Source organism: Phalangium opilio, unplaced genomic scaffold, assembly GCF_054372755.1.
Source record: "Phalangium opilio isolate 3A_F unplaced genomic scaffold, DU_Popi_V2 ptg000390l_1, whole genome shotgun sequence".
Taxonomy (NCBI): Eukaryota; Metazoa; Arthropoda; class Arachnida; order Opiliones; family Phalangiidae; genus Phalangium; species Phalangium opilio.
This window is the reverse complement of record NW_028324234.1, coordinates 8954908-9026996: the sequence shown is the minus strand read 5'-3', so window position 1 is coordinate 9026996 and position 72089 is coordinate 8954908. Positions and strand designations below refer to the sequence as shown.

General features: G+C 37.5%; 3 long non-coding RNA genes across 3 annotated transcripts; 1 reads left to right on the top strand and 2 right to left on the bottom strand.

Moving 5' to 3' along the window:
* Positions 1-27373: 27373 nt before the first annotated feature.
* LOC149597096 (uncharacterized) lies at positions 27374-27983 on the top strand. The gene is made up of 2 exons (XR_016379395.1): positions 27374-27696; positions 27754-27983. It is a non-coding gene; the product is annotated as an uncharacterized LOC149597096 (long non-coding RNA).
* Positions 27984-46498: 18515 nt separating this feature from the next.
* On the bottom strand, positions 46499-47105 carry LOC149597095 (uncharacterized). The gene is made up of 3 exons (XR_016379434.1): positions 46848-47105; positions 46720-46766; positions 46499-46562 (listed from the first exon to the last, which is right to left on the bottom strand). It is a non-coding gene; the product is annotated as an uncharacterized LOC149597095 (long non-coding RNA).
* A 21672-nt stretch (positions 47106-68777) lies between these two features.
* On the bottom strand, positions 68778-69966 carry LOC149597094 (uncharacterized). The gene is made up of 2 exons (XR_016379389.1): positions 69472-69966; positions 68778-69390 (listed from the first exon to the last, which is right to left on the bottom strand). It is a non-coding gene; the product is annotated as an uncharacterized LOC149597094 (long non-coding RNA).
* Between the last annotated feature and the right edge of the window lie 2123 nt (positions 69967-72089).

Here is a 72089-nt window from a genome sequence, read left to right as displayed (position 1 = left end):
TTAACAAGCGGGGAGAGAACTTGCAAACTCTACGCAGAAGGATTTGTTCCCAGATTTTCACCCGGTGCCACAGTCCGGGATCGAACCCGGGATCCTCTTGCTGCGAGGCGAAAGCGCTAACCGCTACGCCACCCCACTCTAGCTTATTTACCACCAGTCGGTAATCTTGCTTAATTGCCAGCCAACGGTAATCTAGCTTAATTACCAGCAATCGGTAATCTGCTTTATTACCAACTATCGGTAATTTGGCTTAATTTCCAGCTATCGGTAATCCAGCTTATTTACCACCTGTTGGTAATCAAGCTTAATTAACAGCAGTCGGTGATCAAGCTTAATTAACAGCAGTCGGTAATCTAGCTTAATTAACAGCAGTCGGTAATCTAGTTTAATTAACAGCAGTCGGTAATCTAGCTTAATTAACAGCCGTCGGTAATCTAGCTTAATTACCAGCAATCGGTATTCTAGCTTATTTACCAGTAGTCGGTATTCTAGCTTATTTACCAGCAGTCGGTAATCAGGCTTAATTACCAGCAGTCGGTAATCTACCTTAATTACCAGCAGTCGGTAATATAGCTTAACTACCAGCAGTCGGTAATACAGCTTAATTAACAGCAGTCGGTAATCTAGCTTAGTTACCAGTTATAGGTATTCTAGCTTATTTACCAGCAATCGGTATTCTAGCTTATTTACCAGCAGTCGGTAATCAGGCTTAATTACCAGCAGTCGGTAATATAGCTTAACTTCCAGCAGACGGTAATCTAGCTTAATTACCACCCGTCGGTAATCTAGCTTAATTTCCACCCGTCGGTAATCTAGCTAATTACCAACCGTCGGAAATATTGCTTAATTGCCAGCAATCGGTATTCTAGCTTATTTACCAGTAGTCGCTAATCTAGCTTAATTACCAGCAGTCGCTAATCCAGCTTAATTACCAGCAGTTGCTAATCCAGCTTAATTACCAGCAGTCGGTAATTTAGCTTAATTACCAGCAGTCGGTAATCTAGCTTAATTACCAGCAGTCGGTAATCTAGCTTAATTACCAGCAGTCGGTAATCTAGGTAATTTACCAACTATCGGTAATCTAGTAATCTAGGCTTTGTCTATGAAGGGATTTCCACACTAAGCCTGTTGCTTGTTTACAGGTGGGTCCCTTTACAATGCGTAGAGGGGTGGTGGCTAGCCCCTATGCCACAGCTAACCTACAGCGCCCAATACGAACTATTACCGTTAACCTCTGCAAGTTTTGATGGAAAGGAGAAACCGGGTTAGACCGCGGAGGAAAACTCCTTTTAACAAGCGGGGAGAGAACTTGCAAACTCTACGCAGAAGGATTTGTTCCCAGATTTTCACCCGGTGCCACAGTCCGGGATCGAACCAGGGATCCTCTTGCTGCGAGGCGAAAGCGCTAACCGCTACGCCACCCCACTCTAGCTTATTTACCACCAGTCGGTAATCTTGCTTAATTGCCAGCCAACGGTAATCTAGCTTAATTACCAGCAATCGGTAATCTGCTTTATTACCAACTATCGGTAATTTGGCTTAATTTCCAGCTATCGGTAATCCAGCTTATTTACCACCTGTTGGTAATCAAGCTTAATTAACAGCAGTCGGTGATCAAGCTTAATTAACAGCAGTCGGTAATCTAGCTTAATTAACAGCAGTCGGTAATCTAGTTTAATTAACAGCAGTCGGTAATCTAGCTTAATTAACAGCCGTCGGTAATCTAGCTTAATTACCAGCAATCGGTATTCTAGCTTATTTACCAGTAGTCGGTATTCTAGCTTATTTACCAGCAGTCGGTAATCAGGCTTAATTACCAGCAGTCGGTAATCTACCTTAATTACCAGCAGTCGGTAATATAGCTTAACTACCAGCAGTCGGTAATACAGCTTAATTAACAGCAGTCGGTAATCTAGCTTAGTTACCAGTTATAGGTATTCTAGCTTATTTACCAGCAATCGGTATTCTAGCTTATTTACCAGCAATCGGTATTCTAGCTTATTTACCAGCAGTCGGTAATCAGGCTTAATTACCAGCAGTCGGTAATATAGCTTAACTTCCAGCAGACGGTAATCTAGCTTAATTACCACCCGTCGGTAATCTAGCTTAATTTCCACCCGTCGGTAATCTAGCTAATTACCAACCGTCGGAAATATTGCTTAATTGCCAGCAATCGGTATTCTAGCTTATTTACCAGTAGTCGCTAATCTAGCTTAATTACCAGCAGTCGCTAATCCAGCTTAATTACCAGCAGTCGCTAATCCAGCTTAATTACCAGCAGTCGGTAATTTAGCTTAATTACCAGCAGTCGGTAATCTAGCTTAATTACCAGCAGTCGGTAATCTAGGTAATTTACCAACTATCGGTAATCTAGTAATCTAGGCTTTGTCTATGAAGGGATTTCCACACTAAGCCTGTTGCTTGTTTACAGGTGGGTCCCTTTACAATGCGTAGAGGGGTGGTGGCTAGCCCCTATGCCACAGTTAACCTACAGCGCCCAATACGAACTATTACCGTTAACCTCTGCAAGTTTTGATGGAAAGGAGAAACCGGGTTAGACCGCGGAGGAAAACTCCTTTTAACAAGCGGGGAGAGAACTTGCAAACTCTACGCAGAAGGATTTGTTCCCAGATTTTCACCCGGTGCCACAGTCCGGGATCGAACCCGGGATCCTCTTGCTGCGAGGCGAAAGCGCTAACCGCTACGCCACCCCACTCTAGCTTATTTACCACCAGTCGGTAATCTAGCTTATTTACCAGCTATCGGTAATCTAGCTTAATTACCAGCAGTCAGTAATCTAGCTTAATTACCAGCAGTTGGTAATCTAACTTAATTACCAGCAGTCGATAATATAGCTTAATTACCAGCAGACGGTAATCTAGCTTAATTACCCCCTTTAATATTTTTCACTATTAAAATATGCTTCCATTAATGTGAAAATAGTCCTTGAGTAAAACATAGGTTAGTAACAAAATAATAAATGTCTTTATTTCAAAATCTAGTTTCCAATATGCATCGCCAATTTACGTTTACCGAAAATACAACGGTAACAGTTCAACTCTTTTATGGGGATGAAGGTAATCGCGCAAGAGGCCGCCGAGGTGCTAATAGAGCCATAGGGCGACCCGCCCGAGGCCGTGGGGCGGCGATCGGTCGACAACCTGGAAGGCCCCAAGGCCCTGGGCCGATCCCTCCACCTGGAAGGCCCCGAGGCTGTGGTATCGTGCCACCCCAAGAACGTGGGGATATCATGCCACCCCGAGGCCGTGGTATCGGCCGTGGTAGAGGATGTCGGTACGGCCACTCGGCTTGCTACAAGAAGAAGAATCCGTAGTGTAAAAATTCATTTATTGCTTAAAGATTAAAATTTACAATTATATTATAAAACGGGCTGCTGGAAGCCAACGGGGATCGTTGGAGCCTGTCCCTGGGTACGAAGTCCTTTTGTAAAGCCTTTCCCACTCCCTATCCGTATGGGAGGGGGGGCTCGAAAACGGGGAAATATCCTGGTAAGAAATATGACGTCATTCATTGGATACACTGCTTCGCGCCATCTCGCCCCAGAAAAATAATAATAAAAAAAATATGTTAAAACCGGTTGGAAAATGCACGATTTTGGCCCTTGGTCTGTCAAGGAGACCGTGACACGTGCATTTTCCTTACCAGTGGAGATGCCAGATTTCTCTTTAATAAAATCAAGAATAAAAGCGTAATTATGGATATTTCGGTAGATCATACCTATATCAAAAAATACAATTCAAAGAAACGCACAAAGGCCCAACGAAAAAAAATTGAAGAAAGTAAGTGAATATTTACAAAACTTGGGAGCCAGCTTGCCAGTACCCAACTCAGGGTTCACACAACTTTTGGAAAACAAGTTTCCCTGAGTTTTCCAGGTTTTTCCCGTAAATGGAGTATTCCATGGAGCAAATATTAACGAAGGAGGGGGGGCAAATATGACTATTACATAATCAAAGGACATCCCCGTATCTTTTGTAGAACCAGAGTTATGAGCCTCCAAAGTATAGTGTAATGTTAATCTTATGGAGGGAATGTTCACGAACAACAGAGTATATTACTCGGCCCCTGCTTGACGCAAATTTCCCTGATTTCCCTGAATTTTACTAAAAATTGGAAATTTCCCTGAGTTTTCCCTGAGGTTTTTGTCAACTATTTATTTCCCTGATGTTTCCAGGTTTTCCCTGTTTTCCAGGTTTGTATGAACCCTGCCAACTATCTATTGACAAATTTGAAAAAAGCGCGTGCTAATATAATATTTTATTATTTTTTTAGGCATTAAATTTGATGAAAAGTACTTAAAAGAAAATCTAGGGGCTATTCTTTATAGTTCTTCAGATTTACAAAATGTGACTTTTGTTGGGAGGCCGAAGTCAATTGTTGAAAGTTCTTAGTGTCATGTTATAATGTTAGCTCCCAATTAAAAATAATATCTCTCGAGTTAGGACCCTTTAGAAGAAATCAAGAAAAGTAAAATTACAGGGCTTTCAGAAGAAGATTCGACTTTTTATCAGTTTTTATGGATGACAAACCGGGGTTTTTAGGTAAAGAAAATTTTACAGCAAAAGACACGGGATCTTTACAAACGGAGAATTTGCCGAGGAGTTAAAAAAGTCTTTTTTACAAATGGAGCCATTTAGGATGCTTGGACCAAAGGATCAGTATGTATTGACTTCAATTTTTGCTCAACGTCTTTTCAATGAATTTTTTCTAATTATTTGGAAAAAGAAAAAATCGCTAAGATGGTCGAAGAACCACAAATCAAAAAGTCAGACTTAACTGATGAAGCAAGAGACAAAGAATTGAAAGTAATTCATCAGATAGCACGGTACACAGTGAGCCCCCATTTTGCCTGCCACCTGATCGCCAACATCTTCACCTGCCACCGCATCGCCAACACCCATTTCGCCTGCCACCGCATCGGCAACACCCATTTCACCTGCCACCGCATCGCCAACACCCATTTCGCCTGCCACCGCATCGCCAACACCCATTTCGCCTGCCACCGCATCGCCAACACCCATTTCGCCTGCCACCGCATCGCCAACACCCATTTCGCCTGCCACCGCATCGCCAACACCCATTTTGCCTGCCACCGCATCGCCATCATCTTCTTCGCCTGCCACGCATCGCCATCATCTTCTTCGCCTGCCACGGATCGCCGACACCCATTTCGCCCGCCACCGCATCGCCAACATGTTCTTCGCCTGCCACCACATCGCCAAAACCCAATTCGCCTGCCACCGGATCGCCAACACCCACTTCGCCTGCCACCGGATTTCCAACACCCACTTCGCCTTTAAAGATTAATGTTTTCTTCGCGGATGGAATAGAGCCGATACCATAAACCTTTCTTCTCTCATAAGACTCGAATACCTATCTTTCATAGTTTTTGAAAGATTTGTCCGAAAGGTTCCGAACCAAATAGATTTAATTTTTTTTAGATTGTTGAAAAATTTTGTTAAGGTTCTTGAATTCTATCATTGAATACCAAGTCGAAACTAGTCCGGTGCAGTGTATTTTATTTCCAAAATATAAATAGAAATAATGACATAATAACATAAGCGAACTTATCACTTAGACAACTTCAGAGAACTGAAACTAGTTGACAATAGAGCAGACTACATTACAGGTCGGGTGAATGTGAAAACGCCCCTAAAGGGCTGAACATAAACTAACCTGAATAAGCCTGTAATCGAGTCTATTTTAAGCCTACTTTTACACTCCCCTTGACTCAGATACAGAAGACAAGTTTAATTTTATACAAAATTCTATAAATTTTCGTTTGGGAAGTAACTTAGTAAACAAGTCTGCTATATTGTCATCCGTCTTAACAAAAACAAGGTTAAATAAATTGTTGCTTATACAATCGCGTACAAATGGTATCTTAAGTCTATATGTTTAGAACGATTGTTTGCGATAACATTTTTAGACATGTAAATAGCGGCCTGACTATCACTATATATTTTCGTCTCGCGTAATTCTAACTTATCCATGCTATATAGTTCTCTCAGTATGGGCGTCATCCATTGGACTTCTTTCGCTACTTCTGCAATCGCTATGTACTCGCTTTCCATGGATGAGAGGGACACGCATGCTTGCTTCACTGATCTCCGGTGGATAGGATTGTTGCCAATATTGACGACAAAGCCACTGGTGGATTTTCTGTCATCGAGGTCCGAAGCCAATGATGCATCAGTGTATCCCTCCAAATCCATTCGGGCAGTCTTGTGGTAGTTGATCCTGTCCAGAATTTGACGAACATCTTGCGAGACACGAGATTATGTACGTGATATCAGGTCGTGTTCGTTGTGATAGATACAGGAGGATTCCAACCAGTTTCCTGTAAGGATATTCCTCCTGATCCAATGAGTTGAGTCCATTCTGACTCAGACGCGTTCCTTGTTCTAACGGTACATCGAGCTTCTTTCGAGAGGCTTCTTTGTTGAATTCCTTTGCTATTTTCGTAATATATCGGGATGGATGTATGCGGACTTCTTCAGGTCTTGTGAAGTCGAATTCAACGCCGAGGAAGTATCTAAGCTGCCCCAAATCGGTAATCTCAAAAATCGTCTGTAACTTGTGAAGTAACTCTTTCATGATATCGTGCTGTCTTGCTTTGAGAATAATGTCGTCAACGTAGACAATTAATATCGCTCGCGTGCCAAAACGATATAGGCAGTTACATCCCTGAATTTTCGTGTATCCTAGCTTTCTTAATGTCGAGTCAAATTCTTCAAACCATTTTCTTCCGCTTTGTTCTAGCCCATATAATTCTTTCTTGAGATGCCATACGAGAGTTTCCTTGCCTGGTGAGACGTAACCCTTGGGTTGTTTAACATACACGTCTTCATCGATGCTCCCATATAAATAGGCGCCTTTAATGTCCAGTTGTTGATGGCACCATCCGAGGCAGACAATAAATACGAAGACGCATACTCGGACTAAGGTGAAATTGATTACTGGCGCATACGTCACATCGTAATCTACGCCGTAGATTTGTGAGTATCCTTGAGCAACCAGTCTTGCTTTACATTTGGCGATTTTTCCTTTGTCGTCCCGTTTGATTACGTATATCCATTTCGTTCCGATGAGTTTCTTGTCAGCCGGATGCTCTACCAACTCATAGACTTGGCGTTGTGTTATGGTCCTCATTTCGATGTCCATGGCGTTTGTCCACGTATCGACATCGTCCCTTTGCATGGCTTCTTCATATGTTATTGGGGCTTCTATCATGTTGGCTTCAACATTTGTATCTGAATCAGTCGTTTTCGGTGAGAAATTGAAGAGACTTGGATCGTAAGGTTTTCCTTGTTGCTCCAAATATTCCTTTATTCGTTTCTTCGAATGAAAGCGTATGTTTGCTTCGACGTCATAATAATAGACGTCATTTCTTCCCTTTGTTGATCCTTTGGTTCTTGTTATGATTCGTCTTTCCCAGTGGATATTGTTCTCCGTATCATCTTCGTTATTGTTCTCCGTATCATTCCCATCATTCTTTGATCGGTCTGGTCGATTAATTTCATTGTCTATAGGTTCGTCTGACGTACTTGCGGAGGATTCATTTGATGTCGTAGATGATTCAGAGTCCGTTTCACTGTCATCTTCTGATTCAGTGTCATCACGGTCTCGTGGTTCTAACAGCTGCCAATGGCCATTATAGAATTTGACGTTCATATCTTCTTTCTGTGTTCCAAGTTCTGTATAGCCGTTTTTCTTTTCATCAAATTTTACGTCCTTCGTCTCCTCCACGTAGTCCTCTTGGGGGAACCATATTCGATAGCCCTTTGATGCAGCGGCATAACCAATCAAAATGCCCATCTTGGAATTTTTTGTCCAATTTACTTCTCTTGACTTTCGGTTGGGGACCGTCCATAAACTACGTCACACTCTTATGGGGGAGGGGGTTTGTAAGTTTGTGACGCTCCATGACGAGGGGAGGGACGGGCCCTTCGATGCGTGACGTCACATTTAAAATTAATTTTATTACGAAGTCAGTAAGAGGTCGATTGACCCTTTTGTTATAGAAGAAAAAACACTACGTTTCAAAGTTCACCGTGAGAACGACCTCTACAATAATTTCACAAAATTTTTATTCCATCATCGCTTAAATAGTAGAAACTGTAAGCTATGATCACATACTTGCTCGTTCGTGTAGCCAATTTAAACAGCGCATTTAAAATAACGAGACCCGTTCACTGCAGAACTACTACTTGTACGGATAAGGACTGCTAAATGTAGTGTCAGCTTAAACTCTTAAATGCCACTGTTAATTCGCCACTTGCATTAGCAAGGATGAATCGGATCCTCCATCCAACTTAAATGGTTTCGTTTCTTTCGCACATTTTTAAAATCTGAATCCCAAGCTTGAGTAGCCTAAGGTTTTCAAGTGACAATGTCGAAAACTATTAAGTGTTCCCTTTAACTAAGCTTTATGGAAATATTTTGGAAGGTTATAAAAAAAGCACATCCAGACAATAAAGTTCTAAAGCTCAATCAGAGGCAAACGATATTTGTAAAAGCTTAAAACGGAAATGAACTTTGACTTTCAAGTTGAGCAAAAAAATTTCTGAGTGGAAAAGAAGAAAGAATCTCTTTTTAAATTAATCAAATAAAATTGGTAAGTTAAGAAAAATCATAGTCCGTTGGGTTAAAGAAATGTGACGTGGTTTTCAGCGGAGGGCTCTTAGAAAACGTGACAAAGCGTGATCTGGGGGGACGGGGCGGTCAGAAAATGCCATTTTTTGCGTGACGTAGTTTATGGATGGTCCTTTGATGAACATAAGCCAAACAACCAAATCGTCTTAGATGTTTCACGGATATGTGTCGTCGCAACCATTTTTCTTCCGGTACACTCCCCTCAATCTTGGAGTGTGGGAGTCTGTTAGTCAGGTAGACAAATGTCATTTAGGCCTCTCCCCATAGCCGTTGGGAAAGACCTCCATCTTCCAGTAACGTACGCACTCCCTCCAACGCTGAACGATTGAACCTTTCCGCCGTACCGTTCATCTCTGGGCTGTACGTATTCGTTCGTTCCACTTGGATTCCTTCTTTCTGGCAAACATCAGTAAATGCTTTGTTGCAGTATTCCAGGCCATTATCGGTTCTGATTTTCTTTATCTTCTGCCCGGTTTGTCGTTCTGCCCACGCTTTATACTTCAGGAAGGAGTTAAGCGCTTCTGCTTTGGAGGATATCATACATACCGTGAATTTTCTTGAAAAATCATCAATGAAGCTGATAAAGTATTTGAACCCTGCCCGTGATTCTACGGGAGCTGGACCCCATAGATCACTGTGCACAAGTTCCAGGACGTCCTTGGACTGTATTCCGTCACTGGCACGAGATGGCTCTTTTGTTGACTTAGAGAGTCGACAGGGGATACAGGTGTCAAGCTGATCCTTAAACCGCGGTAATCCCTTTACCATGTTGCCTTTACTTAGTTGCTGCATTCGTCGAATGTTCGGATGTCCCAGTCGCTTATGCCATGTATCTTTTTCCTATGAACTGATATGACTTTCTTGGTTGATTTCATCTTGCTTGATTTCTTTTGGTAATACCGAAGCATCAAGCATATATAGGTTCTTCTTATGAAGCCGTGCCTCTATGACTATTTCATCATCGTCTGGTTTAATGATTGTGAATCGTCCTTGAAATGCTACGAGCTTGAATCCTTGTTTATCTATTTGTCGCACAAATAGTAGATTTCTCTTGTAAGATGGTACGTAATAGACATCATGCAAGGTAACTGGCGTTCCGTTCTTTAATACAAGCTGGACTTCCCCGATTCCTATGGCTTGGGTTTTAATTTCTGCCGTATCGATGTCTATCATTATTTCCTTCACACTGATCATCCAATCCAGGCGCTTGCAAAAATGGTGAGTGGCTCCACTGTCTAACACCCATTGATCTTCATCTGTTGTGGCAGTCATCGCAGGAGCGTAGAAATTCATGACTTGCCCTTTACCTTTCTTGTTTGTTGACTTCTTTAGCCGTTCTTTCTTTTGTTTATCAGGACATACAGTTGAGAAATGGCCGATTTTATGACAAGTGTAGCATTCAACTTCTTTCTTTGTTTCGTTACGTTGTCCTTGAGAACGAGCGTTTGTTCTTGCGGTGACCGTTGATGAGAGCCCTATATGGTATGTCGCATCTTCCGATGCCGCCGATTCCGCTTGGTGCTTTAATCGCTCATATTCCACAGTCAGTAACGTCTTGACCTTTTGCGGCGTGAATTCTTCTTTGGATAACCCACAAATTGTAAAGCCCACGTCGTATTCCATTGGTAACATATGTATCATCTGATATGCTATCTCTTCGTCTGGAATAGTGCCGCCGGCTTTCTTCAACTTCGTCGCTATCGCTTGCATCTTTGCTAAGTAGACAGCCATTGATTCTGGAGGAGTATATCGCAGGTTTTGCAGTTCTGTGCGTAACATCAATATTCGTGTACGAGATATGGGTTCATGCTGTTCTTCCAGAAGCTTCCAAGCTTCTACAGCTGTGTAACAGGATTCTATTAGATGCTTATGTTCATCATCAACTGCCATGGGAATCTTCGATAGTGCTCGCTCCTGTCGTAGACGATATCTTTCCCTTTCTTCTGCTCGTGCTGATTCTGCAGGAGGTTCTTCAGTCTCATTGACAATGTCCCATAGGCCAAAGTCCAGTAACGCCATTTTCATGTTGAATTTCCATAAAGTATAATTATCATCGGATAATTTCTTGAATTCAAAAGCTGTCGTACATTCGTTCCCTTCCGCCATATTGAATTAATCGACTTTACCGAGGTGTTAAGCCTTGGTCCACCCTGAGAGCAATCCGTCTAAGAACCACGCTCTGCTACCATGTTAAGGTTCTTGAATTCTATCAATGAATACCAAGTCGAACCTAGTCCGGTGCAGTGCATTTTATTTCCAAAATATAAATAGTAATAATGACATAATAACATAAGCGAACTTATCACTTAGACAACTTCAGAGAACTGAAACTAGTTGACAATAGAGCAGACTACATTACAGGTCGGGTGAATGTGAAAACGCCCCTAAAGGGCTGAACATAAACTAACCTGAATAAGCCTGTAACCGAGTCTATTTTTATGCCTACTTTTTACAAATTTCATTAGCTAGAAAATAACTTTAAGGACAGTTCGGTCTTCGGCCCACAATGGCTTTTCTGTCATTCTGAACGCCTTCCACAGCTCACTAAGATGTTTTAGTTTCTCAATATCATCTTCCTCTGGCAGAGGAATGTCACTTTTAGCCAATATGATAATTGACCACAGTGATTCTATAACGTCTCCTTTCTGAAAAATCAACGGTTATGCATCTTATTTCGGTGAGTGGCTTTTGTATCCAGGGTTGCAGGACCGCGAGAATCGTTCGCGAGACGCAACAAATTTAAAAATTCGCGCGAGAACTAAGCGCGACAACCGATCTAGCCGAGACAGATATTTCTCGCGTCTCGCTTCCGATAAGCCACGACGAAGCCAGTAGACGACAAGTTATATGCGGCAAAAAACAGAACAATATTACCCCTTTATAAGTTTATTATCTAAGGTAGCCAAATAATAGACTTATGTAATTATTAAAACCCAGTCCCCAGCCATCATCTGCGTTTGCATCCTCCAAACTAAAATGGCTCGTGCTATGATCTGGCATATGTGACGAATCTTTATCAAAAAAATGCGATCACATGAAGTTGAAGTCTTACGTTCGGCACACAAGAGTGACGCGTTATTCCAAATATTTTCCATCGTTTCGCCGGCGAATTTGTTGACAACCTCCTTTGTTGATAAAGTTTTGTATTTTTTCATTATGATTGAATGAATGACGAGTAAAAGTGACAGAAGAAGTATTGTTAACACCACTAAGTTCACCACCTAAGTGGATCAAGAACGTAACTTAACTAGATTTGGTATTGACATGAATTATACATAGTTTACATGCAAGGAGGATTCATACCGTTTGGAAAAGGAGACCAGCAACTTAGAGCGTAAAATAGCAGACGACTTTACGCTCTAAGTCGCTTGGTCTCCATGTGTTAATGGAAGGAACCTCCATTCCTGTAAACTGTGTACTCAAGGCATCTATATCTTCCTGTCTCCACTTTGCAACGATGAAACTAAAAGACGTTTGCTGGTACTCTTTTAAAGGGTCTGTAAAGTTGTCGGTGTTGATTTTTTATTTTGAAAAAGTCATTAAACGAAAGTCCTTCCTTCTTTTGGAGAAAATAGTGTTATGGCATTTTCCTATTGTTGTGTTACTGAGCCTTATCCGGCAGGTAATACAATTGGGCCAATCACAGCGCCTTTGCTATTGGTAGGATCACTGATTCCAGCAAAAACGCAGCTGGGTCTCAGACTCTCAGGAGTGGGGATTGGGGAAACACCGGAGCGGAGCGGCTTACAACCAATCACAGGTGAGATTAACCTGATGCGAGGAACCGCTTTAAAACCACGAACTAATTCCTCTTTGACGCGTTTTACATCAGCTGCTAACGTCAATGATTGTGGGGGAGGGTGCCTTTTTCAAAACAAAATTAAGCGGTCCGCCGACCCATTACAGTCCCTTCAACCTCCCGAGCTTGGGTCATACTGATGTCAGTAAATAGATATGATACAAGCTCTTCCCACATCTCAAAGTATCATCGAGGTATCATTGGAATTAAGCGTAATTTACATTCGTTTCCATATTTAAGAAGCTCAAGGAAGTTGATACGAATCTCTTTGGGGCGGCTGTCACGATAATCGTCCTGGACATTTGGAAAAGCGGAGACGGAGTGTAATATTCCTGTTGACCGTAGAAAAATGACCGTGTCTTGGGTATCGCAATTGTGTGAACTTTCTAATACCGTGCAGAACAAATTTAGCTAAATAACATCTTTGGAATATAAGCCGTAAAATCATGTACTAACTTTGAAAAAATCTGGTTCACTATATATTTTGTTGACGTCATCATGGTCAATTTTATGCTCTTCATAAATTGATCTAAAATTAGAATAACATACAGGGTGTTTCTGATAAATCTCTTATGAATTAAAGGGTTTGTTGCTTGGATTAAACTGAGTCGAAACTGTCAAAGAACATGGGATCTACGATAATTAGTAACGGAGATATGAACTTCCACACATTTAGGGGCCTTAAACAGGGAAATAGTCACACATAATCAGTTAAAGATAATTTCAATAGCCTACAATCTAAAAGCGTTATTGAACCTTTATAAAGCTGAAGTGTACTATTAAATGGGTAGGAATATGCGTACCCTGGTAAAGTAAGGATAATTTAAAGCGTCATTAGTAGCGCGTCATGGGGCTATTCACTAATGACAATTTTCATTGATTCATTTAAATTGGGGATTTTAAAAAGGGATGGGATTAAGGGTTCCATCTGGGTTACGGTTAATCATCGAAGGGTTTCCCACTAAAAACTCAATTACATTTTAAATGGGATTAGGATTATGGGTTACATAAGGGTTACGGGCAATCATCTTAACAAGTAAATGGTTCTCGATAGCTGGAGCCTTGCAAACGGGGCCATGTTATAAGAATTTACAATGCTACTAAATTTTATTTGGGACAACGAGCAAGTACTAGTGCGTTACCACATTTTTATACCGCTTGGCCCAATCAAATTTTGAGAACGTGAAATATTACTTCATTTTCATCAATCGTTTAAAAAATTCCTCCATGATCTTGTACCGCTGAACCATGGTTGGCATTTCCCAAGATGCCTGGCAGAAAGTAAAGGGCAATTCCGATAAAGAAAAACTACGTTAGAGGCAGTGAAGTCAAAACAGCATCGCTACCAAATGTTGCTAAACTCACCGCCATTGTTGTAACGTTTATCGGAGTCTCTTTGGCGTATCTACAATAATTGAGGCTTTCTCAAATAACAATCACAAATTCAAATTTAAAATGGGAATTCCACCTGTATTTTATATATCCATCATTTCCCAGAAATTGCATTTCTTTCAGTGCCATTTTCAAATTATAAATTGGTTATCTTGCTCAATTATCTTAAATGAAATGAAAAAAATATTCATTCCCTTCCGACAAAGAAAGAAAAAGGTTTTCCCGACTCTTTTACAGACATTCTGTTACATCAGATTTTGCTTGGTTCTGTTATCTCATGCTAGGTCTTGTTTGGTTCTGTTATATCATGCTAGGTTTTTTTTTGGTTCTGCTATGTCATGTTAGATTTTGTTTGGTTCGATTATGTCATGTTAGGTTTTGTTTGGTTCTGTTAGATAAGTAAACAAAATCGATTCTCGTTCGTGCGAATACATTTTCTTTTTTAAAAAAATTATTATAAAACATCAATTACTTCAAAAAATACATAATTGTTTATTTCACCAAAATACCATAATCTCTTATTTCAATTAATAGTGATATACATTAGTTTAAAATGTAACTCATTAAGCTCAATTTTTCACAATTCAAAGTATTTTAAGTTATTAAAAACTAATATTAGTCGAAATTTCTATTTATTTAAAAACCAAGTTCTCCCTGAAACTAAGTCTAGTGAAAATAATGTTAGTTAATATAATTATGGGAAAACAATTAGAATCATATCTTAAAACACAAAAATAATATCTGTCACTTCAGCGAATCAATTTGGTATACTTATCTATTTCTTTTTCGTAGCTTTGTCGAAAAAGAAACGTTTTGATTGGTATAGGTTCCATCATTCTTAATTTAAGCATGTTGAGAAAGAAAACAAGATTGCGTTCTCACAGTAAGCTATACTAATATTCGCTAATATAAGGAAAATTGACACTTTACGAAAGTAAAGTTAATATATAAATTTTCATAACTATAGCGACAACCACACTTTGGTTAATGAAAATTGAAATAGGCTGAGAAATTTTTTTAAATGTTTTTTTTTTAATTTTACTTGCGCATATAGTTAACAAATCACGATACTCAATAAGGCTTGTCCAAACAAAATACCAAGCTAAGCGCGTGCTAACTCGAATCCTAATGTAATGACTGCACACAATTTTAATATTTAAAGTTGATAAAAATGCCAAAATAATTATCAAAATTTAGAAAAGTTAACCGTTATAGGTTTACAAATTAACAACGTCAAAACTACCGGCCCTGTAGATTAAAAAAAATGTACTCGCCTTTGGTCGGGTATGTGTAGATTTATCTTTTGTAATACCATACTGATTGGTGTCACCACCACCTTATGTGCAGGACTGCAATTGATGTTCAGTTGTTAATCACTCACACCCGCGTTCTACAATGCCGTGGCTGAAAAAAAGAACAAAATTGGAAAACTGACTACGTAACAAGTTGGCAAAACCAAAATGTTACCTCTCCGAGTCAAGTGAAATACAATCCACCCATTTATTTTCCATGAAAATGCTTCTTTTCTATTTAATTATAAACTACTGAAGTTGAAACTGTAATTATGAATAATTCACGCGATGTGAAAGGGTTTTTCACAATTAGGTTGGCATTTACACAGGGTTCCAAAAAAAACTTTTTTTAAAAAAAAAAACCCAAGCCCACCGCGTTTCATTGGGTTTTCTTGGTTTTTCATCTTTATCATTTGCGTGCATAGTAACTGCTTAATAAAACAAGATGGTCTAGCCCATAATTAAGCCACATCGTTTACGTACTCTCGCTATCCCTACTACAATAAATATACTTCTAGTGAAATATCCATTAATATACCGGTCAGAGGGAATAATTTTTCAATGGCTGCTTGGCAAAGACAATCAAATATCGCCAACGTCCGTTACTAAATTAATAATACTACTACTGATACCACTACTAATCAGGTAAAACTATTAGTCCCATCCCATCGATACCTTGTAGCTGTGAAGAAACTAAAAAACTTCCAAAGCGCACTTGTAGAATTCTCGCCCGCTCGGACTTTCTTTTAAAATTGTTCTCGATTTGAGGAAAAATGCACGTAAATTCTAATAATAAACACCATTCTATATATAACGTCGGTATTTACTTGCTTTTGCTTCTTAAAAATTCCCCTCGATTTCTTTGAAATTTTGAAATCGGGGAGATAGTGTCAGGGCAACTTACACAGCGACATCTATTTAAACCAAGTTGAACTACAATATTAAAAATAAAACTACAATGTTTAAATTTTTCTATTACATAATTAATTTTATGTTGTTCAATTAAATGCAAATCTAATATTTTTTATTTGAATCATTAAAGTTTTTTTTATTATTAACTATAATGTATTACGAGGGAGGACGAACACACCCACGGCCACCACAACGCCAACGGCAACTCCCACTTCCATCCCCAGTGAAACTAATAGCTCACATCTTACGATGTGGCTAAAAAGTCACAAAATGTCTCATTAAAAATAGTAGATATTATTAAATAGTACTTTTGAAGTTGAAACAACACATATCTGAAACTATCTTTAAAATAAAATTATTCTAGCATTCATCAAAACTGAAGATATCAGTGATGGGTTTCATTTAGTGGGTTTTTTATGGTGGGTAAAACCCAAAAAACCCGCGGGCTTTTTTAAGGCTGGGCTTTTTTTAATTCGAACCCTGCATTTGCATAACATTATCAATAACATTTCTAATATGATTGCTGATTTGTGTTCATACTGAGCTGAATGATCTCTAGAAACTAAAGCAGGGAATATGCACATAGGAAGGTTCTCGATGTTGGCACTCTTTCTCTTTTGCTTTGCTCTGCTGTCTCACTCTCCTCGTTCCTACTTCGTGACCGGTAGCTTGGGTCCTCATGGGTGTGAGAACGGGCAGACTGACAGATATGTCGGGAACAGAACCTCTCCATGACATAAGTCACTTGGAGAGGTAAAAACCAATGGCAATAATTTGGTGTTCGAAGCCTTGCCCCAGAAAGTCTCATCAATATTAATTCGAACTGCGAAAGAAATTTGTGAGACACGCGATCGCCTATTGTTAAACTTGATTGCAACCCAGTTTACATGAATCTTTCGTACGTACATGTACCTTGCATAAAGAGTGGAAAATTAACGCGTGATACCGATACTGGTAAAACACAGGTTGTAACTATGTTGGAGGAAAACCCCAAGAGAGAGTCAGGACTGAGGCCGCGTCTGAAATCTGAACTCGAAATAAGAAACTCCAACAATCAATCCAGGAGTATGAGTTTATTGATACATATACCAGTTCAGTTTTCAGTGGGGTTGAATTGATCTCCAGTTCGCTACAGTAGCACCCATTGACATATAACACTACATACACTTAGACTCACTATTGAATTGGCAGCCTTGCTTCCATATCCCTACTTGCGCGAGAACAGGGTTGGCAAAAATCCGGATAATTTGAATAAAATCCAGACCAGTGGTTTTTATTGGATTAAACCGGATTTTATTGGATTTATCCAGATTTTTTTTAAAAAAATCGAGTCATTTTAATTTTTTTTTTTGAAGGCAAAGTACTTCTGTTTAGCTCTTATTTCAGCTTTGGGGCACTCCCCGACCCCTAGCCCCGGTTCCAATACAAAATCGTCTTCTATTTTAACTGCTAAAATGTTTTCATGAAATCTATTTGTTTCCTGAGTGCACGAGCCTAACACTAGCGCGGCTCCAGTGGATCCCTTACAAGGGGACTTTCCTTCTAAACTCCGGGTTTGGCTTGGCAAAGGCTAGTGGGCGGGATTTATACATGCACGTATAAATCCCGCCCACGAATGCCTCTAGCTTTCCCAAGCCAAAACTTGAGTTCGTAAGAAAAGTCAACTTGTAGGTGATCCACTGGAACCACGCTATGCTGTAAGTTCGAGTAATACTGGTAATATATTGTAAGTTGTAACTGGACAGTAACTGCTAACATAACTATTAGTTTTATCATTTATAATAAGTAGTCTTTAGTTATCGCTCCATATATTTTTGCCTTGTTTCTGGTTGTATTTTAATTATTCTTATGGCACAAAATTGATTTTTCCCCATTCATAACTAAGCCGGATATTTTAGGTGGATTTTTTAAGTGGATTAATCCGGATTAAACCAGGTGGTTTAAACCGGACTGGATAGGTAGTTGCCAACCCTGCGCGAGAACCATTTATAGTAGGGGCAAAACACGAGCGCCACCTATAAACGGAACGGAAAACTAAAAAGCATAATGGGTATTGGCACTGTACTACTTTTCACTGCCTTAAGTCCTATGGGATGTTAACATAAAGTGACATTACTCGAAACTATGGACGATAGGGGCATAGATAAATAAATAAATAAATGCTTTTATTCAGGAGCAATCTTTAAGAGTGATTCTTATTTACAAAGATGTCCCTTGGGTTAATAGAGGGGTTGTAATTCGAACCGCTGTTATTTAGGAAGGCTTGGATTATCAAATATCAATAAGATTGAACCGTCACACCGTGAAACTGATGTTATTAGAATTAAATAAGTATGTAAACATATTTAAGTTATATATATATATTATTTTACTTTACTTTATATCAAATACCCTTTTGTTTATATCTTAAAAATGTTGACCAAATCTTATTTTTGCCCTTTCATTAAAACGTAATTAATTTACAGTAGCCTTAATTCACGTTAAAAATTACAATGTTAAGCCTAATTCTATGTTTGAACGTTTTAAATTTGCATTTCCCGAAAATTTTCACGCGCCAGCGCAAACAAAAAAAAAATGTTTTATAAGTTTCCAATAATGGCGATAGATGGCGCTAGTAGTTTGCCCCTACCATACATGGTTCTCGAGGAGGTGGGGAATTGGTATTAAAAATGAGATTTTTCAACAGTCAATAGTATGTCTACCTCTTTATATGTCTATGGTAGCACCTCAACTATCGTATGTTCCAAGGAGACTTAGCATAAAAAATAATAACTTCTTTATTTCGATATAAATATTCGTGACACGAAGAGACCTGCATGGGAACAATGGGTTTTTGGAAACGTAGAGGCAGGTCTATAGTTCATGACCAATTTATAATTGAGTGGGGTTTTCAATTTGTCACTACTTTCATACACTCGCAACTCACAGTAAAGAAAAAATAATCTCTTTCTGGCGATCTAAAAGATCACGACACGTTTTCCCACTCCGTACTATCTATCCCCTTTTTTAAATTAAGTTAAATAGATTAAAATAGGCGTGGTTTCGTGTCCTCTGTGAAGAGATCTTAACGTTTCAGAGTAAGCTGAAAGTTAAATACACATTTAAATAGTTTTGGTTCTTTAATAGAACAATTAAGGGTTGTGACCGCATTCTCCAATGCGGATTCTCATTTTGGGCGGCACAAGTTGGAAAACCAAAATAAACCTCGGGGGGTCGAGACGAGGGTTATCTACCCAATTAAGAGGGTTTCTTAAATAGTTAAATAAATATAATTGATATTAATTATTTTAATCGTCAGTAACTTATAATTCTAGTGAAGTCGATTTAAGGAACGTAATTCTAAAATTATTTTAAGCATAGCTTTTGTTAACGTTTGACTTCTATCGAACACCTTCTTCACATTTTTTGTACATTTATTGTATAAGGCGATTGATTCACAGTATATGATTAGAAAATCTGTAATGCGCGAACCTTGGGTAGAAGCCCTGCCGTTCCAAGGTCAGACGTTTCTCGTAACCCGCATAATATGATAACGTGGTGACAGACACACACATACAGAGACACGTCCAGTGTAATAGCTCTCCATGACGTCATCGTCACTCGGAGAGATAAAAAGTGAGCAATTAGCCAATTAGGCTGATAAACTATAAATATGGTTTAGGTATAAAGGGAGGATAGAGTTTACGTGCGAATCTAGTTGTGAATAGTACTTTCAACAATTTTGAATTCATTATTTTAGTTTTAAAGCCTGCTGTTGTTTATCAATAAATAGCACAAGTGGCATATTCAGGTAAATAGTTCTCCTCTCGCCTCGTAGAAGTAATATTTTGGTTTCCAGCTTGTTTATATTGAATTTTGTTCTAAAATTTTAAATTTTATGTTTGGTACTAAAAGCTTTAAAGCTTTGAAAAGGAACGTGGATAATGGTATTCCCATTACGAGAATAATAGTCTTAAGCTTAACTTAGTTCAAAAATCGACCCGCCGTAATGGTTTCTTAATTGCGTGTAATACTATACTACGAGCAGCAGAATTCAATCTTATAAAAGGTAAATATCCCCGTAGAAAACCAGTTCTCTTTCAGGTTTAACCTTTCCATACCCAGCATTCGATTCTAATCTTCGTTTTATTTTATTTTCCAGATATTCTGGGTTTAAGGCGTAGCTTAAAGAAATCACAGAACTAAATTTAACTTCCGTGCCGAGTCAAGCTTCAAGGTATCGACTATATTCTGGGTTTTGTTCTAAACCCTAGCAACAGCTTAGTAAGCGGTATAGAGAGCTAGAGAAGTTGAAGCGGTTTTACGGACGCGTTGCAAAACTCTTCTTGCCAATTCCATTTGCAAGAATATAAATATTTCTGATGTCAAATTGTACTTAAAGACGAGTTCCAAAGTTTCATTCGACCCTATAGATTTTTTTATAGGTTCGTTAGTTTTGAACTTCACCTTATCATTAACTTTGTGGCTATATTCACGTCTAATTAATAAGAACCTGTCTAGTAAAGAGCGTAGATATCGCACTCATCAATAGTGCACTAGCTTAAAACCCCACCCTTAAAAGTTTTTATCTACAATTTTAACTTAAACAATCATAGCCACTTTATAAGTGATGACATTAAACTGGGTAGTAGCATGGATATTTGATGTTTTTCGAGGGATTGTAAAAAAATTATCGACGTGTCATGAGATGCTCGTAGAGATGTGAGTCGGTAAATTACCGGTAATTTACCAAAAATCACGTAAATTATTTATATCTTACCGTAATTTTCACTGTTAATTTACCGGGAAATTATAGCAGTGCAGATAAAGATCATACGAAGACCACTCTTTCAAATATATCATGCGCTAAACCCCTAAGTTTAATGTGAAAGTTTTTGAAACCTTTCGGTGCTTCAAAAAAAATACAGTATATTTATTTTAAAACATACTGTAAATGAGAAATAAATATAGCTTCTCTAATTTTTCTATGTAAATATAACAGTAATTTCTCAGTGATTAAACAGAATGATTGAGAACTTAACAACAGCGATTTACTCAGTAGTGTTGCTAGGGTTCGAAATTTGAAGGGGGCTTAATCTGTGAAAACTATTTGACATTAACAACAAAATTTTGCATAATAGGTTCATTGGAACATGTGTAGACCTTCATAACTATCCGAAAATTTGTTTCAACGTGAAATTATTCGTATTTTAAAGACATACAAACCTTTATTGATAAAGAGTACAGACCCGAGTTATTGTTTATGAGACAATTGTGGATGAAAGAATTTCACTTGTCTTAAGTTTAGTTTTCGTTTGCTTTTAGTCCCCACTACTGTCTGATATGGAAATTCAGTTGATGAAACTGAACGAACCTATAATAATAATTTTATACACTATATTGCTAAAGAATCTCAGGGGGCTACGAGGTAGGGAAGTCAAAAACCGCCCGGTTTGACAGAAAACCGGTTTTTTTCAATTCCGGAGCACCGGTTTTTTAATTCTTTGGTTTTAATCGGTTTTTCAAAATGAAAACCGTATCGGTTTTTTTAATTCACACAATGAAAAGTTTTCCATTTTCGTCACTTAATGTTACTTAGCTTCGGTTGGCTGCCAACAATCTACCACCACGGAGCAATGTCAAAGAAGACATAGATGCGTATAATCAGAAGGGGATAATAGAAGAAGGATGACACTCTGTATTCTCTTAATGCTTTAGTTATGTAACGTCATTCTTCCCATGCTCACCCTTTTAGTTTGCTTTCCCACTCATCAAACTACAAATGGGCATCGCACTGTAAAGTGAATTCTATCGTTGTTTGGCACTAAATCCCCAGCAATCATCCCACAAACCTCGTCTTGACGTGGGACAAAATCCACAAGCGCGTCTTGCCAAATATTTAAACGCTAATAGAGTAAGGATGAGGGAACTATTTATCTTGTATGTGATTCGGTTTAGTAACCTTGCTCTAAATGTTCCGATGTTGGGAAGAGTGACGTTACACTTACCCCGCTTTGTGGTATACTTCTCTCGAAGAGAAGTATTATATACTTCTGGTATAATGCAATTTTAACAGAACTTTTGTTCTCACTCCAAGAAAATTACTCCATCTATCGTGTAATTTTTCATTGGCCTAATGTAGAATGCCAATGGAAAACGGCATTACTTAACACCTATTGGTACTAATATTTGGTCTTTGAGTTTAGGTCGGAGTATCGCATTTTTGAACATTTATCATAAAAGACCGGATAAAACCGGTTTTTGGAATAGCCGGTTTTTTTGTCCATTTTTTGGACATTTAAATTAATCGGTTAACCGAAAACCGGTTTTTTGGGGAAGTTGGCATCCCTACTACGAGTACTAGCAATATTTTGGTAGGGTTTACAGATTACTAGGGGGGCTATAGTCCCCAAAAAGGCCTAGCGACGCCACTTGATTTACTACTTCACTAGAATTAATTACTCTCTTTTTCGCTGTTACATGTTACTTATAAAAATGAAAAATCTCTCAGCAACTCGTTACAGACTTCGAAGGTTTTGATTGGTGCACGCTGACATTTACGCGTACCTTAAAATGGCTAAGACCCAATTTGAATTTCTTGGACATGATCGATATTTTAAATACAGGTAGAAATGACAATGTCAAATCGAAAATGTTATCGTCCAATTGAAAATGCATTAACTAATGTAGGTGTAACCAAGAAACTGCAATTAATGCGACAACAATTGCAGTGAGTTTATAAACATTCGGAGAATGATTTTTTACGATGGCGATTAAACTTCGAATTTTTTTATCAGGAAACTTGGGACATGTAGGACGGCGTGTCACGTTATCAAATTATGCAGGAATATTTGAAACGATCCTTTAACTTCAAGTGATTTTAATTTTACTATGAATTTGATTCGACTAATTTGGCCGAGCGGGAAAGAATTGTTTTGTTCTTTCTCGCTGGATCGCTCAAATGGGAGGATTGATCAGGATTACAGAAGAATTTACGTTTCTTTTTAAAAATTGGTTTATTCAATTTGTTTTCGAATAGCACCTATTTTAATCGTAGTTAAAAATCTTTATTCGCAAACACTTCAGAATAAATTTATCAAAGAGATATACAATGTGTTTTGTAGGGGCGATACTTTTATCAAGATTATCTTCGGTCAGATAGAGCTCTACTGGGCATGCGCTTATTTCGTAGCACTGGGAATTTCCGTTGAATCCATCCGCCATGTAGTAATTCCATGGAACGAGTCTAGAAATACCCGATGCCAAAATTGCATCCAAAGGCGAGTACAAAATCTTATTTCTATTCTGCTCAATTATTATCGTTCATAGATTTGAAAGACAAGAAGTACAACTTAAGGAAAAGGTACATAAAAAGGTTGTAAATTGTATAAACAACTGAAAGAACAGTTAGCGTATTGCATGAGCAGGCTTTAGCTTTTCGTGTTTTGAATTTGATAGATCACACTATTTTTAGCTTTGGTAAAGTAGGTTTGAACACGCAATTGGAAGGCCAACTTGTGCCAAGAGAAATACCATTTCTATTCCTAAATACAGTATATACTGTTAATAGTAAATCTAGCCTGGGAAACGCTGGTAACATGTTATCCAATTGGGTCAAGTGATTATCGATTCCAAAACCACCTGTATCATTTCACGCAATTAATTGAAAGTGAAAGCCGAGCACAAGCGCATAAAATATTTATATGGTTTTTACTGTTATACGCCAACTCATTTTACAATGCCGTAATGCGTAGCTGCTTGAGATGGGATCCGCCTAGCAACATGCATGCTAAATCATTTCAATTTCATTTGAAATTTTGGGTTTTCTTCCGGAGATATGTCTTAGATTGACTGTGACGGGTGAGCACTATTGATTCAGAAACAAGCATAAACAAAACGGACGTCGAACTAAGTAAATTGAAGTAAGTTTCAAGCATTTAAACTAGACATTTTAATTAATGCTTTGCATAAATTTCCATTGATTCAATTGAGTTTTTTCAAACTGCTATTTTATGATTTTTACCTATACGAGATTTCTTACTTTTGTCTGCACCTTATTCTTATTTTTCGGGCTGTATTTCCGACTAAATGAATAGGCGTAAATCAAATAAAGAACGTAGATTGCGCGTTTTTCTAAACTATGATCTTTATTACTTTAGTTACTGTGTTGATTCTTAGGCACGTTACAAACATATGGAAATTAATCAATACTATTGGTTTCGTGTTTCTCATACCCTTTCACTATTGGGTGGTGGGGGTGAAGGTTGCGAATGGGAATGCCATGAATTTTGTCTAAGGGAGTGATATCAGTGCTATTAGAAGTAAGATAAGGGACAAGAAGTATCGAGGTAACCAAATTCTTCACTTGGCGAAAGTGAATATTCTTGATAACAAACCGACGGTTGGCCCTTTGGTAGCGGTTTCTGAATTCTCCCTCCAAAACGTGAGACGCTCGTGGAGGTATACGGCCGAACTAGATTCAAGCACCCGCGTCCGTGTTCCGCAGCTTTTGGTTGAGGGGAAGGGGGTAGGAAATGTTTTTGGAACTCGAACAATTTTTCTCTCTAGTGTAGGCAGGATGGAAGCGGCATAAAATTCTCAAATTTGTTCACTAGTGCCAGGATCTACTACCAATGCTAGAGCTCTTACCTTCTAGACAGTTATTTTACTTCTGGTGCTTTGTTGAACAGTCGAGAATGGTCCAAATAAACAGCACTAACTACAGAATTTAATTTATGTAAAGCCTGGTTCCCACTTGACGAAAAAAAGCACGCGAAATGTGTATTCGCCGGCTGAAACTTCTTGACGATTATTTATTCGCCAGAGCCGGCGTTCCCACTTAGCGCGAAATTTGAAGAGATCGCGCGCGAGATTTTCTTTCACGTTAAGCCTAATTATTTTCTTGCGGATTAAAAATGGAAAACCTAAACAAAATAAATAATGAAAATGGCCTTTGTTTAAATTTAACGTCTCAAAAATGTCTTTCGGGAAATGAGAGGTGACCACGAGTTTCTTCAGGTAAAGAAATATTGAATTATCAGAACTTTAATTTAGATTCTATCAATGTAGTTTTCACTTATATATTGTAACCGATGTTCCCCCATTGTGTATTTGTGTTGTGCTAAAACATAAAACAGTAGTAGGCTTAAAATAAAACTTAAGTGATCGACAAAAGAAAGGATGCATTACAAAATTCTGAATCTGGGTTTTGATTGGTTGCTTTTAGGGCGAATTTGTTTCCCCTTTTCGCCTCGACTAAAAAAAATAGAACAAGTCGCTCAGTTCCGCGAATACGATTTTTTGCCGGCGAATATCAAAAATTCGCTCAATTTTATCGCGCTGATCATTTCGCGTTGAAATTTCGCCCTATTTTCGCCAAGTGGGAACCAGGCTTAATACTGAAACAATAGAACTATTAATCAAAAGAGAAGTTCATCACATTAGGATGAAACTCCAAAAATTACACACTTTAACCATTAGGATTAAATAAGTTCATTAAAATATTTACAAATAAGTGTGGCTTATGTTTATATTAGAAATAGAATAGTTCGATACTAAATGTAATTATTAAAGTCATTACACTGTATCTTTAGAGTTTAAACGTTAATAGGACCTGAAGCACAGAGTTCACAAAGACGGCAGGTGCCAGTGGAAGGTTCGTCGTTTATCGCGAATCGCGAGTCGCCGATTAAAGGTTATAACGCACAAAACTAAAATAAGTCCACAACAACAGCAAATCTTTACAGCATTTGAAGATTTCAGATTACACACGCTGTAATTTGCGTAGACCCCAAAATGGCACTGAACCAATTCGAATTTTTTGGAAATGATCGATATTTTAAATACAAGTAAAATTTGCATTTACAAATCGCAAATGTTATCGTCGATTTGGGAATTTCTTTTTATACATGTTTTAATATAGATACTCCCAAGAGACTCCAATAAACGCGACGACAATTGCAGTGAGTTTATCAACATTTAGTCTCGTGTCTTTGCAGGGTTTATTTTGTATCGAAGGGAATTAAACTTGTAATACTTTTCGTTAGATTGCGTGGGAGATGGAGAACCACGCATCACGGTACGATATCATAGAGGACTACTTTAAACGATCTCTTAATATGAAGTATGTATCATAGTAATAAAAGTAGATTCGAGTAATTGGGCCGAGCGAGAAAGAATTGTGTTAAATCACTAATTCTGTCAAATGGGTGTGCGAATACGAGAATTTGAATATCATACCCATATTTTTCTCGATAAATTTGAAAAGCATAAAACTAGCAATTGGAACAATGAATTAGGGATCTTCTATTCACGCACTGCAAAAAAACCCTGTTAATATAATAAAAGGGCTGTTCGGAATGGGACAAACGACGATCTCCCTCATACACTCTAAGAAATGGAAGTGTTAAAAACGTGTTAAAACGGTGTAAACACCGTAAAAACACCCAAAAGAGAGTTTTATTACCTTGAGTTTTTAGGGACCAATTTAAAGTGTAAATTCGGTGTAAAATAACACTATTAAAACACCGTTCGAAATTAAACATGACAAGTTGGGAAACCAAAATTAACCCCTCCGAGCCGAGACAAATTTACTTTCTAAACACAAGTCCACCAGCCAATGAGAAAAACCGGAAATACATAGTTCAAATTGGCGAAATATTGCCAAGGTCTTTAGCAAAGGCTTAAGCGTTTAACAATTTCCTTTGTATCCTCAATAATTCTAATGAGGACCTAAAACGTATCACTGAAGGGTGTATTTAACTTTCGGCTCACTCTGAACCGTAACACCTCCTATAAGAGGAGGCGAAACAAGGTCATTTCTAGTTTAAATCTAGGGTATCTTATTTCACAGTCCCAATCGTTTCAACACTTGTGGATAGATGAAGAATTAACACCCAAATTATCAAATGAATGTAAAAAATGCGATTACACTATATATATAAATGTAGTAAAGATGAATTAAAAAGTAAACACCAAATTTCAAATGTTAATATCAAAAGATGTTTTTGGAATATTAAGATGAAACAGAGCTTTATAGCTACACAACTACTTAAAGAATCGTAATGCCGAAAAATATTTAAAATATTTCCATTTAATATTCTGCAAAAAGGAAATGTTATCGTTTTGTAAGAGATCTTATCATCCTACTCGCTTTATATTAACTTTGATGTGCGTGTAGTGTTTCGATTCGGATGCAATCTTCATTACTCGTTCTATATAAACTCTCACGTGTGTCATTACATAGAAATAAGTTTATCTTAAATAATTAATTAAATATAAATGATATTAATTATTTTAATCGCCAGTAAATAACTTTAACAAGTCGGGAAAACCAAAATATTACCTCTCCGTGTCGAGAAGATTATATAAACTTAAGTATCCAATGAAAACGTCGACCTTTTTGCCCTCATCCTTTCCCGCGCTTTGCGCTTCCGCATTTCATCCTTACTCTCAACATTATCTTCCTCCATTTTACATACAAAAATCGAATACTCACAAAAAGGAGCGGCAAAAACCTGCTGGCTCTTTACAACCACTTAATTTGACTTAATATCCAACTTCCAAACACAAATATTTACTGGTAGATAAATTGACAACCTACAAGCAAAGAAAAATTCTCAAGAATGGCTCCCGCAAATTTAAAAGGTCTATTTTCAACTAGGTTTTTTTGAAATTTTTGGTCTAACTGTTATCTACACCTAGATGGTTTTCAGAGAAACAAACAAGGAGCATAAACACAATAATGGAAGCTTCAGTTTTATTTAAAACATGTAAAACAATTATCATCTCTGCAAATAGCTTACACATGTCTTTTTTACCAATGCCTAACCGTTTGGATTTTTCTAAAGCAATCTCAGCACCAAAAAATATTTTTTGATACAAAATAAATGTTTTATATTCTTATTAAGAATAAAACAAAAGGATAAAAAAGATCTGTCCTCTCGTAATTTTTTAAGCTTTTATCAAGATTACTCTATACAACAGTAACAAGGAGTATAAACCCATTAGTGGAAGCAGTATTTTTTTTCCGAAACAATCTCGCTTATGTTTATCCTCTCTAGGCTTCGCTAAATACGTATTTCTCTTACGTAAAATATTAATAGACAGGCAAGGATTCATACCATTAAAGAAGGAGAGCAATATTATCCATATTTTCATTTCATATACAGAGAAAAGAAATTATTATGTTTCTGAGAGGAGCTTCCCATTTTTGTTGTTGTTTTGAAAAATATATCGCAATGCACGGGCCTTAATAGATATAGGAGGCAATGAATGAAATATATCACAATGCACAGGCCTTGATAGATATAGGAGGCAATGAAGGAAATATATCGCATGCACGGGCCTTGGTAGATATAGGAGGCAATGATAATCTCTCTCTTTGCACGAGAGATTTATCTTTAATATTTAAATAAATATAATTATTTTTAATTATTTTAATCTTCAATAATTAACATTAATAATAGTTAAATCGTTTAAAATAAAGTTATACCTATTATCATCTCAAACTTTGCTAATATTGACGTTTAAAGTGAAGGGTACCCCTCTTGCCCGCTTTTTTCAAATTTGGGGTATATATACGATTCGATTCCATTATAATAGTAAGGAAAAAGCGCAATTGCGAAAACCTTTGGTGGAGATCCCACCTTAGGGAGGCTAGACGTTTCTCGTAACCCTAGCTGATCGCCGCGTATATCCTAAAACCAAACGATGATAATGGAGTAGAAGCCAATGATATAGATTGGTGTCTATGTGGAATAGACGGAAGACCAGTGGATGGTGGTGTTAGAAGCCAATGATACAGATTGGTGTCTATGTGGAGTAGACGGAAGACAAGTGGATGGTGGTGTTAGAAGCCAATGATACAGATTGGTGTCTATGTGGAATAGACGGAAGACCAGTGGATGGTGGTGTTAGAAGCCAGTGTAAGTGTAGACTGGTGTCAATGTGGGATTGACAAAGAATAGAAGATGGTGGTGGTGGAAGCCAGAAAAGTACCAGACCGGTGTTCATATGGGATGGACGAAGACCAAACATGGTATTGTGAGAACTCAAGTATAGACTAGCCAAAGGAGAGAAATACAATTTTCCAAATTTCTGTGAACTGTCAATGCGGTCCGGAAATTGGGAACACGTTTGCTCCGATACGCAAACTGCGAACGCGGTCACGTGGGTGTAACAACGGACAGACAGACACACAGACAGACACACACACACACACACACACACACAGACAGACACGGCCGTTACAGAACCTCTCCTGGACTACGTCACACGGAGAGGTAAAAATAGTTAAATCTTTTAAAATAAAGTTGTTCCTATTATCATTTGAAACTTTGCTAATATTGACGTTTAAAGTGAAGGGTACCCCTCTTGCCCGCTTTTTTCAAATTTTGGGGTATATATACGATTCGTTTCCATTATAATAATAGTTAAAAACGCATGCGCGTGAACCGATGGTGGAAGCCCTGCCATTGGGAGGCTAGACGTTTCTCGTAACCCTAGCCGATCGCCGCGTATATCCTAAAACCAAACGATGTGGAAGAAGCCGGAGTGGACAAAGGCCTGAAGATGGTGGTGCATAGAAGCTGGTGTCAATGTAGGATTGACGAAGAACAGAAGATGGTGGTGTTTAGAAGCTGGTGTCAATGTGGGATTGACGAAGAACAGAAGATGGTGGTGCTTGCGAGCCCATAACTACAGGCTAGTGTCCATGTGGGATGGACAAAGACTAGCAGATTGTGGTCCTTAGAAGCCAGTTAGTAAAGACTGGTGTTGGAAGATGAATGGCCAAATTTCCTTGAACCGCGAACGCGTTCCGGAAATCGGGTATTTGTTTGCTCCTATTTGTAAACTGCGAACGCGGTCACGTGGGGTCTGACAGACAGACACACAGACAGACACGGCCGGTGTAATACCTCTCCGTGACATACGTCACTTGGAGAGGTAAAAAGGTGTTAAACTGCACCTCTGTTGCACAATTTTATACTTATCTTTGCCACCAATTGCTCAAATAAGTGTTATTAAACCCTTTCAGGGGTGTAAATCAACACCTGTAACGGTGTCAAATTTGGACCCACATAAACTACTTTTAAAGGTGTTAAAGCACACCCCATTTTCTTAGAGTGTAGGGTTTAGCAAAGCGGTGCATGGATTAACCAACGCCAAGGATTGTTCACTAACCGGGTCTACCATATGTAATGCTATCGCCAACGCCAACTATATGTTCCCATTTATTACAGGGCAGGATTTTAATTTTTACGTCATTTGACACGTGATATTTGGTCCAATTTTCTTATAAATTCCTGTTAGGGATAGCAGGGTAAAAATGAGGGGGCAGTCCCTTTAAGTTTCTCTAAGTATGCGGCTCTTCGTATACAGGAAGGAAAATCAGCAAAGTTATGTTAAAGTCTAATTGTATATTTTTTTGTCGGTGATTTAAGAGTATTTTACGAAGAGCATAAACTGACCTTTTTTGATATAACTAAATTGTACACTGAACCTCATTTTTTCAACGTAAGTGAAAGAGAAATCAGACAAAAATAAGACTATTGAAGTGAAAATACTAAATAACACTTGCTATGGTTTTAGAATGCTCATTTCATCTAAATAGCTGTGGCAAGCTCATTTTTCGATGGCCGCCAGAAATATTTCAGTCCAACTCCGGTCTTCGAAACGGAAAGAACGATTATTGTGTCTGGTGGCCCCAAAAGAGTCTTATCAACTTCCTTATCTTTCTTAAATATGGACACGGAAGTAAAAATTCGGACAATCTTAATCCACTCCCAACCCAATTCATTGATTTACACTCTTCTCTCAACTATAGGTGGTGATTTTAATCGGGTTAACCGTGGTCCTATTGTCACTTTTGCTCGTCATTCACTCTATCGTAACCAACAAATACAAATCTCTGCCCACTAAGAAAGTTGTCAAGAAAATGACCCAAGACACCTTGGAAAATGTCTGGGAGAACGCCTCGCTCTTGTGCGCCGAACGTAAATAGTTCACCATGTAGCGCAAGCCCGTTTCGTATGAGGGTTTAATTCAAATACCATAAATTGTCATCCCTCAATTACGAAAGAAGGCTAACGCGAAAATTAATAATTTTGTCCTGTAGCGATTCCCTCCGTTTTGTCCCACATTACTTGTCGCCTGGTCACTTCGTCGTGGCTAATCGGAGTGACGTTCATTCTGTTTTTCGTGGGTTGCTACTTGCGGACGGAGTTGACGACGGAAAGCTACAATCGCATCCACACTCTTTCGGACTTGATCAAGTCGGGAATTCCGCCTATAATATTTGAAGAAACCGGAACTCTCGAAAAACTGAAATTATTGGTAAGTAGGCGTTTTTATGTTAAATCCTCTATTCCCTGATGTTATTGGTGTTTATTTATAGGCAGCTCAAGACCTAGTTGTTAAGGAATGGCTAGAGTCACTCGATATGGAGAATATTTACAGTAATCCAGGGGATTATCTATTTCGTGAAGGATACATCCCAATTCTATCTGGAGAAAAGGTTCTAATCACTTCGAACACTTTTCTGACTTGGATTATGGCTGAATTCCTTACATCTGATTCCGAAACTAAATCATTCATCGTGAACAACGGAGGCCTTCACTTTTCGTACGGCGAAGTTAACTGCGAGAACTTGCACTTCATATTTAACACCTCTTGGATGAGAAGTAGCCCGCTAGTGGAGGAAAACGCCCAACTACTGTCGGTATGAATTTTATCGTACACGACAATAGGGCTTGACGAATTATCTATTGCAGCATGGCACCATTAATCGAAACGCAAGTGTCGAAGCATCTGGATTCAGAGAAGTATCACTTATTGGAAGAGATCACTTGGAAGAGACCGATGAAAAGCGCGACTGATTTGGACCTCAGTAGCCTCTTCGTTCCCTTCTACTTGCTTTTCATGATGATGTCTTTAGCAGTAACCGTGGTCATTGCCGAAATACTTTTCAACCAATTTGCGTAAACGTTGAAAATTTAATAAGTCCGCTCACCAAATCGAATTCCTAGAAAAGACGGAAGGTTTCTTTAAACTTCATTCAAGCACACCAGAGAGAATTTATAAATTCTCTCTGAGCACACCAGCAAAATCTCACATCAAATATGCTCTTTAACTTATAGGTGGTAACTTACTTACGATATCATTAAGATTTAAAAATCAACACTCGACTTAATTTTTATATAGTCATGGTTATTCAGTCATGAGAAATCTTTTTGTTTAATCAGTTTTTGTCATTAAGGCAATATTGTATGACAATACTAAAGTCGTTTTTTTCCGCTTGAAACATTAAAATGGCCTATCGAGAAATTGAATTTCTTGTAAATGGTGGATAAAAATTAAAATTGCTTTTTGAAATCCAAAATGTCTCAGTGATTTTAAAAATTTGTCAATTCTTAGGCATACGCCAAGGATATTCTAAACTAAAATATAATTTAAAAATATACTTCATTCAACATGAGGGAAGTAATTTTTGGTTTCTGATATTGAACTGTAAGAGTTGTTAAAACTAGAAGCGTTAAATAAAATCTGACCTACATAATAAACTAACGACATATCGAGAGTTTTTGCCTTAAGTTGAGCTAACTCTTTTGAATATCGACCACCTTTGGTCTTTAAAATATTTATATTCCTAGCCAACTTATAATAGAATCCAATCTTAGGAAGGATAAAAATTCCCGTACAAAACCCATTTTTAACATTGTTAAACATTTTCATTTGCACCTTTTCTAAGCTTGCTTTTATTAAATTACCAGGACTACTGATCCGGTTCTCTGGGTTTAAGGCTCCCAAAAACGTAATCATAGAGTTCTATTAACTTCTAAACTGCGTCAAGCTTCATCATTTCTCCAAATTTTCTCCGTTTTGTTTTGAACCCTAGTGCATGGTAGCGAGTAGTTAAGAGCTAGAACAGTTCAATCGCGGTTACGGACGCAATTCCCAAACCCCGCGTAGTAATCCCTTGGAACGAGTCTAGAAATACCAGATGCCTAAATTGAACTAAAATGCAAGTAAAAATGTCATTTCTATTCTTAGGCACGTTACAAAGATATGGAAATGAATCAAAACTATTGGTTCCGGGTTTCTCCTACCCTTTCACTATTGGGTAATAGGGGGGGGGGAATTGTGAATGAGCATAATAATGTCATCAGAAGTCCATTAAATTAGCCTGGGAAGTAACCAAGAGCGGAGTTTGGGACTCCCCTCTCTTGTGTAGCAATACTGAAGAAGGGCGACACATTCGCCACCTCGCGATAATTTTTCTCAGATCTCCGGTTCCTAAAAATGAACACTGTATCTCTAAAGGGACCGGAAAACGCCCCCTTCCACTGCAAAACCGAGCCCTCTTTAGCATAGAATCAGGAGAAGGGATGGGGTGTGAATTTTGGAACAGTCCAGGTCATTCAGTTTTTTATGACTCTTCACAAACCTATTGAAAAAAAACTATTTAACTACCGTGGCCGTTCCTTTTTTATATTTTTATAAAGCAAACAATCCACCCTTTAGAGATCCAACGTTCATGGGCTGAAGAAGTCAGGCCCCGCTCTCGTCAACAAAGACTTCCTAAAGAGGAGCTCGAGATTTCTAACAGTGTTAGAAAAGGGGGAAAAATTTAACCCCTATCCATGGAGTTCTTACCCCAGCAGAGACGTTCGCTATACTAGCTATTGTAATTGTTTGCTTCTTAGGCTAATTTAATGGACTTCTGATGAATGGTCCAAAAAAAAATACCAACTATAGAATTTAAGTTACCAATACTGAAACAATGGAAACATTAATCAAAAGTGAAGTTCATCACATTAGGATGAAACTCCAAAAATTACACACTTTAACCATTAGGATTAAATAAGTACAGTACATTAAAATATTTACAAATAAGTGTGGCTTATGTTTATATTAGAAATAAAATAGTTCGATTCTAAATGTAATAATTAAAGTCATTACACTCTATCTTTAGAGTTTAAACGTTAATACGACCTGAAGCCCAATGTTCACAAAGACGCCAGGTCTTTCGCCGATTAAAGGTTATAATGCACAACATTAAAATAAGTCCACAACAACAGCAAATCTTTACAACATTTGAAATTTCCGATTACACACGCCATAATTTGCGTTGCCCCAAAATGGCACTAAACCAATTCGAATTTTTTGGACATGATCGATATTTTAAATACAAGTAAAATTTGCATTTACAAATCGCAAATGTTATCGTCGATTTGGGAATTTCTTTTTATACATGTTTTAATATAGATACTCCCAAGAGACTCCAATAAACGCGACGACAATTGCAGTGAGTTTATCAACATTTAGTCGCGTGTCTTTGCAGGGTTTATTTTCTATCGATGGGAATTAAACTTGTAATTCTTTTTGTTAGAATGCGTGGGAGATGGAGAACCATGCGTCACGGTACGATATCGTAGAGGACTACTTTAAACGATCTCTTAACATGAAGTATGTATCATTTATATCTATATAAATCAAAGTTCTGACTGACTGACAGACTGACTGATAATCAACGCCCAGCCCAAACCGCTTGCCCTAGAAGGTTGAAAATTTGCAGGAACGTTACTCATAAGTAGTAGGCGCGTACTAAGAAAGATTTTTCCAATCCGCCGCCATCTTAAAAAATGGCGCCCAGAAATGTAAAAAACATTCTCTATGCAATTAAGTACGCGCGTTTCAACCAATTTCATAAATATTTAGTACAACGGTCTCCTTTAACCTATAGACGGGCTTAAAGGTCTTTTGGGTTCGATTTGTTGCCATCTTTTTAAATGGCGGCCAAAACTTAAAAACCCTTGTTTATGGAATAATGTCCGCGTGAAAAGTAATAAAAAATATCCCGACGGGCTGACGGACTGTGCCGAGTGCCTTCGCTCCTAGGGTGCTACAAAAATATTAGTCATCAGTAAAATCTACACATTCTTTATTTCATCTTAGATGGAAGTTCTTATAACACGCGTGCGACGCCGCGGGTAACGGCTAGTAGTAAATAAAAGTAGATTCGAGTAATTGGGCCGAGCGAGAAAGAATTGTGTTAAATTACTAATTCTGTCAAATGGGTGTGCGAATATACGAGAATTTGAATATTATACCCATTTTTTTATCTCGATAAATTTGAAAAGCATAAAACTAGCAATTGGAACAATGAATTAGGAATTAAAAGGGCTGTTCGGAACGTGGGACAAACGACGATCTTCCTCATAGGGTTTAGCATAGCGGGTGGGTAAAAAAAGGATGGGCTCGGACAGTCCCTTTGAGTTTCTCCAGAAGTATAAAATACTTCTCTTCGAGAGAAGTGTACCACAAAGCGGGGTAAGTGTTACGTCATTCTTCCCAACATCCTAACATTTGGAGCAAGGTTACTAAACCGAATCACATACGCGATAAATAGTTCCCTCATCATTAGTCTGCGTTAAACTATTCGGCAAGACGCACTTGTAGATTTTTGTCTCACCCCAAGACGAGGTTTGTGGGATGATTGCTGAGGATTTAGTACCAAACAGTTATAGAATTCATCTTACGGTGCGATGCCCATCTGTAGTTTGATGAGCGGGAGAGCAAACAAAAAGGGCGAGCCTGGGTAGAAAGACGTTACATAACTAATGTATTAAGATGATACAGATTGGCATCCTTCTTCTATTATCCCCTTCTGGGTTCTCTAAGTATGCTGCTCTCCGTATACAGGAACGAAAATCAGGAAACTTATGTTAAAGTCTTACTGTATATTTTTTCCTCGATGATTCTAGAGTATATTACGAAGAGCATAAAGTTTCTATTTGTGATATGCCTAAATTATATACTGAACCTCATGTTTTCAACGTAAATGGAAGAGAAATCCGACCAAAATAAGACTTTACCGAAGTGAAAATTTTTAATAACTCTTGCTCGGGTTTTAGAAAGCTCATTTTATCTTATTACCCATGGCAAGCTCATTTTTCAATGGCCGCCAGAAATATTTCAGTCCAACTCAGGTGTTCCAAACGGACAAAACGATTATTGTGTCTGGTGGCCCAAAGAGAGTCTTATCAACTTCCTTGTCTTTCTTAAATATGGACACGGAAGTAAAATTCGGACGATCTTAATCCACTCCCTACCCAATTCATTGAATTACACTCTTCTCTCAACTATAGGTGGTGATTTTAATCGTGTTAACCGTGGTCCTATTGTCACTTTTGCCCGTCATTCACTCTATTGTAACCAACAAATACAAATCTCTGCCCACCAAGAAAGTTGTCAAGAAAATTACAAAAGACACCTTGGAAAATGTCTGGGAGAATGCCTCGCTCTTGTGCGCCGAACGTAAGCAATCAAGTGATTGCTATTATTGGAAATAATTCACTCTATAGAGCAAGCCAGTTTCGTATAAGGGCTTAATTCAACTACCGGAAATTGTCTTCCGTCAATTACGAAAGATGGCTAACGCAAAAATTAATAATTTTGTCCTGTAGCGGTTCCCGCCGTTTTGTCCCACATTACTTGTCGCCTGGTCGCTTCGTCGTGGCTAATCGGAGTGACGTTCATTCTGTTTTTCTTGGGTTGCTACTTGCGGACGGAGTTCACGACGGAAAGTTACAATCGCATCGACTCCCTCTCGGATTTGATCAAATCGGGAATTCCGCGTATAATGTTCGAAGAAACCGGAACACTCGACAAACTGAAATTATTGGTAAGTAGGCGTTTTTATGTTAAGTCCTCTATTGGAAAGTAGTCGTTTCTATGTTAAGTCCTCTATTGGTAAGTAGGCGTTTCTATGTTAAGTCCTCTATTGGTAAGTAGGCGTTTCTATGTTAAGTCCTCAATTGGTAAGTAGGCGTTTCTATGTTAAGTCCACTATTGGTAAGTAGTCGTTTCTATGTTAAGTCCTCTATTGGTAAGTAGTCGTTTCTATGTTAAGTCCTCTATTGGTAAGTAGTCGTTTCTATGTTAAGTCCTCTATTGGTAAGTAGTCGTTTCTATGTTAAGTCCTCTATTGGTTAGTTGTCGTTTCTATGTTAAGTCCTCTATTGGTAAGTAGGCGTTTCTATGTTAAGTCCTCTATTGGTATGTTTCTACGTTAAGTCCTCTATTGGTAAGTAGTCGTTTCTATGTTAAGTCCTCTATTGGCAAAAGCGTATAGAAAACCATAAAGTGAAGGTCTTTACCGCCTGGGCTGAACGTGTAAAAGTAGGAGCCCCCTCTCTATCGCGTTGTTCCGACCCCCCTCCTCGTTAGAGCCGATACGATGCCGCTTCGTCGTGGCGGAAGATTAAATTCGCGTAATGTTACACAAGGTACATGAGTGATTTGGCTACAAAATATAGCTCCACTAAATTTCGTATGAGTTGCGTCGGCTGCTTATATTAGGCCTAAAGCCCTAAAGACGAGTGTGCCGTTCTGTAACATCCTTAGGCTTTTGGTGACATTTTAACGAGATAAATAATGACTGAAGGTTTAGAGTTAACAACATTGTTACACGATTATGAAAAGGACGATATTTTCGTTACGGATAAAAATGAGAAATTGAAAGAGGCTATAGAATTCATGATCGAAAATGGTAGTTTGAAAGAGTTGTATTGCGTACTTTGGTTTTTTGGCTTTAAAGCTAAGAGAGCAATCTGCTCTCTGTGGTTTTTTCCGAGGCATTTCAAAAACGAATTATAATAATAACGGCTTTATAATATTTGTATCATTAAAAGAACTACCACGACAACTACATATTCTAAACTAAACTTGGTAAACTAGTCTACTTTAAATATTTAAATAAAAATTAAATTATCACCTTGGGAAGTTAGGAAAAAAGTCGGGGTACTTTAGGCCTTGCCCGCCTGACTTAGCGTGCCGTGGCCCGTTACCGTTAACGCGGTGAACCTACTTCGATTCCCGAAGACCCGAAGCTTTCCCGACTCCCGTTCCGGGGTTGTTTAAAAAAAGCAGACGATATTTTAGTGTTTCTATTTTTGCCCTGAAGTAGCCGCTAGCGTCGCAAAACTATTTTTTGCTTGAGTATGACGTCTGCCTACGATTCGGATGAGGTAATGCAAGTGGAAGGTGATTGGTTGGGAGCTTACTTAGACCCCGCGAGCTTCTCATTTTACATGTAAACCAAAGCCAAAGCCTAGGATAAGGTACTGACCTTCACTTTATGGTTTTCTATACGCTTTTGCTATTGGTAAGTAGTCGTTTCTATGTTAAGTCCTCTATTGGTAAGTTGGTGTTTCTATGTTAAGTCCTCTATTGTTAAGTAGGTGTTTCTATGTTAAGTCCTCCATTGTTAAGTAGGTGTTTCTATGGTAAGTCCTCTATTGGTTTATAGGCGTTTCTATGTTAAGTCCTCTATTGGTAAGTAGGTGTTTCTATGTTAAGTCCTCTATTGGTAAGTAGGTGTTTCTATGTTAAGTCCTCCATTGTTAAGTAGGTGTTTCTATGTTAAGTCCTCCATTGTTAAGTAGGTGTTTCTATGTTAAGTCCTCCATTGTTAAGTAGGTGTTTCTATGTTAAGTCCTTCATTGTTAAGTAGGTGTTTCTATGTTAAGTCCTCCATTGTTAAGTAGGTGTTTCTATGTTAAGTCCTCCATTGTTAAGTAGGTGTTTCTATGTTAAGTCCTCTATTGTTAAGTAGGTGTTTCTATGTTAAGTCCTCTATTCCTCTGACGTTATTGGTGTTTATCTAAAGGCAGCCAAGGACCCAGTTGTTAAGGAATGGCTAGACGCACTCGATATGGAGAATATTTTCAGTAATCCAGGACATTCCGATTCTATCTGGAGAAAAGGTTCTAATCACATCTGACGCTTATCTGACTTGGATAATGGATGCATACCTTACATATGATTCCGAAAGTAAATCATTCCTCGTGAACAATGGAGGCCTTCACTTTTCGCGCGGTGAAATTAACATCGAGAACTTGCACTTCATATTTAAAACCTCTTGGATGAGAAGTAGCTCGCTAGTGGAGGAAAACGCCCAACTACTGTCGGTATGAATTTTATCGCGCACGAGAATAGGGCTTGACGAATTTTCCATTGCAGCATGGTACCATTAATGGAAAGTTATTGACCATCCTGATTATAAGGTTCATCACCTCATGGAACAGGTCAAGTGCAAGAGACCAATGAAAATTATTTCTGCCTTGGACCTGAGAAGCCTCTCCACTCCTTTTTACTTTCATCTTATATTGTTGTCAGCAACAGTAGCCGTCGTCTTAACCGAAATAATCTTCAACTAATTAGCTTAAAATTTAATGTCACTACAGAAAATATAATCCCAGGAAAAAAAATTGAATTTTTATCACAGAATTGTTCACCAAGTAAACTGCTACAGGAAGATAAGTCGCTTTCTCTCGTTATCATGTAGGAGATTATTATCTACTTGCATTCGAATCTAGACTAAATTGCCTTGCATTAATTAATACAGGCAAATGCATCGAGTTACACTGTTAGAAAAAAGAGTTTACATAGGGTTTTAAATGACTTTAAAAAGGCTTTAGCAAACAGCATTTACCTCTTTGAGTTTAAAAACAAGATGGCCCCGGCCATATTACGCTTTGGTGCTTGGCAAGTAATTAAAATAAATTTCTATCCAACGGGATGGGACATTTACTATAAATGGCTTTCTTAATGCAAAATTGATACTTGTAGTATAATATGTGACTGGAACTAAAATTATTCAATGATTGTACTCATATACAAATATACAACGACCGCCTTGAATTAGCCCCACAGCAATATTTTTACTTCAGAGTTGATACAATAGATATAAAATATACTGCTAAAAGGGAGAATTATACGTCTGTAAATTTCACTTTGAAACGAATGAAGTTTGAACGACTTTCTTTAAGGTCCATCGGTGGACTGGGGGCCTTGCGTCCTTTTATGAAATTTCCGATTGCAGTGTCGGTGCTTTATTATAAGTAAAGTAACTTAGTGTGTATCTTGTAGTTTTATCTGGAACACTTTTTATGAAGGACTCCAAGTCGAATATGGGTCTCTTTATCTAGGATCTTAAGCTTAATGTGGGTCTCTTTTTCTATGATCCCAAGCCTAATGTGGGTCTCTTTTTCTAGGATCCCAAGCCTTATGTGGGTCTCTTTTTCTAGGATCCGATCCACTTGCGTCCTTTTATGAAAATTCCGATTGCAGTGTCGGTGCTTTATTATAAGTAAAGTAACTTAGTGTTGATCTTTTAGTTTCATCTGGAACACTTTTTATGGAGGGCTCCAAGTCGAATATGGGTCTCTTTATCTATGATCTTAAGCTTAATGTGGGTCTCTTTTTCTAGGATCCCAAGCCTAATGTGGGTCTCTTTTACAGCTTTTTATGGTGCTGGGCGCTATAGCGGGTAAACGCATAAACACCAAAAAAGGCGGGCTTTTGCACGACAAAAAGGGGAAAAAGAGGGGCGAAAACGGAGAAAAGAGGGAAAAAAAATTGTTCGTTTATAAGCTTATACCTTTTGTCTGCCAAAAGAAGGCAAGCACAAAAACAAAAATGTAAATAATCACGATTACGAAATACAATGAATGTATGTTAAACTTGTTTTTCTTTGGCCATATTAATGCAAAGTTAAGACCATAATAAAACTAGTTTAACATGCATTCAGTCCGTTTCATTATCGTGATTATTTACATTTTTGGTACCTAAAATGACTCCAAGCGCCGCACTTTACAAAGACTACTCTCCTCATCCTGTAATTAACTGCAAAAATTCAGAGAAAAATTATCCCTGTAACAAAGTAGCTACTAGAAAACTGTTAGTCTTTATTTTATGAAGATTTTAACTAACATTATAGCAACACCAATGTTCTAAAACAAAGCTTTCTAAATTTCGCGCCAAAGAGTAGATTTTCGCGCCATCTACGTGTCGCTGTTGGAAGTAAAATATCCAGTGGTTACCGCCCATGTCAATGGGCGGGGCTTTACATTTCCCCACTAAAACTTAGCATTTCATTCACCGCTCCATGAGAAATCTTTCTCTTCATCGGTTAGTGAATTTAAACTAATCGCAATGTTTGCATCTAAATTGAGCTGCGTGAAATCCACTCTGTCCAGCATAATATTGAAGAACAACATCACGCTGTCTCTCTTACCACATTGAAATCTATTTTTATCATTCTTGATAGGGCTTTCAGTTTACAGTTTTTCCTCGCTTCCTTCTTCCTGTTGTCTTTTTCTGACGTAACTTAAGATATTTTCACTGGGTTCTATGTGCTTTTGTAAGGCTGATTCGTAATTTGTACTTCCCATTAGTGATTTACGGATTTGGTCTTGTTTTTTCTTTCAAAATGCACTAGTTTGTACGTGGGAGCTGTAATGCAACACAGTTTATCAATGAGAATATATATTTTCGAAGCTGTAAGGCTATTTCAGCCCTAGATCGTCACTTGAAACTTGAAAGGAACCAAAAAAAAACGCCCTTGTGCATTTCTTGAACTGATTTTTTTAGTTAGCCCCAAGTTTGTTTTACGTCAGTGCAGGTTAGCGTCGGAAGGTTATTTTCCCTGTTTACGAGTAGTAACCTAGTAGGACAGCTATGCAATGCTTGGAAAACCCTCCTCCTCCTCCTGCTGGGCAAGAACAAACTACCACGAATTCATTGCTGTCACTCAGGTCCAATTTAACCTTGTGCGGTTCTTCCCGCTAATCCTGAATTTTGAAGAACTTGCGCTTCAATATAACTTAGTTAAAAAATCTTTTGATTTTCCAGAAACGCCAAAGCTAGTATTAATATGATTTTTTCTTAGTTTTTGTTCTTCTTGTATTAAGCAATTCTTCCCATTTCCAATATAGTCCATAATTTTGACAAGAGAGAGAGAGAGAGAGAGAGAGAGAGAGAGAGAGAGAGAGAGAGAGAGAGAGAGCAACAGGTACTAATTAAAGCGAAAACAGTATTACCAATTTTTATAATCTTCATGTTATGACCAAGGCTTAAGTGTTTACAGTCTAATTTGGTTAATATTAGGGTAATTAAGTTTTCAACACTTACCATTTTTGACCAAATTCTCTCCTGAAAATTGTGGTTCATCCATTCCAAAAAATGTCGAGTACTAATTATCATTTGGCACTAAATTATAAGTTTAAACGTCACATACTCTGCCGTTGTTGCTATGCTATAGACCTGCCATTATTTGTTTCCTTTAGATCAAGCTTCGCGTTTTCTCCGCACGGCACGGTGGCACTAGTGAAACTTTTCGTTACAAATCAGTCTGGGAAATAAGGATATTTTTTAAATTAGTCCTTGGGACCAGAGACCAGTCTGGGAAATAGCAGATTTTTTCTGGTCCAAAACCAGTTTATTAATTGCTTGGACTAGTTTTTTAATTCAAAAAGTGGGGGTTACTGGTCCTCGGGACCAGTTTATTAATTGCAAATCTATAGGAGAACAAAGGTGGGGATCAGTCCTGAGACCAGTTTATTATTTCAGACACTAGGGGGTCACTGGTCCCAAGGACTAGTTTTAAAAATATCCCTATTTCCCAGCCTGCGGCAGAGACCCCCCTCCCCCCTAGTGTCCGAAATAATAAAATGGTCCCCGGACTGGTCCCCGCCATTGTTCTCCTAGTTATTTTAAGGAACTTCAATTATAATACTAGGAAACTGAATTTGGAATTGTCCCCGCCATTGTTCTCCTAGGTTTAGTGATGCCGTATATAAAATACACCCTTTTGAAATAGGGCGGCTCCCGAAAAAATTATTTTAAACATAGCCCACTCGATTCACACTCACGGACGCGCGTGATCGAGTGGGCTATGTTTTAAGGAACTACAATTATAATACTAGGAAACTGAATTTGTATTTTGGACTAGAAACGTTTAGCCGCGTAGTTCAGTTTAATCATGGTAGGAAGCGTTCCCAGTTAATTAAAAAAATATATGACAAATTTTAATCGACTTTACAATTCAAATCTGTAATTTGACTAGAAAATTCCATTAAGTTAACGTCCTTATTTTAACCAAACGTATTTTCAAAGTTAAATTAATAGTAATTTGCCTCACGTTGTTAAATTTATGGTTAATTAAAAAATACTTGACAAATTTTGATCGAGTTTACAATTCAACTCTGCAATTAGATTAGAAAATTGAAAGCGCTACCTACCTAATAATTTTTAGCAATGTAATTTAAGTCAATGAAACATATTCATATAAAGTTAAATAATTATAAGTCGCTAGGGGAGTTGCCTATCCTCTAAGCGTGAAAACAAACTTTCCCACGTGTATCCTTTATCCATGTAATTGTTTTGCCTTTTTATATTTAAAAGAAACATAATATCTTACTCATGTCATAACGATTGAAATTATTTATTTAAAGACTAATGATTTCCAACAGAAACATTTTCTAGCTCACATTATTAATTTGAGTTCACAGAGATTTGAAAATTTAAAAAAATTCAACCAAGTCCAAAAGGAATTATTAAATTCATATTTTCAGATATTAGGCGAGGGGGAAACCACTTGTGAAATCAGGTGTACAAAATTTTTGAAATCACAATTGAAGTCCATAAATTGTTTTTGAAGTCTCTATAAATCGCAAAGTTTAGTTGAAATCTCGGAAGTCTTAGGAAGTCCCTAGAGAATCCCTTGAAGTCATGCGAAGTCCCTTGGAAATCGCTTGAAGTCATGCGAAGTCCCTTGGAAATCGCTTGAAGTCATGCGAAGTCCCTTGGAAATCGCTTGAAGTCAGTCGAAGTCTCTCGGAAGTCTCTTGAAGTCATACGAAATCCCTTTGAAATCTCTTGAAGTCATACGAAATCCCTTTGAAATCTCTTGAAGTCTCTCTGAAGTGAAGAGAAGTCATACGAAGTCCCTTTGAAATCTCTTGAAGTCTCTTGGAAATCTCTTGAAGTCTCTTGGAAATCTCTTGAAGTCTCTTGGAAATCTCTTGAAGTCTCTTGGAAATCTCTTGAAGTCTCTTGGAAATCTCTTGAAGTCTCTTGGAAATCTCTTGAAGTCTCTCTGAAGTGAAGAGAAGTCATACGAAGTCCCTTTGAAATCTCTTGAAGTCTCTTGGAAATCTCTTGAAGTCTCTTGGAAATCTCTTGAAGTCTCTTGGAAATCTCTTGAAGTCTCTTGGAAATCTCTTGAAGTCTCTCGGAAATCTCTTGAAGTCTCTTAGAAGTCATACGAAGTCCGTTGGAAATCTCTTGAAGTCAAATGAAGTGGTAGAAAAATCCCTTGAAGTCTATTGAAATTCCGTCTTTCATAAGTGGAAATTTCCTTTTCTTCAAACTTTATTTTCAATAGTCTTGATCAGGGCCGGAAATAAGCACAGGACAATAAATTTTGGAAGTTTTGATAGCTTGACTATGGAGATGTGATACTATTTCTGCACACTACAGTGGACAATGTCCTATAAATTTTCCAGTCAAACAGGGGGGGGGGGCTGGTCTTGATCCCTCAATTTTCGGCCGTCTTCGGAGGTGCTACCACACTCTTGTGCCAGACACTCTTCCCCAGAATTTTTTCCTTTTTGGACTTATTGTCGGCTGCTAATCATTCCGTTTTCAAAGAATATTCGTAAAAACGATATATTTTTGTTTGTGGCGAAGTTTAATTGGCTTAATTTAAACTACTATTTAACTAAATTGGGAACCTTCGAAATACAGCATACAAGCAGCCAATTTAAAAATTGTGTCTTCTAGTTCTCTGAACTATGAATTCGAGTATGAATCAGACGATAATCAGTTTCAAAAACCTGAGGGGTCGGACGTTTTGGAAAAAGTGTACGCGATTTCGAAATACAATTTGATTTCTTCGGATTTCGTTTGATTTCGTCGGAATTCAATTGATTTCGTCGGATTTTGTTTGATTTCAAAATTCGATAAAATCTAACGGATTTTGCAATTTTTCCCGTGATTTCCTCGGATTTTTTCCATGATTTCGGCAGATTTTGGGATATTTCAATTGATTTCGTTGGATTTTGTGATTTCTTTTGAGTTTGGATTTCGTGAATTTTGTAATGGATTTCGCGATTTCGTTACTGATTTTGTGATTTCTTTGTTGATTTTGTGGTATCTTTACTGATTTTGTGATTTCTCTACTGATTTTGTGATTTCTTTACTGTTTTGTTATTTCTTTATTGATTTCGGATTTTTTATGAGATTTTTTAAGTTGGATTTCGCGGGTAGCGTACGGGACTTCATGAATGACCGACCCCTTGCAAAAACTACTGGCCAAGCGCTCACTGGCGTGATTGAGTTAGCTATGCCACGACAAAAACTTCTATCCGTAAATAGCGGCCGATCCGTGATCATATTTTCCCGCGTGAAACGTCGTAGAATTCTTGAGACATAAGCGACGATCAAATGGATCTGTATACTATCCGGGCTTGTATCTGCGCCATATAATCAAGAAGGAATTTACTATAAGAAGGCCTAAAAAGGCGTCCGGTGCGCGCTTGATAGTCGACAATCCCCCCTCATGGGTGGGGGGAGGCTGGAAAAGAAGGCGGGACTTAATATTTTATCTTACTCTATGTTTTCCACCATCTATCTCTTTTACCTTCTCGTTAAGCCTTGGTTTGGTTTTTGGAACTCACGAAATCATAAGTATAGTACACTTGATTCGATTTAGAAACAATTATAGAACGAACGATTTTCACGTAGAGACAAGTATTCAAAATCCATTAAGTTAGGTTCAAAACCTTTAACTAACTTGTTAATGGCAATTAAAAACCATTCCCTAACCGTTTCAGCACCGCTGGCAGCCTCCATTTTCTGCTTACTTTGCTAGACGTTTTCTTTCTCTATTCGGAATACGTCAATCGCGTCTGTATGACCTATCCCCGCGGGATCCAATAGGAAAGCGCAGAGCAATGAGGGACATGAAAGGGGTGGGGCTTACTTGTCCACTAACACCGACGTAAGAGTAGAAGCGTAAAATCTAGTGACTTAGGCATTCTTATAGTAAATTAATTCTTGATATAATTCTGCATAGATAATTGCTTTCGGTTGCTCTGCACCTTAGTACTTAATAGCGAAGTACATATATATATATTAATTATTACAATTTAATGAAGTCTTGAGAAAAAAATAGAAATCGGCTTTAGTCTATAAATTCTATTGAAGTCACTTGAAGTCTTTAAATTATGTTGACGTCACTAGAAGTCTTTAAATTATGTTGAAGTCACTAGAAGTCTTTACAAATTCTATTGAAGTCACTTGAAGTCTATAAAATGTAATGAAGTCACTTGAAGTCTCTAAATTATATTGAAGTCACTTGAAGTCTATAAAATGTAATGAAGTCACTTGAAGTCTCTAAATTATATTGAAGTCACTTGAAGTCTTCATAAATTGTATTGAAGTCACTTGAAATCTTTATAAATTTTATTGAAGTCATCTGAAATCAAATACAGTTAGTGAAGTCTTTGAAGTCGAATGAAGTCTTTGATAGTTCAATTGAAGTCATTTGAAATCTGAAATCAGGTGTACAAAAATTTTCTTAGTGGTTTCCCCCTCGATATTAGGTTCATATATTTTAAGATGAAATTTTATGTTGTCCAGCATTAGTTGAAAATTAAGCCAACCTACGAATTTAATTAATACGATCATGATCAGATTCATTCACCATTACCGTTAGTAGAAAAACATGTTAATGTTAGTTAATTTAGCCATGCATAGATTCATCGTGAATGTCTGTAAAAAACCAGTGGTTTTGTAAACGTTGTATTAAACAATGCTTACCTTTACACAATGGTGTTTTTACGTTCATCTTTTCATTACTGAATGTCCTAGTTGTCATAACCAGATTGATTAATAGTTAATGTTAGTAGGAATACTCCTTACGTATTCATAATAGTGTTACATATTACAGGCTTCATATTTCTTTACTGAATGTCTTAGACAGCTAGACTCCAGATTGAATCACCTTTAATGTTAAACCCGTTGTTGTGGTTTCGACAACGACATTTGAATGGTAAATAAGCAATACTGTTGTAATCACAATGGTTTTTGAGGATATAAATAGGTCTGTAATTCTAATGATTCTAAGTGTTAAGGAGACTCGGACTCAACGACGCTAAGCCTTTGCTTGCTTACTTCTAGACCTCCCTTTGGCCACAATACACGATCAATTTAAACATAATTGTTGTTAAAGGATTTGCGCACTGAGATTAGTTATATGTTCATTTTAAAATTAATTGAACTAGATCAAATATTGAATAGATTACCCCTCTGGCTCGAGCCGCTCGACATAATAATAACACGGTAAAAAAAATGTAAACAAGAGAGACACTGGGGATTGGGTAAAGGAAAAGGTAGGAACCATAGCAACAGTCGTCCTGTCCAATAGCGGCGGTCCGGCTTAAAGACCCGTTCAGACGACACTGCTACTCTGTGGAAATGTGTTTTCACTAAAATTTCAGTGCGAGGTATATTGAAGGGTTTTAAATTATCGTGCAAAGTTTTAAAACGAATAGTTCTTAAAAATTTATAGGTTGTGATTGTTCACAAACAAAATTTTAGTGAATGTTAGGAAAACAGCTAATCATTTTAAAACTTTGCACGATAATTTAAAACCCTTCAATATACCTCTCACTGGAATTTCAAGAGATTCGAACTAGTGAAACCGAAGAAAACACATTTCCACTGAGTGGCGTACTACACAACAAAGAGTGACGTCATTATCGGAAGCACTCTATTGGCTGTGCCGAGCAAAGAGAGAAAAAAAGTTGAATTTTTTCAACTTTTTTTCTCGCTTTTCCGAGATCAAGAATGAGAAAATTTGTCCGTGTGAACAGCGCATTTTCTAGAGGCTGGAAAACCCAGAAAATCTGATGAGCCCAGCACAGCGAGCGTAGCGGGAAAAAGAGTGTCGTCTGAACGGGCCTTTATAAACACCAAAAAAAGGAGAGGCTTGTGAACACCAAAATTGTCCGTTTTAAAGAGCTGATACCTTTGGTGTTGCCATAGATGGCAGCACCAAAGCAAAAAGAAGCAAAAGGGTCTTATTTCGAATTTAAAAAAACATATAATACGTATGTACTGAATACAAACTCTTTTACTTCTGAAAAAAGAACCTTTGATTGTAATGCTGGGATTTAAAAAATATTTTAGTTCCCGAAATATTTCTCCAAAAATTTAATTATCCAATTCAAAACACTATCAATAAAAAGATAAGAAAATTATTTTTGGATCCCTATAAGTATGAAACGTAGTATATTTTCATACTACAGCATTTGCTTCCAGATTTGGCGCGTTTACGCTTTTACGCCCCGTGGGAGAAGTTTTGGTAATACGAGTAAAAGGGGGAAAACCGCGGCCGCCTAAGGAATCCTCAAAAAGCACGATGGATTAGGGAAATATAGAGGAAAATGTTGATTAAATGACTTATATGGAGTTTCATACTTATAGGAAGCTATTTATTAATTTCTTGTGATAAAAAATCCAGTGTTTAATTTAATATGTAAGTTTATATGCAGTAGATGTCGTTTGCAGCTTCTGGTTTATGCCAGCTCATCAGGAGTTCACAATTTACCCAAAAGATGACGCAGTTTTTATAAATAGAAGTTTTATTATATAGTTGACTTAATATACCGAAGAGATGGTCACCCTGTAATTCCTAAAAAGGTTCGAGCAATTTCGCTGTTCTAACACTTCGATGGGATTCTAAACCGTTACATACTACCAATTTATGTATGGCTAAACGACAGGCATACACTGCATTGCGAACGGCAATTGTAGTCTCGACTCTCAAAATTTTTCAATTGTTCTTTCTTAAGACGATGTAACGCGCATTAAGGTGAAATATTAACGAAGAAAATATATAATATTCATTATATTTATTTTATTATTTAAGATAATCTTGTTTTAGTATTTGAGATAATTCTGTTTCTCAACTCAGAAATAATACAGAAAGAGTAAAAAAGAAGTCTACCTGTTTGTCTGTGTGTGCATTGGGTTTGCAGTTCGCTTTGTGTTGATATGTAAAGAAATGCTACAAAACCTTAATATTTTCTTTTTACCTCTCCGAGTGACGTATGTCACGGAGAGGTTCTAATTTCGACGTATCTGTCTGTGTGTGTCTGTGTGTCTGTCTGTTGTTATTGACTTACACCCCAGGGAACCACGTTCGCAGTTTTCAAATCGGAGCAAACGTTTTCCCAAATTCCGGACCGCATTTACAGTTCCCGGAAATTTGGATTCCACTTACCATAGCTATTATCCATTACCTGTCTAACACCACCATCCTCTGGCCATTTGTCCATCTCATATGGACACCAGTCTTTACCCACTGGCTTCTATAGTCCACCATCATTGGGGCTCTTTTTCCATCCCACATGGACACCAGTCTGCACACACTGGCTTCTACACACCACCATTTTCTGATCTTTTTCCCTTTGCTTGTATGCTTAGTGGTACAAGTATGCCAAATTTCATCATTCTAGCACCACCGGAAATGCCCTAGAGGTTTTGATGATGTGTCAGTCAGTCAGTCAGTCTCATAATGTGTCATTTTCACATAAGATTATCACAGAAACCAAATGAGTTAGAAAGCTGGAAGTTGGAGGACTTCCTAGGATTAACACTGTGCCCTTGAGGTGCAAATATGAGTGGTGTACTATTCCCCAGTACCGAGTTAAGAGGGGGTCAAAATGAGGCTGATGTGTTTCGGGTAAAGGATTGCTGGTAGTGCACGACAACTTGGCGGCACCCAGATATAAAGTTTTGTTTGTCACCAAGAAAATCAATCTTATAGTTCCGATGCAATGAAGTCTTGCTTCAAAAACGCCACCGAATGTTCATTAACTCGAGTAAATTGTCTCTTAATTAATTGCTCTCTGTTGGTAGTACATAAAATTATTAATTCAATTTTATATCGATGGTAACATTTAAGATTTTAAAATGCAAATTCTAAACCTGTATGTGAAATATTGATAATTTCAAAGAAATTATACTTCTTTTAGTGCCATTTTGGGGTCCACTTTAATCATAACGTGTAAAAACCGAAAGACAAAAGCAAAACAAAAAAATCATTAAGTCTTTAAAACGTGAAATCTCTCAAAGAGGTGCAGGGGGTTGTATGGGTGATTTTGAGTCAAATATGTAATTTCTATAACATTTTTCCGAGGGATCACCGTTTACTAGTTAGGATTGATGTATTTTACGGATGAGCCCTTGAATTTAACTAAATTCTTTTACAATCGAGTTTTCCACTTTTCACAGACTCATTTTGTCAAATGAGCGAGGATTAAGGCGAATATTTCTCGTTCGCCCCATTTAGCAGTCGAATAGAATTCGAAATAAGAAATTAACTTTGTGTTCAGGGATCTTTCTACATATTCATCCATGATTTTGCGATGGGTCTGTTTGCGGTTAATATCCCTAGAGCCACGAAACCGTAACATACAGTATTGGGACCACGTTCGCAGTTTTCAAATCGGAGCAAACGTTTTCCCAAATTCCGGACCGCATTTACAGTTCCCGGAAATTTGGATTCCACTTACCATAGCTATTATCCATTACCTGTCTAACACCACCATCCTCTGGCCATTTGTCCATCTCATATGGACACCAGTCTTTACCCACTGGCTTCTATAGTCCACCATCATTGGGGCTCTTTTTCCATCCCACAATGACACCAGTCTGTACACACTGGCTTCTACACACCACCATTTTCTGATCTTTGTCCATCCTACTTGGAGACCAGTTTGTACACACTGGCTTCTACACACCACCATCTTCTGGTCTTTGTCCATCCCACATGGAACATCAGTCTGTAAACACTGGTTTCTACACACCACCATCTTCAGGTCTTTGTCCATCCCACATGGACACCAGTCTGTAAACACTGGCTTCTAATCCCCACCATCTTCTGGTCTTTGTCCATCCCACATGGACACCAGTCTGCACACCTGGCTTCTACTCCATCATCATCCTTAATGTTAAGACATACGGTTATCGTGCGTCAGGGACTCAGGGTGCCTATGATTTATGAAAAAACAGTGACTAGTCTTGACTCATTAATTGGAAGCTTTCATGTGTACTAGAATGTTTGCACATATAATCAGTGTATAAATATAAAACACATCTGTAACATTATTCAGATATCTAAGCAGATATAAGCTTAGAAATCGTTCACATATCAGCAGGTGGAATTAATAATATCAAATAACTGAAAGTAAATACGACGTCCAATGAAATGTCGACGATTTTACGTGAAGTATATTAGTACAGTCATTTTAGCTCAAAAACAGAGGGAACCCGCAACAAATTGAAACAAAGCTGAAAATTTCAGATCTTATAGATTTTTGGGCGCTCTTTAACGTGGTGTGGTCTCCCACACTCTCCGATTGGAGGAATTTCCGCCATATTGGAAAATGGCGGACAAAATCGAGAAAACGTTTCATAACTCCGGTTCTACTTAACCGATTAACACGTAATTAGGCTTCAATTGTAGATCACCTTCAAACACATAATTCACCTCTTAAGATATTTTGTCCTACAACTATCCGGAAGTTCACAATCGGACTCTGAAGATTAGCCTCTTATAAAAATTTGAATTTTAAGCATTTTATGGTTTCTATATTCTGAATACATTTCCAAAACCGAGAAAAAGTTTAATAACTCTGGTTCTACTAACCCGATTAACAAGTTATTGGTCTTCAATTGTAGATTACTTTCAAACACATAATTTATCCTAAGATATGTTGTCCAACAACTAACCGGAAGTTCACAATCCAGCCCGGAAGGTAAGGCAAATCTAATTTTCGAGAATTTCGAAACGGTTTCAAGCGAAATAAATGCAAAGAGGGGTTTAAACCTAAAATATATTATTCCCATTATATTTTTACCTCTTTCAGTGACGATGACGTCACGGAGAGGTATTATACTGGACGTGTGTGGGGGGTGTCTGTATGTCGGTCACTGCGTCCGCAGTTGGCAAATCGGAGCAAACGTGTTCGCAGTAATTTTTGGCTTCTACTCCCAACGTTAGAATCAAGAAGTGCGTGGCGATCGGCTAGGGTTACGAGAAACGTCTAGCCTCCCAATTGCAGGGCTTCAACCAAAGGTTCATGCAATTGCGGATTTCTTATCATTTATTTTGAATCAATCGCTTTATATACCCTAAATTTCGAAAAATTGTTAAAGAGGCATACGCTAGAATTCAAACGTCAACAATAGCTATGTTTAAAATTATTTTAGGAATTAAATTTCTTAAAACGACTTCAGTAGAATTACGTTAAACTACTGACGACTAATGTAATTAATATCAGTTATGTTTTCTTAATTATTTAAGAATAACCTCTTAATTGCGTCTCGTATCGGAGAGGTTTATTTTGGTTTACCAACTTGTATATTATCAATATTGGTTAAGCTTAAGTTTAATCATAGTCCTCTACTTGAGGTTGAGCCTCAAAATCTCTATGTTCATTTGAACAAGATACTCCCTTGCATTGTCTAGAAATTGAAGAACTGACTGGACCAGTTTTACCGCATTCATATTTCAAGTCACAGACTTCCTTGCATTTACTAGGGATCATATGCAGAAGCTCAGCTGGAGCAGGTTGTAGAGTGGTAACGATTGGTTTCAGTTCAGATCCTACTTGTCTCCAACCCCATTCTCTAGCATTTAGTCTGCTTCCAAACCACGTTTGAACTTTGCGATAAACTCCATTTGAATACTGCTTTGCTGCCGCACTTGTTGGTGGAAGAGAAGCTAATTCAAAAGCTCAATTTCATAATCTTCATTTAAAGTATACACTTGGTTATGTCAACTTGTTTCACACGCTTTAACTCAACTTTAGCCGTATTGACAAGTGTGGGCGAACAATGGTATATATTAAAACATTAAGTTTTATGATGGTACAAAGGCTGTTTTACCCTCTCCCGTACTATACATTATAGCTCTTGTTAGAAAAGAAACAAAATTTGTCAGTATTAGGAACTATATGTTTAATTTTGGAACATATTCTGAAAATAGAAACCATAAATGCTATAAATCCCCATTTTTTATATGAGGCTAATTTTCAGGGTCAGATTGTGAACTTCCGGTTAGTTGTAGGACAAAATATCTTAAGAGGTGAATTATGTGATTGAAGGTGATCTACAATTGAAGCCTAATTACGTGTTAATCGGTTAAGTAGAACCGGAGTTATGAAACGTTTTCTCGATTTTGTCCGCCATTTTCCAATATGGTGGAAATTCCTCCAATGGGAGAGTGTGGGAGACTACACCACGTTAAAGAGCGCCTAAAAATCTATCAGATCTGAAATTTTCAGCTTTGTTTCAATTTGTTGCGGGTTAGAACCTATTTTTCCTGTACTATATCGCAATCAGATGTCATAAAAGATGAATCGTTTATAATTTTAAGCATTATTGGTAGTTAATCGTTTTAAAGGTTATTTTAAGTTCTGTAACTCTTAGTGTTGACGGAAAAATCACGAATTTAAATATGAATGGTTTTAAAGACAATTCAAAATGTGGTTGGAATAATGTATTTAAATTTTATACAATGCTTTGATAATATTAAATCTTTAAATTTCAGGGTAAACTTCAATGTCTAAAGTTAACTTTACTCGATTGAAATCTTTTTTTATTGATCTTCGTTTTTCGAAAGTAGTTTTCGCTTAAAATTAACAGCAGTCTTTTGGGCGTTAAAATCGATGGCATATCGACATCAAATACGCAATTCTAGATTTTCGAGCTTTAATGACTGCGGGACAATTTTACAGTTTTAGGGATGAACTGGTACCGATACCATATCGGTATCGGCACTGATACTCGGGGTTTCCCGATAGTATCGGATCCGTTTTTTTAATATGATACTAAACCAATACTTGTTTAAAATGCGTTACAATGTATTGATGGTGATAATATCTCATTTCTATGAATGTCAATCGTGATGATTTCTCATTCATATAAAAAGTACCTGATTTTAGTTTATCTAATAACTAATAAGCAAAATTAGCTATGAAACGGTTGATAAAAATAAATATTTTATATTAGCATGCTTTGAAATGACTAAGAAAAAACTACGAGTTTCGCAAATATTTCTTAAGTTTTGAATTAATTAAATTTTTTACGTTCAACACTTAAACGATAAATCACTAACAGTTACTAGAAGTATAAGGATAAAAGGGCCTCTCAGCATATACTAGTTAAAAAAGACAAACTAAGCATTGTACTTAGTAGTATAATTCATGAAATTACTATTTGTCTAGATTACAAAGCTACTTGTGTTCACCCTCGAGTGGTAAAGTATTCAGATCACAAGTGCGTAACTACTATGCTATATGTTAAACGAGAAGATTTTGGAGTTTACGTAACGTGCAGTCATTTTTAAGATCAGATAAAATTGGTGTATCTTTGAGAAATTTCTTGTTATTTCGTGACGTATTGAATTTCACGAGTTTGTTTATTAATTAAAGATTATTTCGGTTATGACGACAGTTACTGTTCCTAACAACAACATGAGAAGAAATAAAAAGGAACGCTAACGCTACTCAGATCCAAATCAGTCACGCTCTTCAATGGTTTCTTCCACATGAGCTCTTCAATCGTGTATTGATTGTAAAAATTTAGATAATTGAAAACTTGCGTTTCGAAAAAGGGTGCCATGCTGCAATAGAACATTCGTCAAACCCGCTAACAATTTTACCATAAAATTCTACTCACCTCAGTTGGGCGGACTCGTACGCAAGCGGACTGCTTCTCGTCCAAGAGGTGTTGAACATGGTGTGTAGGGAGTCGAACGCAACTTCTTGTTGAGAAAAATAAAGTTTTCCTTTGCTCACTAAGAAATCATCCATACCGGATTTCATAAATAATTCCAACCAATAACACAAATATTTGACTGTGGTGATCATTGCTTTCTTCCCGGAAACAATGGGAATGAAACCATCTAAGATACTATCTACTAAATCGTCATCAATTCTATTCTTATCGAGTGCACCTAGCCATTCCTTAACAACAGATTCTTGGGCTGCCTGTAAATACGCGCCAAAGACGTCAGTCTCAGAAGAATAGAAGAACTTATCACGAAGAAAGATATTCAACGAAACTTGGAGGTGTTCGTATGTTTCGTCGCTCATTACTGGTGGAATTCCCGATTTGATCAAATCCGAGAGGGTGTCGATGCTATTGTAACTTTCCGTCGTTAACTCCGTCCGCAAGAAACAACCCAAGAAAAACAGAATGAAAGTCACTAAGATTAGCCACGACGAAGCGAGCAGACGACAAGTAATACGGGGTAAAACGGATGGAATCGCTGTAGGGAACATAATTACTCAGTTTGTTTTACCATGTGTGCTTAAAGCTCTAGACATCTTTCGTTATGGGAACAAAATCTTCGGTTATTGAAGCCCTCGTAGGAAACTGGGCTGGCGCAAGGGTGAGTTGCTATCAAATGTTAGCGAGCGCTTAATTGCTTACGTTCGGCGCATAAGAGCGACGCGTTGTCCCAAACATTTTCCAGGGTTTCTTGGGCCATTCTCTTGACAGCTTTCTTGGTGGGCAACGATTTGTATTTGTTAGTTACGATGGAGTGAACGACGAGCAAAAGTGACAGAATGACCAAAGTGGACACAATTAAAACTACCACCTTATTGAATCGAGAATGGAATTTCATGAATTGGGGTAGTGAGTAGATTGTATGTGAACAAAATTTACAGGAGTGTCCATATCTAAGAAGGACAAGGAAGTGGACGTGACTCTCTTCGGTGCGGCAGAAAGTATAATCTTGTTGAGTCTTCCATAGGGAGAGGACGGAATGAAATATTCCAGTCGTTTATCAAAAAATGAGCGTGGCGTGTCTATCGTGAAGATATGAAATTCCTATTAGGATTAAATATTTACTATTCGTAATTCAGTAATTAATCAAAGTGTTTCAATATTAGTTGTAAAATCATGTACTTTGAAATAATTTCGTTCAGTATATAATTTATTAAGCTCTGCATGGAAAACTGACCCCCAAATGACCCTGTAAATGAATTGACAAAATGAGTTACAATATGACCTTAACTTTAAAAGTGTCCAATCGTTTTTGGGAGATTTGTTAGGATTACTATTAAAGTATTCTTCGTAAATCTTTTTCTCCTAAAATCAGTAATCGGCTCTTTCACGAGTCGAGCCTGTGCCCCCTCGGCCCCCTTTAATCCGGCCCTGTTTTCATTGTAAACTATTGAAAAAATGGGCAGTACCATTAGAGATTGAAGCAAATAATGGGTACTTTGAACTCTATTTAGGCTACACGTAAATATTTTCAGTTGGGTCATCTTTTGGATTTTTATTATTTATTTTCCATATAAAGCGTATTTTCTTAGAGGGGCAAATTCCACATTTTAGGGGCAAACCCAAATTATTGACGTTGAAGGGGCAATGTCCCCTGTGCCCCCTGGTTCCAAATATGAAATTTACTTTATGTTGAGGGATCGTCTTAAATATTCCTCCATGATTTTGTACTGGGTCTGTTTGCTCTCTACCTTCGAAGATAGCTGACAAGAAATGAAATGAAAGTGTAATTGTCATCAACTAAAGCAATCTTAATTCCGAGACACTAATTAAGTCTCGCTTCAATAACGCAAACGAGTGTTTATAAACTCACTACAGATATCGCGTAATTAATTTCAGTCTCATTGGCGAACCTAAAATAGTTGATGCGTTTTTAAAATCAAGGATGGAAAATTCAAATTCTATACCTGTATTTTAAATATCGATTATTTCCAATAAATTTCATTTCATTTAGTTCCAGGTAAATTCTAACATCTACAATCCGAAATCATCAGAGGCTGTAAAGTGTTGCTGATCGATTTTTGATTGTTAATTAGTAACGAGATTGTTAATAGTACTTAATATTTATAATTTAACAGAATTATAAGAACAATTTATACTCACTAATCAACAGTATTTTGGAATCTGAGTATATCTCGCAAAACACCCAACTAACAAATCTTTTGAATTTTTATATCGGCTCAGATCTTGTTCTCGGGTTTTGAGGCGAGGAAGGGATAACCTGATTGGCTGGATTTTGCCATGCGCACAACCTGTTTTACCTCACGAGTCAGATGAATCAGAAAAATAAGAGATTTATTTTTGTCGCTCTACAACAGATGGTACTACAGTCAAGGATTATTTAAAATGTCTAAGGATAAAACGCAGAGAAAGAAATATCGAAGGTAGATGTTCCAAACGGTACCTAGCGGGCACAATCGGCAAACCGGAAAGCCAATATTTTGAAGCGTCAACACGTGACCGGGTTCTTGAAAGTTTTGTCTCTCTCGTCTGCTCTAGCCGATGTACTCAAACAAGACCTTGGCCTTTCCTATTAAACTAAATTAGTGTAACCTCGCCTCATATTTTCTTGAACTGAATGTTTGCTTTAATCTATTATTAAAATTAAATTATGAATTTTAGGAACTAACCTCATTCTTGAATCTGGAACTAAATGTTCTTAACGACCGTTAACAATTCGAAATAGAACTATAGAGCTTTCGAAAACTGTCTCTCTTTCGTCTATGCTTTCGCGATAATAAGATAGGTGGCGCCATATCGGTTTTTCTTTTCCGTTTGACGCACCAAAACAGTAGGTGGAGAAGAGGGGGATGGGTTAAAATTTCGGAACAACTAGAGAACATTCCCTTACTATAGAGATCTGTGTGTGCGCTTTGTCCATAGACATTTTAAATAATCCTTGCTACAGTCAACTTTGTTAGTCACGTGATCCTATCCCTTAGATGGAGGCGAGACCAAGTTAACTTGTTTATTTTTTACCACGATGCTTTGCTCTTGGTTCACCACAACATCTGAATCTCACCAAAAACATCTCTGTAAAAATATGCCAAGTTGTTTGGCCGTAAAAAGAAGTGAGATCTAAAATACGGCCAAGTTATTATCTCCAGGTGAACCAACATTTTATTCGACTTAAAACTTCTCAAGAATGTTTTTCTGACTTGGCCATTTGCATATCAAGGATTCGTTTAATTCCAGATATGGATCGAAATTAAAATATTAAATCAAATTGGTTAAATATTCTTGATAAGCCTTTGTGGTTAAACTTGTAATTTCCGTTATTAACCTTCACGGGTGCAAAGAAGAAGGATGCAAGTTTGGAATGCTAATGGCCAAGTCAGAAAAACATTCTTGAGAAGTTTTAAGGATTTACTCCCATTCAACCAAAACCGTTTCTCCCAATTCCCATATCTCCCAATCCCATTTGACCCAACACTATGTCTTTTCCCCCAACACTATGTCTTTTCCCCCAATTTCTTTTGTCCCAATTCTGCATAAAACATATGTTAATAAGTTCAAAGAGAATTTTTTGGTTTCATTAACAATGATATGTTTTACATATTCAGTAGGAGAATGTTTAGGAAAAGGTGGCAGCTAACTATTAGGAGAATATTTTGGAAAAGGTGGCAGCTAATTAATAGGAGAATATTTAGAAAAAAGTGGCAGCTAATTAATAGGAGAATATTTAGAAAAAGGTGGCAACTAATTAATAGGAGAATATTTTGGAAAAGGTGGCAACTAATTAATAGGAGATTATTTTGGAAAAGGTGGCAACTAATTAATAGGAGAATATTTTGGAAAAGGTGGCAACTAATTAATAGGAGAATATTTTGGAAAAGGTGGCAACGAATTAAAGGATCCATTGTTTTGGAAAAGGTGGCAGCTAACTATTAGGAAAATATTTAGGAAAAGGTGGCAGCTAATTAGTAGGAGAATATTTAGAAAAAGGTGGCAGCTAATTAATAGGAGAATATTTAGAAAAAGGTGGCAACTAATTAATAGGAGAATATTTTGGAAAATGTGGCAACTAATTAATAGGAGAATATTTTAAAAAAGGTGGCAACGAATTAAAGGATCCATTGTTTTGGAAAAGGTGACAGCTAACTATTAGGAAAATATTTTGGAAAAGGTGGCAGCTAATTAGTAGGAGAATTTATTTATTTATTTATTTATTTATTGGAGGGATAGGGTTGCTAAGCCAAATTGACTTATGTGCAACCCCCCAAAAGCATTAAGGTACATCAAACGAACCGAAAAATATTAAATTCAGGCGTTGTTGAATGTTTTGGAAAAGGTGGCAGCTAATTAATAGGAGAATATTTAAGAAAAGGCGGCAGCTAATTAATAGGAGAATATTTAGGAAAAGGCGGCAGCTAATTAATAGGAGAATATTTAGGAAAAGGCGGCAACTAATTAATAGGAGAATATTTAGGAAAAGGCGGCAACTAATTAATAGGTGAATATTTAGGAAAAGGCGGCAACTTATTAATAGGAGAATATTTTGGAAAAGGTGGCAACTAATTAATAGGAGAATATTTTGGAAAAGGTGGCAACTAATTAATAGGAGAATATTTTGGTAAAGGTGGCAACTAATTAATAGGACAATATTTTGGAAAAGGTGGCAACTTATTAATAGGAGAATATTTTGGAAAAGGTGGCAACTAATTAATAGGAGAATATTTTCGAAAAGGTGGCGAAGAATTATTGGAACCATTGTTTTGGAAAAGGTGGCAGCTAACTATTAGGAGAATATTTTGGAAAAGTTAGCAGCTAATTAGTAGGAGAAGGTTTTGGAAAAGGTGGCAGCTAATTAATAGGATAATAACCTAACCTAACCTAACGTTTTGAAAGCAACCATTTGCAGCATAAAATATTAGACGAAACCATTCGATTGGGAGAAATGAGAATTGAATAGTTTGGGATAAAAATTCCGATTGGGAAATATAAGATTGGGAGAACTGGGAATCGGAAAGTTTGGGATAAAAATGTATTTTGGGAAACACAGAATTGGGAGAAATGGGACCCTACCGTTTTAAGTCGAATAAAATGTTGGTTCACCTGGAGATAATAACTTGGCCGTATTTTAGATCTCACTTCTTTTTACGGCCAAACAACTTGGCATATTTTTACAGAGATGTTTTTGGTGAGATTTCACTCCTTTTTGTATGTGCATGTTCTTGTAGATTTATAGAAGTAGGATTATGAAGTGAAATAAACATTTGTACTTTTAGATTTTTATTTGTTCTTTCCAAGAGTTTTACATGGCTTTGCCTTTTTCAACTTTTTTGCATTCAACTTTCTTTTTTTCTCAGGCTGTTTCTCAATTGTTAACCGTATTTCTATTCCAAGAACACAATATTGTGGCAAGTAACACTTTTAATCAACAGAATAGATTTAAGAAAAACTAAATGAATCAAAACACGCTTAGAACCATTTCAGACGAAATGAAAAGGAAATGAGTAAAAAATTTAATTACTAAAACATTATGTAAAAAACATAAATTTTGCAATAATACGAAAGAATCATATTAGTAAAAAATATTAATATTAAAAGACGAAAAAATTAAATTATAATGTCCTATTACGGGGGGATATAAATTATAAAACCCCCATTTCAGGGGCTAACAGGGGAAAATTCCCGCTTTTGGGACTTTTTCCTTTCTTTGTATGCTAAGTCCTACTTGTATGCCAAATTTTATCATTCCCGCAACACCGGAAGTGCCCTAGAAGTTTAGATGATGACTCTAATTCTAAACCCCCATTTCAGGGGCTAAAAGGGGAAAACTCCCGCTTTTGGGACTTTTCCCTTTCTTTGTATGCTAAGTCCTACTTGTATGCCAAATTTTATCATTCCCGCAACACCGGAAGTGCCCTAGAGGTTTAGATGATGACTCTAATTCTAAACCCCCATTTCAGGGGCTAAAAGGGGGAAACTCCCGCTTTTGGGACTTTTCCCTTTGCTTCTATGCTTAGTGGTACAAGTATGCCAAATTTCATCATTCTAGCACCACCGGAAATGCCCTAGAGGTTTAGATGATGACTCTAATTTTAAACCCCCATTTCAGGGGCTAAAAGGGGGAAACTCCCGCGTTTGGGACTTTTCCCTTTGCTGTATGCTTAGTGGTACAAGTATGCCAAATTTCATCATTCTAGCCCCACCGGAAATGCCCTAGAGGTTTTGATGATGTGTCAGTCACTCAGTCTCATAATGTGTCATTTTCACATAAGATTATCACAGAAACCAAATGAGTTAGAAAGCTGGAAGTTGGAGGACTTCCTAGGATTAACACTGTGCCCTTGAGGTGCAAATATGAGTGGTGTACTATTCCCCAGTACCGAGTTAAGAGGGGGTCAAAATGAGGCTGAAATGTTTCGGGTAAAGGATTGCTGGTAGTGCACGACAACTTGGCGGCACCCAGATATAAAGTTTTGTTTGTCACCAAGAAAATCAATCTTATAGTTCCGATGCAATGAAGTCTTGCTTCAAAAACGCCACCGAATGTTCATTAACTCGAGTAAATTGTCTCTTAATTAATTGCTCTCTGTTGGTAGTACATAAAATTATTAATTCAATTTTATATCGATGGTAACATTTAAGATTTTAAAATGCAAATTCTAAACCTGTATGTGAAATATTGATAATTTCAAAGAAATTATACTTCTTTTAGTGCCATTTTGGGGTCCACTTTAATCATAACGTGTAAAAACCGAAAGACAAAAGCAAAACAAAAAAATCATTAAGTCTTTAAAACGTGAAATCTCTCAAAGAGGTGCAGGGGGTTGTATGGGTGATTTTGAGTCAAATATGTAATTTCTATAACATTTTTCCGAGAGGATCACCGTTTACTAGTTAGGATTGATGTATTTTACGGATGACCCCTTAAATTTAACTAAATTCTTTTACAATCGAGTTTTCCACTTTTCACAGACTCATTTTGTCAAATGAGCGAGGATTAAGGCGAATATTTCTTGTTCGCCCCATTTAGCAGTCGAATAGAATTCGAAATAAGAAATTAACTTTGTGTTCAGGGATCTTTCTACATATTCATCCATGATTTTGCGATGGGTCTGTTTGCGGTTAATATCCCTAGAGCCACGAAACCGTAACATACAGTATTGAATCATTTCCATATCTTTGTAACGTGCCTAAGAATAAACACTAAATAACTAAAATTAATAAAGATGGTTGTAAAGAAAATACCTATGACTATATTTTCTTATGCTATTAATTTAGTCGTAAATACAGCCCGAAAGTTTAAGCATAAGGTGCAGACAAAAGTAAACAAATTGGGAAAACCAAAATATTACCTCTCCGAGTCAAGGGGTCTACTACTACAAACTTATTTACCTAGATATGGAATTATTTCTCTTTTTTGAAGTAAAAATTTACGAAATATTGAAGCAGTATTCCAAGCAAAGCGAATATACAGTAAAGCAGACGACATTTTATATCCAATAAGGATAAATCTTCTTGGACACATGGAAATCAGTCAATGGGGAAAAGAACAGGAAAATGAAGTCTACGCTTCAGCTGTTTACCGTATATTCTGATAGCTTCATTCACAACTGGTTTGCAGTGTAAACACTATCGTCTCGTCTCACCTCAACAATATTCCTAGTTTGCCAACATGAATGTTAACGTTAAATAACACCAAAGCTAAATTGTAGCTAGACGCACTAATAGTCAATGCGCACTATAAAGAGAACAAAAAGTCTGTAGCTACTACCCGTTTACCAATAGCCCTTTTACTATTCTAATTGCCACCATGATCTTTTTTTCAATTATAAAACCTTACCCTGATTATTTAAGAATGTATTTAACTTTCGGCTTACTCTGAACCGTTGATGTCTCTTCATTTCAGACACGAAAATCAAAGCCCAAAGTTTACTACACCTCAGGCCTCAATTATTTACTACTTGTTTCACTAAGCCTATTGCAGATAATACTTGATATACCCGCCGGAGTCTAGGACTTAGTTTTCTTCATGTAATCACTAAACCAAGGATTTATTCTATATACAGATGCAGTATAGCTTAAGTAATATATAAACAACCATTTCAAATAATAATATTAAAAACATCTTTGGAATATCAAAATGAAACAGAGCTTTAAAGCTACAAAAGTACTAAATGCATCATAATTACGAAAAATATTTCCACATATTCACTTTATATTAAGGATAAAGGGAATATTATGGTTCTGTAGGATTTCTTTACACATAAAAAAAAACGAACTTCTAAAGCAGCGCAATAGTGTAACAACGGACGGACACACACAGACAAAAACATAGACTGCTTTTTAACTCTTTCCGTATTAATTTTGAATTGAGAAACAAGATTATCTTAAATATTAAAATAAATATAATTAATCTTTGATATTTTCTTCGTTAGTCTTCTTCCGCGTATGTCTTAACCTTAAGGATGATGATGGAGTAGAAGCCAGGTGTGCAGACTGGTGTCCATGTGGGATGGACAATGACCAGAAGATGGTGGTGTTAGAAGCCAGTGTGTACAGACTGGTGTCCATGTGGGATGGACAAAGACCAGAAGATGGTGGGGATTAGAAGCCAGTGTTTACAGACTGGTGTCCATGTGGGATGGACAAAGACCAGAAGATGGGTGGTGCTTAGAAACCAGTGTACAGACTGGTGTCCATGTGGGGTGGACAAAGAGCAGATGATGGTGGATTATAGAAGTCAGTAAGATGGACAAATGGCCTGAGGATAGTGGTGTCAGATAGGCAATGGATAATAGCCATTGTAAGTGGAATACAGTTTTCCAAATTTCCAGTAACTGTAAATGCGGTCCGGAATTTCGGAAAACGTTTGCTCCGATTTGAAAACTGCGAACGCGGTCCCCTGGGGTGTAAGTCAATAACAACAGACTGACACACACACACACACACCCAGACACACCCACACGTCCAGTGCAATACCTCTCAGTGACGTCATCGTCACTCGGAGAGGTAAAAAATATCCTTGGAATATCAAAATGAAACAAAGCTTTAAAGCTACAAAAGTACTAAATGCATCGTAATTACGAAAAATATTTCCATATATTCACTTTATATAATGAAAAAAGTGAATATTAAGGTTCTGTACGATTTCTTTACACATCAAAACAAAAATAACTGCTAACGCAGCGCACTAGTGTAACATCGGACGGACACACACAGACAAAAACATGGACTGCTTTTGAACTCTTTCCGTATTAATTTTGATTTGAGAAACAAGATTATCTTAAATAATAAAATAAATATAATTAATATAAAATATTTTCTTCGTTAGTTATTAGCCTTATTGAACGTTACATCGTTTTAAAAAAGAACAATTAAACATTCTTGAGAGACTTGACTAATATTGACGTTTATATTGAAGTATACGACTGTTTTTTCGCCTTACTCAAATAGGTAGTATATAAGGGTTTCGAATCGCATCTATGGATAAGAACAGCGCAATTGCGTGAACCTTTGGTCGAAGCCCCGCCTTAGGGAGGCCAGACGTTTCTCGTAACCTTGGCCGATCGCCGCGTATGTCTTAACCTTAAGGATGATGATGGAGTAGAAGCCAGGTGTACAGACTGGTGTCCATGTGGGATGGACAAAGACCAGAAGATGATGGTGTGACTGGTGTCCATGTGGGATGGACAAAGACCAGAAGATGATGGTGTGACTTGTGTCCATGTGGGATGGACAAAGACCAGAAGATGATGGTGTGACTGGTGTCCATTTGGGCTGGATAAAGACCAGAAGATGGTGGTGTGTAGAAGCCAGTGTGTAGAGTCTGGTGTCCAAGTGCGATGGACAAAGAGCAGATGATGGTGGACTACACTGTTAAAAAAAAGGTATTTTGAAGGTAATACAAAATACCTCCGCGACCTTTTTAGTACCCATGAACGTATTCTATTAGTTGTCTCACAGTGCGGGTATTGAATGATTTCGAAAAAGGTATTTTGGAAATATAAGGTATATAATGAAACCTTTTAGAGTTTCAGCGCTTTTGGTGGTATGTTATCGTACCCTGGAAGTAGAAACGGACTTAACAGATTCCTTTAGAGGGATTTATTTAGCTCCGGCGTGCTGACACTACTAAAGTAAAATACATGATATAGTACTTCTAGCTCAAATTCTCTAACACTGACTGTTTACTTCACCATTAGCACTAGTAATGGCAGCGTAGAAGAAATCTCTATTGGAATATTATATATAAACATAAAGAATAGGGTCGGTGGGGTAGTGGTTTTCTACCCGGGATTTAAATTTCAATCTAAAGTTTCCTAGCTAGTGGTTTTTCTTAAATATTTAATTATATATAATTAATATTAATTATTTTCTTTGACAGTTATGTACACTAGCATACGTTACATCATTTAAAGGCCATTCAGAAAATATCCATGTATATGTGACCCTAAACATATACGATATAACAGTATCACACCTTCCTTAACAAGGGGAAGCAAAATTTAGTATCGGTAAATCTAGAGTTGTTGATCCCTTGCCTACTATGCGAACTTTCACGATCCCGCAAGCCTACGGCGCAGACACTAAAAGGCAAGATGGAAGTCAAAATTTTACCCTCGTCCCGTAAGCCCACAACTCAGACAAAAAATGTTGAGATGGAAGGAAAATTTTACTCTCGTGTCTTTCCGTCTCTTTTACATCGAAGTGGTGTATTTCTTACCTTGTCTGAAAATGATTCAAGCCAGGGGTAATTAAGGAAAGGTTTACCAGTTTCAAATGTGCCGCAAATATTTTTGATGGCGCGAAAGTAATATTTAGACCTGTTCGTGGGTTTTATTTGACACCAAATTCGGTAGCACAAAATCCCTTTAAAAGTATATTTTCGAACCTTTTAGTGTGTTAACAGGTACCCCTTTCGGTAATAAGGAGTACTAAAGGCAAAGAGTCTGAATCGTCTGAGTCAAAATTTGTACTTTCACAATCAGAAATTTCCAAATCATTTCCTGTTCCATCTAATTGTTCGGACTCGTTCAAGTCGTTTTCTTCTTCATCAGGTTCATCATCACTCCAAATCCATTTTAGTGAAGTATTTTTCTTGGATGAGTTAGAGTTCATTTGCTTGAACATAAATGTTAGTTTTGCTGATTTCTCATTACCAAGACGATTTCTCAGTCTCGATTGAACTAGTGCGAAGCTAGAAAATAAGCGTTCAACGGCTGCAGTTGAACAAGTGGCGCACAGTAACTGCTCACAAATTTCCAGCCAGAAGGTTTTGTGCGTACTCCAGTTCAGTGTATCTTCATTAGGTTGAATACTAACCGATTTCCACCATACAAATGGCTGCACGTTGCGCAAAGTTTCACTGTAGAGGTAGGCAGGAAATGGAAGAGATGCGGTGGAATGGCACATAAGAATTGGGAGTAAATCTGAGTTCAGCTCCTTAAGATATTCATAGCTGACTTTTGTAATTCTGACAAGTGGAAACCACGGAAGTTGTGATCAATCTTGTTAGCTAGGTAATGAGGACCAGAAAACGCCATGTCGCGTCTCTTTATAAATTTATCTTGTACAGATCTTGGCTGATTTTGGAAGTTCATTTCCAGTTTGTGCCAAATTTGAACAGCAATCGCAATTGTTGCACCATCTCTTTGCGATCGATCAAGGGAAACAGAAATAGGACGCATCCTTGCTGAATAATCCTCCGCATTTGTAGTGAGATTCACATCGTTGATAAGTTTATACACATTCTTATTGACTTCCGATTTATGGTCCTGACAAATTTGTATAAGAATTCCTCTGTTTTGTAAGTAAGAGGAAATTGCCTTTTCCAATGTGTTCCACCTGACTTCTATTGGTAACACAAGTTTTTGCCCATTTGCTTCTTTGTACCAAGCTGCAGTTAGGTGGGTGTTACGGAAATGTTTAATGATTTTGATTATTTGCGATCCAACTTTCGATATCTTTACGTCTTGAGAAAGTAAGTTTAACATATGCGCAGTACATCCATACTGAATTATGTTATCGCCATCTTTCTGTAATTCCTTCTCATTTTTGCCAAATTGCTCGCATTGTCTGTTACTAGTGATGCAACCCGCCCTTTAAACTCTGATTCTGTTTTGTGGATTGCAGCTTTGGCTAGTTCTTGCAAATATTCAGATGTATGAGGACTGCCAGATGTATCAATGCTATCGACAAGTGCTACTCGGCCTTCAGAGTCGGTAATGGTGACGCAAACAATGGGCTCGTTATGAATATTGGACCAACCATCTAATGCCATTGTTACTGCACGACCTTCAAATTCTTTCTGCGTATCTGTTAATACTTTCTTATGAACTTGATCCAGTAATCGACTTCGTATTACCTTCCTTGATGGGGGAATGTAACATGGTCGTAGCTTTTGGCACATTTTGATGAATTCGATGTGTTCAATGCGATTGAATAGTGTATTTGTAGCGTAAAAAAATCTAGCAATTTGTTCATCAATTTCTTCTTTGTACTGGGTGGAAGTTGAGATTATTGCAGAATCGACAGCCATTTTCAACTTTGAAAGTGAAACAGCTGACTTGGGTTCATTTTCAGTTTGAACGATGGTACTTGAAGTTGATGCAGAGGCTTCAGCTTTTTGATCAGAAATTTGCAGATATGCCCTCAGGCGGTTAGGCATTCCTTGCATTTCATTACCACATTTCTGACATTTGGCCCAGTTTCCCGTGTTATTTGGCTTTTTAATGCAAAAAAAGCTAACCCAAGCGGGATCCTTAATTCGTGGCATGTTTTATGGCATGCAATAACAAAACTAAAACTAAAACTAAAAAACTAGAATAATTCAGACCTGATGAAGCGGGAGCTAGCGACATCTTACATTATTCGTCAGACTCACAGTAATCTAAGACCATTAAACACAGAGGGACTGAAATGGAGATAGGGCGGGTGGTTCCTTGTGGGAAGCGTCTCTCTAGCGCCACGCCGCGACCAATATTGAAACTATATCCAATCAAACCAACAGGCGCGTGAAATAGCAGACGACATAGGCCCGTTAAAGCTCGAAAGTCTATGTTAGGTTAGAACGTAACCTAAGTTAGAGAAAGTGTTTAGTTGAATGTAAGTTACTTTCAATTATATTTTTTATTTAAATAGGTATGAGAGTTACTATACAAGCCTTGATCCATAGTTCACTTTTAGAAAGTTGATATTTGGGGTTTGGTATTGTGTAGAAAGTAATGCCTTTCATATTGGATTTATCAGCATAACGTTGATTATTTTTACAAACTCCGAAAGCGCACCTTTTGCTTGGCATCTTAAACACCCAAACTAATGATACTAATCCTTTAACCCCAGTAGCACTGCCGACGTAGGGCCTACATGGTCGGCTTTGTGTGTTACCGACGAGTTGGTAAAAAGTCACTAATAAGTCGGGAGACTAATGGTTTGAAAGTCGAAATGTCCGCCTGGAGGGACGATGGCCCGCCGGTTTTCCTACTGTTTTGAGGCTACTATAAAACGACTGTTGGCCGACTATATGTCGGCGTCATTATGTCTACCTAAAGCCGCGCTCAATCCGACGATTTCACGGCTTTTTAGTATAGGAACGGTAAATCGTCGGTAAAGGGCTGGTAGAGTAAGGGTTTGAGAGTCGAAATGTCCGCCCGGCGGGACGACGACCCGCCGGTTTTCAGACTGTTATGAGGCGACTATAAAACGACTGTTGGCCGACTACAGGTCGGCGTCATTATGCCTACCTAAAGCCGCGCTCAGTCCGACGATTTCGCGGCTTTTTAGTATAGGAACGGTAAATCGTCGGTAAAGGGCTGGTAGAGTAAGGGTTTGAAAATCGAAATGTCCGCCCGGTGGGACTACGGCCCACTGGTTTACCGACTGTTACGACACGAATGAAATACGACCCTCATCCAACACGTTTGAGAGTCGACTTAACCGCCTGTCAGCAAGAGGTCCGACGCTTTTGCGACGATCAAACCTTAACTCGAGGCCCGATGGTTTTGCGACGATCAAGCCTTAACTCGAGGCTTCATTCGCTTATAGTAAAGGATACTGATACCTAGTATTGAAATTTCTTTAATACATTTTCAATGAACAACACTTAAGAATTTGTACTTTTTATATTTCAAGTAACATGCAGGTCAATTATAACAATTTCAAATATTAAACAATGTATTCTATTTGACACGACAAGTCGAATGAAAATATTAGCTGCCTAGCTAATTGGTTTTAACAAAAAGTTAAATTTTTCAGGGCGAGTATAATATTTACATCAATTAAAGCATTTATTAATATTCATTGTTAATATCTTCGATGTGGCCAGTTGCTATCTCTTAAATTACAAAAATCTTACTGAAAAATATACACTAACAGATTTTTTAAGGAAAAAGAAAAACATACAATTCTAAAGGGTATTACTTGACACATTTTTCTCTTAAAAGGTTTGAAACCGCATAAAAATTCTCAAATTAAAACAAATTGAGATATATTTTGGAATTAAGTATTATTTTCACAACCAAAAATCTTTAAAATACTTAATATATAAGGTTTTTGAACTCCAAGCGCCCCAAAACACTTGCTTCTTTTATATTCAATCAAAGAAACTGAAGGTATACATAAACGTTTAAGTTTTGGTTTCACTTTCTATGGGTGTGGTTCCCAGCAGATGAGAAGCTAGGTAAAAAAGCAAAGGCTTATGCATAAAACTGGCTCTAAGAGGTAGATAAATTGATAATTCAATAACAGAATTCAAACCTTATGTGACAAACGAAGACGTTTCTAGTTTATATAGTGTGACAAAGAACCTTAGCGATGAAATTAAAAGTTAGCAAGCCTATAACTAATCATTTTCGACCACAAAAATCTCGTTTAAACATTCTAACGACCCAGCCGCGTCAGAGATACTGGAAAGGCTAACTTGCTTTCGCACTAGCAGCGCCCTCTTCGGTGATGACGTGCATGGTTTCATTTTACTCTTTTAAAACGTAACCATACCGACTAGCGGGAAGGAGTTGGTAATCAATTGGCAAAAATGGGTTACATGTTTTGGACGGTAGGCAAGCCTACTTCAAACCACCACAGTTCCAACTGTCGGATAAATGTCGGTTACTAAACGGCCTAAGCATAACTTTGCTTTTAATTTTACTCTTCTTAAACGTCTCAATACCGACTAGCGCGAGAGAGTCGGTAATCAATTGGCAAAAAATAAGTTGGAATTTTCTAGACGGTAGGCAAGCCTACTTTAAACCATCTCTGTTCCAACTATCAGATAGATGTCGGCATTGCCAACTAAAAGAAGTAGTCGGCTTCATGAGTCGGAAAAGTGTAGGAATAAGCATGGTACAGCTGACTGGACCGTAAACCGACTATTTGACCTTTAACCGACTGTTATGCGGAAGGCTTGTGCTACTGGGGAAATTACTTATAAGATAACGAACATAAAAGGCGAAAAAGCGGAGAGGAAAAAACTAACCGTGCCTAGACCGTACAATCATAAAAATTCAACAGAGCAGACAACATAATAAAGGTCACAAAGATGCCTTGAAATGTTTCGGGAGTCTCCCGCTAGGGACCACGATACGCGCTGAAATTTCAAGATAGGGGTTTTAGCTTATCATTCTAGTCCATCTGTGTTTAATGGTCTTAGCAGTAATGAAAATATCAGATGATATTAATGATATTTTCGTCTATATGTTAGTTTTTACGCAGATTTCGGTTTTTTTTCTAAATAAACAATTTACAGGAAAATATCGAAAAAATCAAAAACATCCATGATATTTATCCGATGAATATCAACTGCCAACCCTGCTTTTACGTTATGTATTACACATGGACCGTAATTATATCTTACACCCCATAATGAGACTCCTTTACTCATGGCATTCAAAACAGCTTAAGCCCTGCCTCTTATATCTTTCAAGGCCCGTGCATTGCGATATATTTTTCAAAACAACAACCAAAATGGGAAGCTCCTCTCAGAAACATTATAATTTCTATTCGCTGTATATGAAATGAAAATATGGAAAATATTGCGCTCTTTAATGGTATGAATCCTTCCCTATCTATTATTATTTTACGTAGGAGTAATACGTTTCTAACGAAGTCTAGAGAGGATAAACATAAGCGAGATTGTTTCGGAAAAAAATTCTGCTTCCACTTGTTACTGTTGTATAGAGTAATCATGATAAAAGCTTAAGAAATTACGAGAGAACAGACCTTTTTTATCCTCTTCTTTTATTCTAAATAAGAATATAAAACATTTATTTTGTATCAAAAAGTATTTTTGGTGCTAAGATTGCTTTAGAAAAATCCAAACGGTTAGGCATTGTTAAAAAAGACATGTGTAAGCTATTTGCAGAGATGATAATTGTTTTACATGTTTTAAATAAGACTGAAGCTTCCACTATTGTGTTTATGCTCCTTGTTTGTTTGATTGAAAACCATCTAGGTGTAGACCAAAAATTTCAAAAATATATATTTTAATCTGATACGCCCACCTAGTTGAAAATAGACCTTTTAAATTTGCGGGAGCCATTCTTGAGAATTTTTCTTTGCTTGTAGGTTATCAATTTATCTACCAGTAAATATTTTTGTTTGGAAGTTGGATATTAAGTCAAATTAAGTGGTTGTAAAGAGCCAGCAGGTTTTTGCCGCTTCTTTTTGTGAGTATTTGATTTTTGGATGTAAAATGGAGGAAGATTTAGTTGAGAGTAAGGATGATATGCGGAAGCGCAAAGCGCGGGAAAGGATGAGGGCAAAAAGATCAGACCCTGAGTTTAAGAAGAGAGAAAATGAAAGGAGAAGAGTTTTAGCAGCTCAGAAAAAAGCTAAGGTTGATTGTACAGGTTCTGGTACGTCTAGTCCTAGTACTAGTTTGCCCATTACTTCTATTGCGCCGTCAGTTGGCCATAATGGTAGTAAGGTTGATGGTGCGGTTTCTAGTATCTCTAGTCCTAATTTGTTTGTTGGTTCTATTGCGCCGCCAGTTGGCCACAGTAGAATAAAGGATAATGTATTAGATGGAAGTACAAGTGAAGTTGCTGAAACGTAGCGTTAATTACTGCCGACGAAGCGATGAATTTAGTTAGTAATATTTCAGATAGTTCTGTAATGGTAGCGAACGATGATCAAGTACCTTCTACGTCTCATGGTAATGTTTACCTGTTAGAGAGAATGAGAATTTTGAGACTGAATGAAAAGTGTAGAATGAAGGAGGCGCGATCAATGGCGAAAAAGCGGGAGAATGAGGCTTATCGTGAAAGGGAAAATCAGGTTGGCATACTTACCAAGAGAGTTAAAAGGCTTGATGAGTGGTATAGAGCAAGCGAACGAGTAAAGGACCAGTTGAGTAAGGCTAGTAAACGCCAAGATGC